The sequence below is a fragment of the Microcaecilia unicolor genome, chromosome 14, assembly GCF_901765095.1.
Source record: "Microcaecilia unicolor chromosome 14, aMicUni1.1, whole genome shotgun sequence".
Taxonomy (NCBI): Eukaryota; Metazoa; Chordata; class Amphibia; order Gymnophiona; family Siphonopidae; genus Microcaecilia; species Microcaecilia unicolor.
In genome coordinates, this window is record NC_044044.1 from 38,627,074 (window position 1) to 38,699,162 (window position 72,089).

A 72,089-nucleotide genomic window follows, 5' to 3' on the forward strand; every position below is an offset into this window, starting at 1 on the left:
CCGTGTCTTGCAGGAATAAAAGAGACAATCATTTTTGTAATCAAAATGTGTAATGGTCTTTCGACATGTGTGGCTCTTGGCCTTATTTCTGAGCTGTCCTTACATTTGTACTGAGGATGGCATGTGACAAACTGAGGGATCCATCAGCATTTTCGGCACACACATTTTCATTTATTTAGAATTTTATAGGTTGCATTTCCATATGTATCCAATTAGCTAAGGGCCTTAGTACACCTCCTAAACCACAGAATCTGTATGTCATGCACAGTGTGGAACCTATAATTGTGAATCTCAGCGGCATGGCTCACAGCTTCTGATGCATGATAGAGACTGAGTTTCTCTCCCTGGTGGTCGTCAGTAAACAAGTTGTACTGGACTAGGTTAATACATTGACTAGATTTGAGAGGTATCATTTTGCTAGTGTGAAAAGTAATTCAGCCTCAGAGATCACATACTTCCAAACACAAGAAAGGGCAGTTACTAATATGTGAATGCTGTTTTGAAAGTGGTTTTGATATTAGCAGACAGACCTATCTCTGTCCCGGTTCTTTCTAGAGAATGGAATCATCCCTTTGTAGGTAGGAGGCAGGAGACAAGGTGGAAAGTGCACACATCAAGGCAGCCCAGATCTGGAAGCAACCACTGCTTGACCTGAATAATTACAAGGGAGGGCTGCAGAACTGTCTCCTGGCGCCAGAAAGGAGCATAATGCAGAGCAGAGAGCGGATGAAAACTGATTAAAGAGTGGGATTCTTCCATTTTTAGTTTTGGAATATGTCTTGCAGCAGCAGTCTCGGATGGGTGAATTCCCAAGTGTAACACGCTTACAAACTGTCATCACAACAAGGTTTTCTGAATCTGATAAAACTGAACCTTGCAGCAGGTGTCATCAACTGTTCAAGGGACCCTTCCACCAAAGCTGACTTTTTTTTTTTTTGTTACATTTATACCCTGCGCTTTCCCACTCATGACAGGCTCAATGCGGCTTACATGGGGCAATGGAGGGTTAAGTGGCTTGCCCAGAGTCACAAGGAGCTGCCTGTGCCTGAAGTGGGAATCGAACTCAGTTCCTCAGTTCCCCAAGACCAAAGTCCACCACCCTAACCACTAGGCCACTCCCAGCATCCCGCCTCCGGTTCAGGTCAAAAGTACCCAGCAGATCCAAACAGGAGATTTCTCCTAGCTCATTTCCAGAGATAAGCAGTGGCTTTCCCAAGTCTACCTGGCTAATCATTTTTATGGACTTTTCCTCCAGGAATTTGTCCATCCTTTTTTTCAATTCCACTATGTTAGTAGTTGCCTTGACCACATCCTGCAGCAACAGATGTCACACACTGTGTGAAAAAAGACAACTTTCTACAATTTGTTTTTAATCTGCATGTCATTAGTTTCATGGCGAGTCCTCTGGGTTTTGTTGTTTGAAAGGTTAAACCACCATTCCTTGTTCAATCATTCTGCCTCACTCACGATTTGAAAAACATCTTCTCTCCAAACTGAAGAGCCCTAATCTAATTAGCTCTCTTCGTAAGGGAGGGGCTCTAGCCCCTTCATAATTCACGCTACACACATAATTTTCTTTCTGTTCATTACGGATCAGCAGAGGAATACTCTAGGACAGAAAGTTAGAGAACACATCCTATGCATCCCATTGGCAAAGCAATTCCTTCACAGCACGTCTTGCTCAAGGTTTCCCTGCCACACATGTTCCAAGCTGACAGGTGAATTTCTCTGATGCTGTGCCGGAGGCAGAAAGGTCTCTACCGATCAGTAAAGGGGCATCACACATGCTGAGGAATATTAGCAGCTGCTCTCTGTCCTTATCATCATCCTCATTTCATTACATTAAATTAAATCTCAACGTGTACTTCAAGGGACCAGGAAACACTGCTTCCACGAGAATGGTAAGGGATTTGCGTTACAAGACGTATGAGGAGAGACTTGATGACCTGAACATGTATACTCTGGAAGAAAGGAGAAACAGGGGTGATATGATACAGACGTTCAAATATTTGAAAGGTATTACTCCACAAACGAACCTTTTCCGGAGGTGCGAAGGCGGTAGAACGAAAGGACATGAAATGAGATTGAAGGGGGGCAGACTCAAGAAAAATGTCAGGAAGTATTTATTCACGGAGAGAGTAGTGGATGCTTGGAATGCACTCCCGCGGGAGGTGGTGGAAATGAAAATGGTAACGGAATTCAAGCATGCGTGGGATAAACGTAAAGGAATCCTGTTCAGAAGGAATAGCTCCTAAGGAGCTTAGCCGAGATTGGGTGGCACAGCCGGTGGCGGGAGGCGGGGATAGTGCTGGGCAGACTTATACGGTTAGTGCCAGAGCCGGTGGTGGGAGGTGGGGCTGGTGGTTGGGAGGCGGGGATAGTGCTGGGTAGACTTAAACGGTCTGTGCCCTGAAAAGGACAGGTACAAATCAAGGTATACATATGAATTTATCTTGTTGGGCAGACTGGATGGACCATGCAGGTCTTTTTCCTGCCGTCATTTACTATGTTATGTTACTATGTTACTCTACCCTCTGCATGTCTTCAATCCCAGGCTAAAGCCATGTGAGGCTCAGTGTGGGTCGAGGATATGGAAACAGTGTTTCCTGGGCCCTTGAAGTACACGTTGAGATTTAATTTAATGTAATGAAATGAGGATGACGATAAGAACAGAGCGCAGCTGCTCACTGCTAATATTCCTCAGCATGTGTGATGCCCCTTTACTGATCGGTAGAGACCTTTCTGCCCCGGCACAGCATCAGAGAAATTCACGTCAGCTTGGAACACCTGTGGCAGGGAAAGAAAGACATGCTGTGAAAGACACAACAGATCTGACTTAGGACCCAAGACTGTCTTCCAGCCCCTTTATCCAACCACGAGCCCACGTTTCCTTCCTGTTTAGACCAGATTTCTAAGGGGCACATTTTCTTGCTTAGGTCCAAGTGTCTATAACAAAACCCTTATTCTGCAGACAGAACATACAGAATAGCCATAGTGGGTCAGACCAATGGTCCATCTAGCCCAGTATCCTGCTTCCAACAGCGGCCAATCCAGGTCACAAGTACCTGGAAGAAACCCAAATAGTAGCAACATTCCATGCAAAAAGTGGCTTCCCCATGTCCAGCTCAATACAGACTATGGACTTTTCCTCCAGGAACTCGTCCAAACCTTCTTTAAACACAGATACAGTAACCACTGTTACCACATCCTCTGGCAGTTAATTCCAGAGCTTAACTGTTCTTAACATAAGAACATGAGTAGCCATACTGGGTCAGTTCAATGGTCCATCAAGCCCAGTATCCTGCTTCTAACAGTGACCAATCCGGGTCACAAGTACCTTGCAGAAACTGAACTAGTAGCAACCTTCCAAGCTACCAATCCTGGGGCAAGCAGTGCCTTCCCCATGTCTGTTTCAATAGCAGACTATGGACATTTCCTCCTGGAACTTGTCAAAACCTTTTTTAAACCCAGATATGCTAACCGTTGTTACCACATCCTCCAGCAGCAAGTTCCAGAACTTAACTATTCTTTGGGTGAAAAAAATATTTCCTCCTATTTGTTTTAAAGTATTTTCATGTAATTTCATCAAGTGTCCCCTTGTCTTTGTACTTTTTGAAAGAGTGAAAAATCGATTCACTTCTACCCATTCTACACTACTCAGGATTTTATAGACCTCAATCATATTTCCCCTTGGCCGTCTCTTTTCAAAGTTGAAGATCCCTACCTCTTTAGTCTTTCTTCATATGGTGGAGTTCCATCCCCCCCCCCTTTTTTTTTACATTTTGGTCGCTCTTCCCTTTTCTAATTCCACTGTATCTTTTGCTGCCTGTGCTGTCTCTTCTGAAATGAGGCAGTGTGTCTGTGTGTGTATAGCTTGCACTGCTGCTGCCTGTGCTGTCTCTTCTGAAATGAGGCAGTGTGTCTGTGTATGTATAGCTTGCACTGCTGCTGCCTGTGCTGTCTCTCCTCTGAGGAGTGTGTGTGTGTGTGTGGGGGGGGGGGTTGTGTGTGTAGCTTGCACTGCTACAACCTGTGCTGTCTCTTCTGAGGTGAGGCAGTATGTCTGTGTGTGTAACTGTGTATAGCTTGCACTGCTGCTGCCTGTTCTTTATCTATTCCAGGAGAGGGGGAGGGGGAGGGCAAGCAAAGGACTTTGATTTGTAGCAAGACAGCTAGCACAGTTTGCTAAAAAAAGCAACACTGAATGTTCAAAACAACAACAAGGGGATTAGCAGGAGTGTAAAACTGAGGCTGACGCTGCAGATGAAAACAAAATTGGAAAGTTTACAAAATGTTGCAATTACCCCTAAGCAAATAACGTGGCAGGAACTGCTGGCAAAAAAACAAACTCATTCTTTTGTTATTCAGCCAAATGAGTAATAATAAACATTACTCCTGAAATACAGAGTGAACTGGCAGGGCTGGCAGGGGGCCAAAAAAAAAAAACCCTCTTACAAAACAAAATGAAAAACAACTTCCAATCAGTTGGACACAAAGCAACTGGAAAAAAGTATCCTGGGTTGCTAAGCCACTGAAAATGGAGGCAGGAGGAGAGGCCAACACAGCCTCTCCTGCAGACAAGGAGGTTTATGGCTTTCTGACTGGAGACAGCTCAGTGCCAGGCCCCAGGCATAAATGGGGCCTAAGACTCTCCATTTCCTACTCTTTCTCATCTCCAACCTTTAAGACTCCCCATCTTCATTCCCTACTTGATTCCCCATCTCCAACCTCTGCTCTAAGATTCTCCACCTTCATCCCCTACTCTAAGACTCCCCTGAGCCTATGCATGCAGGGCCCCCAGAAACAAATCCAGATCCTCCTGGAGGATCCCCAAAAGCTCACTGCATTACTCAGGTGGATTACATCAGGACCTGAACTGGAAAACTGAGTCTCTCTCGTATAATAAGCTTTTTTGTTTTGTTTGAGAGAGTGTTTATTAATAAAACTGTTAATTAAAACAATATGCAACTAGTACAGTGATAGTTACAGTAAAGGGTTAATGATATTACCCCATGGGCTTTTCAGTGGGGAGCCCACAAACTAGTCCTCTTTAACACTTAATGAGCTGCAACTGAGACCTTGAGTCCTTCCAAGGTATGTCTTCTCCTTTCCATGGTCTCTACACATGTGAAAGCTCACAATCTTAGCCACCAATACCCTGGTGAATGGTTCCAAGCTGTGTCCTTGCGGTCTTCCTCTGGGCCTTTACCATCCTTCATGCCAATATAACTTTTCCAAGTGTGCAATTGGCACCGATCTTTCCCTCATTCACTCTGTGATCTCAGCCACCTTCAGCCTTTCCCTAATGTGACTTTGCCAGCTGAGAGCAGTCTCCTCTTTTCTCCTGGCTTGGGGACAAGATAGGGTTATGCCATGGTGGAGGTTCCACTGTCGCTAAGGTGCGTAGATCTGTGACATGGAGGCTCATGCCTGTGTCTTGCAGAGAGAGGGAGGGAGAAAATCTTATCCTCAGTGACATACACTGGAAAAAAGTGAAGTTTTAAAGAGAGGAGAAGACAAGAGAATTTGTTAATGCTGATGCTAGCCAAAGGGAGGCTGAGAAAAAGATAGATTCTGCTTTTAACACTGTCCCCCCCCCCCCCCCTCGCAAAAGAAAGCAGACCTGAAAATGCTTTAACCCTTTCCAGTGCATGTCTGGATTCAGGGGACCGATACTAAGTGATTTTGCAGCTGTCCTGAACGGAAAGACTGCTCCAGAGCAAGAGGTCAAAGTCTGAGGCTCCAGGGGATAATCTCAGGAGCAACACTGGAAAATATTTATCAGTGAAGGTGGGGGCATAGAATGCCCCCCCTTTCCAGGAAAGATGCTGGAAGCAAAGAAGCTGGCAGGCTTCAGGAAAGCTAGCACAGGCACAGAGGACGCCTACCTGCTTGAAAGTGAGCGAAAAGCCAGAGAGCGCTGACCCAGACTCAGTGGGTCCTGTGGTCAGTACTGTCCTTCCGTTCGATGTTTTCAGTCTAACAGGTGAGATGTAAAACTTGTAACTTGTCCTCTGGGTTACTGGCTACACCTTTTCTATGGCAATGTAGGTTTTATAAAACTAGGCTTGTGTAATGATTTCCAGTAGCGCATGATAAAAAGGTAAATGCGTGTGTCATCTCCCTGCATTTTTACAAAATACACACCTACGTCAGACCTGTGCCACAATGATGCCCCCGGGATGCCCCCGTGCAGACTGTGTAAAAACAGGCCCCATCTTTCTGGGTACCTACTTTATATCTGCATGTAGACCACCACACAATTTTCAGCTTGCAAAAACATACGTTAACTGGAAATGCTTTACAAAATGACCCCCTTTATTGGGCAGGGATTAAGAAATGTCAGGTTTTGCACTGTGTTTTCATCTACGGAAGAAATAGTGAAAAATAAAATATCCATTAGTGGAGCGATTATTTGCTCCTGCCTTGCTAAACTTAATTTGGCCCCATCCACAAACAGAGCAGCAGGTACTGGCCATCCAGTGGGTAAGTCTGAAACTGGGCCAGCACTCCAGTCAGAGGAAGACAAATTGTAAGAACAATGCTTGAAGGGAACAGAGCGACAGCTTCCCTGGTTCGGGAATCCTGAAGCATCCTGCAGGAGCAAGGACCTCACCTTTCCCTGCTCAAACACATCAGGTTCCCTCTTCCCCTCCAAGATTTCTTGTCTAGACAGATGCTGACAGCACAGCATCACTCACTGGAGCTTCACTTCCTAAGACAGCTGGTTGGGCAGGAACGCTGTCAGACTCTATCAGAGAAGAATGACTTGATATCTCCACCAGACAGCCATGGGGTAGAGGGGTGGGGGGGTGGGGGGTGAGGCACAACAGATTTTGTTTTTCCGAAAAGTCTCATTTCTCTCCTTCATGAGTGGAGGTGACGAGCTGTGAATCACAAGCATGCCTGATCAGATGTAACAGTGTGGTAGACGTTTTAGTCCATTTTTAAAGGTAATGAATAGAAATAAAGCAAAAAGAAAAAAAAAGATACCTTTTTTATTGGACTAAAAATACATTCTTTTTGACTAGCTTTTGAAGGCAATAACTTCCTCTTCAGGTCAGAAATGAGCAAAAGATCAAATGTAAGCAGAAAGGTCTTCAGCTTTCACGATTCTACCACCCTGATCCGGCTCCTGAGTTCTAATCCCACTGCTGCTATACTACTACTACTACTAACTAACATTTCTAAAGCGCTACTAGGGTTACGCAGCGCTGTACAATTTAAACATAGAAGGACAGTCTCTGCTCAAAGAGCTTACAATCTAAAGGACAAGAGAACAATTTAAAGACAAGTGTACAATCTAGAGGACGAGTGAACAGTTAATCTGATAGGGTGGATAGATTGGGGTATTCTATATTTCTCGAGCGGTTAGGCGCTGAAGGCAGCATTGAAGAGGTGAGTTTTAAGCAGAGATTTGAAGATGGGTAGGGAGGGGGCATGGCGTATGGGTAAAGGAAGATTGTTCCAGGCATAGGGTGAGGCAAGGCAGAATGAGCGGAACCTGGAGTTGGCAGTGGTGGAGAAAGGTACTCAGCATCTGACACTACTACTACTACTTAACATTTCTAAAGCAAAGTCACATTATCTGACTGGCCCTGAGAAGTACCCGAAACTCATTCAGTTCCTACAATACTCAGCTTATCAGCTCATCCTAGAGAGTCTTCAGGAGGGGAGACAAAATGGGACAGGTTCGTCCTTGGGATAAGTGATGATGAGCACTGGAGCAGAGGTCAGTGCCCAGTGTGTGTCAAACACTAGGCTGGTCCGAGTTCAAAGGTTGTCCTAATTCCTCGGTGCACCTAAAGCCCCTCAGCCTCAAGATTTCATTAAGTCAGGGTGTTCTCTACTCCCTTTCTGGAGCTCGAGTGCAGCATAAGCAGCCAAGCAGAATGAATTGTCCAGGAATGTGAATAATTATTCAGTAAAAACTATTCTGGGCCAATAAAGTGAAACCAGAGAAATGGGGGCACTGACCCTTGCTGACCTCCCTCTCCCCTCTTCAGTGACCACTGGCCACCAGGAGTAAGCTGGGTGCGCCTTTCCCTTCTGATAGTAAACAGGGACATTGCAAGAACCACTCTAATACCAGGAAAAAATACTAGAAAGGTGCTCGAGATGCTTGTGCTAGATTTGAGCAGTGGCTCTTAGAGAAACTGTAGGTCTAAGAGAAACAAAGACACAGCCTTAGACAAGGCTGCTCTCCAGTGGTCAAACAGCTCAACTGAGCAGTGACTGAAGTAAATGCACTAGCTGAAATAAATATATACTCTGCCCCACCTGTACTGGGTGTCACTGGCCTGTCTTAACAAACTTTCCCAGCTCACCTCAATATGTTACCTGTATATATTATACCTTATGAACTCTTTGGTACAATGCAAGTGTTAAGAAGGGCACGTTATATATTACCCTTGATCTCAGTTACCAGAAATGAATTGCATGTCTATTTGCTACTGATTCACTTTATATTTTCTGTACTTTAATTGTGATAATACTTTGTACTTCTCACTCCGGAAATGGTGATCGCCATTACGGTATAGTGTAAGACACATTGAGCCTGCAAAGAGGTGGGAAAATGTGGGATACAAATTTATTTATTTATTGTATTTGTACCCCACATTTTCCCACCTTTTTGCAGGCTCAATGTGGCTTACAGAGTATAGATATGATAATGTCGTTACATGATTTAAAAAACAGTCGATCATAAGCAAAGGTGAAAGAGGATTTAGATGGAAAGGTGTTCGGTAAGGTCGTGTGCGAGGTGTTTTTTGGTGTACTTGGGTGGTTTAAGGAATGATTTGTTTCATTGAGGGTGACTTTTGTAGGCTTTGTTGAAGAGGTGTGTTTTCAAAGCTTTGCAAAAGTTGGTTAGATTGGTTATGGTTTTCAGGGCCATGGGTAGTGCGTTTCAAGACTGTGTGCTTTTGTACGCAAAGGCAGTAGCATAAGCCTGTTTGTATTTCATTTCTTTACAGCTGGGGAAGTTCAGATTGAGGAATTTGCGGGCCGATCTTTTGGCATTTCTGGGCGGTAAGTCCACTAGGTTTAACATATAGAGTGGGGCATCTGCGTGAATGATTTTGTGTACAGTCGTGCAGATCTTGAACTCAATTCGTTCCTTGAGCGGGAGCCAGTGCAGTTTCTCTCTTAGGGGTTTCGCACTTTCGTATTTAGGTGTTCCAAAAATGAGTCTGGCTGCAGTGTTCTGGGCTGTTTGGAGTTTTTTGATGGTCTGTTCTTTACAGCCTGCGTCCAGAGCGTTACAGTAGTCCAAGTGGCTTATTACTAATGACTGTACTAGGGTGCGGAAGACGTTTCTTGGGAAAAAAAGGTTTTATTCTTTTGAGTTTCCACATCGATTGGAACATTTTTTTCATTGTATTCTTCGCGTGGGTGTCCAGAGTGAGGTTTCGATCAATGGTGACTCCAAGAATTTTCAGATTTTCTGAGATGGGAAGTGTGCAGTAGGGTGTAGTTTTTGTAGGGTAGTTGTTTGTGTTGTATTGGGAGGTGAGAACTAGACATTGAGTTTTTTCTGCGTTGAGTTTTAACTTGAATGAATCCGCCCAGGAGTGCATGATCTGGAAGCTCTGGTGGATCTCGTTGGTTATTTCGTTTAAGTCACTTTTGAACGGGATATGGATCGTAACGTCATCGGCATATATGTAGGGGTAAAGGTTTTGATTAGCTAGGAGATTGGCTAATGGTATCATCATTAGGTTGAAGATAGTTGGTGAGAGGAAATGCAGAAAAAAAATAAATTATTGAGAACATGCCCAACACATCATCATGGCATGTATTGCAAAACAAACTCATTTGGAGACACTACCCATTTCTCTGCATACTGAAATCCCGCTGATGTTAGTCAAATCCAAGTAACTGGGTCAACCTTCTTGACTAGAAGGAAGAAGAACTAAGAGGGTGGTGGATTCCTGGAATAGGTGATAGTAAGCAGCACGTTCAGGTAGACAGAGATGAAAACGGTGAGGGTCAGGGAGAACATGTAGAAGGGATAGTATAAGTACAGGACAGTTGGGTGAACCAAGAAGTCTTTATCTAGTTACAACTACAACACAGGAAAGTCAATAGTCACTCATGGGTCAAATCAAGGCATCCACAAAAAATATCAAAAATTAAAAGGAAATCAGAGTGGAAGGGAGGGTAGACGAGAAGAGTATGATATAGAATGATGGGAGTATGGGAGATGGGAAAAGGAAGATGGCATTTAAAACTATGATATGTTCCTCCTGCCCTGTGGGTGTTAACTTGTTGATAATTACAACTTTGACATATGATGGAGGAGACATGGAAAGTAATGAAACGCAGGAACTACATGTACTGACTACAGAATGTTGACAACAGTCCATATTTATTTTCATTATGAATCTTGTTGAACAATGCTTCGATCACTGTTTGATACAGTCCAAAGGTTCCTGTAAAGCTTCCTTGACAATAATTCTGTACAGATTTCTCTTCAATAATGGATAGTCAATAAACATATTATAAAAAAAGGAAAGGGAGGGGGGAGGGAAAGGGAGGGGGGGGAAATAAAAATGTTGATGATAGAAGTTCAGATGTATTAGTACAAGTTTGAAATGTTTGCTATTGGAGTTTTAAGGATTGGCATGATATTGTATCATTTATGCATTCATCAATAAAAACACTTTTACATTAAAAGGAAATCAGAGTGAACTGACAGTGAGAACATGGAAAAGACAGATTCCAAATTATGTGAACAACAATACAAGCAGGTGTCTGAAAAAGTCAGAAGTCAAAAAATAAGACAGGAGAGTTAGAACTTATGACATTCACATAACAGGCATCTCGGAGACCTAGCGGAAAATAGCATAAGCAGTGAGGCCCTGTGATACCAGGATGTGACATGGCACTGAAACAACAAGGCTTCCGAACATTGAGCAGCCAGAAGGCTGGGTCCAATCACTGACCCTTTTCTGCACTCTTATCTTAGGAAGTCCTGCCCTCTCGTGGCCAAAAATATTTTAGAAGATTATTGCCATTACTTGTTGCTAATATTCATCTTATAAGATCCTTATCTGTGGTCCCTCTCCACAAAAGCCAGTTAGTCTGACCTCTGCCGTAAGTAAATTAATGGAAATGCTCTTAAAACATCTAATGGATTACAGGACCATGATTTCACTAGACACAGGTCTTGTCAGACAAATCTGATTTCTCTGACTGGGTGACCAGAGAGTTGGATCAAGGGAGAGTGCTAGATGTGGTGTATTTAGATTTTAGCAAAGCCTTTGACATGGTTCCACATAAGACGACTAATAAGTAAATTGAGTATAGGTCCTAAAGTGACTGAGTTATGAACTGGTTGAGTGGAAGGCCACAGAGGGTAGCGGTAAGTGGAGCTCGTTCTGAAGAAAACAATGTTACCAGTAATGTGCCACAAGGTTCGGTTCTTGGGCTGTTGTTTAAAAAAAATTTTGTAAGTAATATTGCCAAAAGGCTGTCTAGTAAAGTTTGCCTCTTTGAAGATGATATCAAAATATGCAATAGCGAAGACACCCTTGCTGGTGTGGATAATATAAGTACATAAGTATTGCCATACTGGGAAAGACCAAAGGTCCATCAAGTCCAGCATCCTATTTCCAACAGTGGTCAATCCAGAAAGGCCTTAGCGAAACTTGAAGAATGGTCCAGAATTTGGCAGCTAAGATTTAATGCTAAAAAATGCAGGGTCATGCATTTGGGCTACAAAAACCCGAGGGAACGATACAGTTTAAGGAATGAAGTACTTTTGTGCATGAAAGAGGAGCAGGACTTGGATGTGATCATATGTGATGATCTTAAGGTGGCCAAAAAGGTAGAAAAGGCCACAGCAAAAGCTAGAAGGATGTTTGGATGCACAGGGAGAGGAATGGGAAGAAGGAAAAAGGAGGTGATAATGCCCCTGTATAAGACTCTGGCGAGGCCTCATTTAGAATATTGTGTACATTTCTGGAGATGCACCTTCAAAAAAATATAAACAGAGTGGAGTTGGTCCAGAGGGCTGTCTCAAAGCATATGGGGACAGATTTAAAGATCTGAAAATGTGTACTTTGGAAGAAAGGTGGGAGAGGGGAGATATAATAGAGACTTTTAAATATCTATGCAGCATAAATGCACAGGAGACGAGTCTCTTTCAATTGAAAGGAAGCTCTGGAAAGAGGGGCATAGGATGAAGACGAAAGGGGACAGATTCACAAATAACTGCTAGTAAAAGAAATGAGGATCGTCATCGGGCCTTCCCTCACGCTGTCTACCCCGCCCTCTGCTGACGCAACTTCCTGTTTCCTACAGCAATGGGGCACCCTACGGGGTACTGCAGTGGACTTCAAATAAATGATCCCAGGTACACATCTCACCACTGCTCCCTTATCTTGTCCACTGAGCCCCCAAAACCCACTGCCTCAAAGTGTACATCACTACCATAGCCCTTATGGGTGAAAGGATAACCTATATGTGGGTACAGTAGGGTCTTGGTGAGTTTAGGAGGGCTCACAGTTTTCACTACAAGTGTAACAGGTAGGGGGAGATATGGGCCTGGGTCTACCTGTCTACAGTGCACTGCACCCACCACTAGGCTACTCCAGGGACCTGCATGCTGCTCTAATGGACCTGAGTCTGGCATACAGGCTGGTAAGGTCTTTAATCACACTTTGGGGGGTGGGTTGTTACCACTGGGGGAGTAAGGGGAGCTCATCTCTGATTCCCTCCAGTGGTCATCTGGTCATTTATGGCACCTTTTTGTGCTGTATTCGTTCTAAAAACAGATCTAGCTCAAAACATATGTTTTAGTCCTGGACAGTTTTGTTTTGTTCCATTATGACTGAAAAATGTTCAAGTTTTAGGAATGCCCAAATCCTGCCTTTAACATGTCCCGACACACCCCCTTGAGATTTGACGCACTGCAGACGAACAGCATAGCAAAACATCTGAAAAATAGGTTTCAAAAATACCGATGTCCAAATGCTGTTTTATGCCACTTTTTGGATGTTTTTCTCTTTTGAAAATGAGCCCCATAGTAACCTGTGGAACTTTGTAAGTCTGAGTGCTTTGAAAACAAGCCCCTATATTAAACAATAATTCCTCAAGCGATGGTCAAAGCCAGAAGGATGCTTGGGTGCATAAAGAGAGGCATGACCAGCAGGAAAAAGGAGGTGACAGTGCCGTTGTATAAGTCTCTAGTGAGGCCCCATTTGGAGTACTGCATGCAGTTCTGGAAACCGCACCTATGGAAAGATATAAACAGGATAGAGTCGGTCCAGAGGGCGGCTACAAAATTAGTAAGCGGTCTTGAACACAAAAATTATAGGGACAGGCTTATGAACCTCAACATGTATACACTGGAAGAGAGGAGGGAGAGAGGAGACATGATAGAAACGTTTAAATATCTCAAGGGCATTTATGTACAGGAAGAGAGCCTTTTTCAAATGAAGGAGAGCTCTGGAATGAGGGGGCATACGACAAAGATAAGAGGGAATAGGCTTAGGAGTAACCTAAGGAAGTACTATTTCACAGAAAGGGTGGTGGTGTGGAATGGCCTCCCGGTGGAGGTTGTGGAGTCGAGGACTGTTTCAGAATTTAAAAAGGCATGGGATAAGCATGTGGGATAGCTTAGGAAAAGGAAGAGTTAAGGGTTACAGAGGATGGGCAGACTGGATGGGTCATATGGCCCTTATCAGCCGTCATGTTTCTATATAAAAAACCCTTTTCAAAAACAGATGCTGAGCTAAACTGGATGATATAAAATAATGTGGGAGACCTAGTGGTTAGAGCAGTCATGTCATGATATGTTAAGGGCTCCAAAGAAAAGTATCATAGCAGTTCTGCAGGAACCAAAGTGTATTCTGGAAGCTTCTATAGATAGAAATTCCATGTATAATAGGAAGGAGTATAATAGTTGGGGGTTTCTACCATCCACCTGATCAGGATGATGAAACAGACTGTGAAATGCTGACAGACAATAGACAGACTAAACATGGGAACGTACAAGTGGTTCATGCCATGATGGATTTTCTTCTTCTTCTTCTTTAAATTGTGTTCAGCTAATATGAAAATAATTTTTGTAATTGTTGTATTCTTGTATTAATTGTCTTGTAATGCTTCTTCTTAATTTTTTATGTAAACCGCATTGAACCTCAGCTTTCTTGGGAAAATGTGGGCTAGAAAAGTCATAATAAATAAATAAATAACATCAAGACTGGATTACTGTAATGCACTCTACAGTGGTCTAATTATAAAGGGTTTGCACCAGTTCCCCTTGCAGCTGCATTGTGTTACAAAAACACTACTGTGGAGATAAACCCAGTTGACGTTTCCAAGCGGATATCGTTTAATGTTGTAACCACCCGGGTGGAGAAGCTAAGTTGTATAAATTTTGCTCTGTATACTTGTGGCATGTTTTGGACATTCTTTCAGTAGTTTATGGTGTTTCTAATACTAATCGTAGAGACTTTTTACAGTAAAAGTGTTTCTCTGTTTTTTAGCTTCAGCGTTTTTTTTTCTCCCTTTGAAGTGTTGTTTTCTGCTGAGGTTTGTTTTCAGAGATTTGATTGAAACCAGTGATAAGTGCCCTTTTCAGGGGTAGACCATCTATGTATCCCCCCCCCCCTCCCCCCGGCTATTGTGGTTTCTTTTCTTTAATATATTATTTAGTCTGTAATCTCTGGGGTTACTGGATTCTAGAGCAAAATTTTGTGATATTATTAAGTAGTACACTATGCCATATTATGTACTGTTATGTGAATAATTTTACTGCAGTAATTGTCTGTTGTCTATGTTCGAAAGTGAAAAGTCCCTGCAAAAAGTGAAAACCCAGAAGCAGCCAAATTGGACGAATTTCAGAAATCTCAAAATTGCTCAGAAACGTACAGAAGCCAAAGCCAGAGGAGAACTAGAGGAAGTCGCAGAATTTACCCATAATTTCTAACATGCAAGACAAGAAAAAGAGAAGTACTACAATTGGTGTCAAACTCAACAATCTTCACTACGCTGACGATACCACAATACTGGTTGAAAGTGAAGGCAATTTGAAACATCTGATTATCAAGATCAAGGATCATAATCTCAAAATGGGCCTGACCTTAACATGAAGGAGACAAAGACCCTGACAACTGGCAAAATCAATTTTATCTTTGATGGAGAAGTAACAGAAAGAGTAGACAACTTTAACCCGCTTGGAACAATAACCAGTAATGAAACAAGCATCAGGAAATTCACTGGCCCTTGCTGCAAGCCAGTATTTCCCACCCCCAATGTGCTACAAAAATATTTTCTAGTTTTGTAGCGCCGGCGGTAATCACTGCCCGGTCACTGACTGGTTAGCGAGGAAGTCCTTACCGCCACCTCAATGGGTGATGGTAAAGGCTCCACCCTGAAATGGCCACGCAACAAGTGGTTCACTTACCACAAGGCCATTTTTTTTCCAGAAAAAAAAGACAGCCTTTTACCCGCTGTGCTAAAAGGGGGCGTCAGCGAGCTTCAAAAACATATGCTGACGCTAGCGCAGGCTCCCTTTTACCACAGCTTAGAAAAAGGACCCTTGAGTGACGGCTATGACGGACCTAGACAAGAACTTAAAGTGCAGAGATGTATTTCTGGATACAAAGATTTGACTTGTCCAGGCCATGGTGGATGTGAAAGTTGAAGTGTGAAGAAGCAAGACAAGAAAAGAATTGACAGAGAAAAATACTGCGTATACTGTCCAAAGAGCTAATTTCAAACAATGCTTTATGTTTTCTCTAAAATTATCCTTTATTAGATGCGAATAAGGTAGATAATAACGGACATGTGCACTAATCTCTTCTTTCCATCCAAGCTGCTAGAAAGAGTGGTTTAAAGTAAACTCACTACCCATTTGATAAGGCACAACAGTTTACAACCTTGTCAATCAGGCTTTTGGAGTAGATTTAAGTAAGAAAACTGCCTTGCTACCTGTAACAAATGACTTTTTAGTTCAGTTTTGATAAGGAAATGAAAGCTCTTAATTCTTTTAGATCTAAATAGCAGTCATGAAGTACTTTAATCTAGACTTAGTGGCACCAGTGCTGGAGGTTAAGCTTCTGCTGTTATGGTTCAAATCATTTTCAAGTGGCAGCTTTCAGGGAGAATTAGGTCTTCCCTCCCTCCCCAATCAGAACACGCTGTGTGATAAGGGGCTATCCTGTCTTCTATCCTTTTCGACATATACAAGTGCTCGGTATTAAATATTGTTAGGATTCAAATCCCAGAGTTATGTTGATGAATTACAAATCCAAACTCTTTCAGGTGATTTCAGTTAAGAATATTAATTAATGTAAGATCTCGGCTTGGACTGACACTGAAAGCTTCCAACACAGAAGCTCTTTGGATTAATAATGCTGAAGTGGATAGAGATAATAATATTATTGGATTGGTCTGGAGTTTTTCTTGATTTAAAGACACAAGTTTAGCATTTTCTTTTAGATGAAGCACATATTGCCCTTATGCAGATGGTATTCAATTACTAGTCTCTTTGAACCTTCAGTCCCCAGATCTGACCAATGTTAATCAGCAATGGCCAACTGGCTACAGACCATGTTGTAGGGCTGGATTAAGTTGAGATTGGTCACTTATTAAAGCCATTTTTATTCATCACTCCATCTAAATTAAGGATGCAAATTGTTATCCTTTCACCACTGAATTACTACAAAAACTCCCAACAGCTGTCCCTCCTGCATACAGTGCCTTGTAAATAGCAGATCTTCGCCTGCAGCGATCAGCGACTGATACATACTATTCGCACCTGCCCTGCAGCCTTCCCTCTGATGTATTCTCGCCTATGCGGAAACAGGAAGTTGCATCAGAGGGAAGACTGTGGCACCAACATGAACATTGTGTATTAGTTGCTGCTCGCTGCCGGTGAAAATCTGCTATTTGAAAGGTATTCAGGTTAGGGGGATGTTTAAAAGATCATATGGCATGCAGGTGAGAGAGGGAGAGACCAAATCACTTGTGGGACAGGGTGGGGTTCTTCTGCCCACCCATCTTGGGCCCAGGCCCACCCAAAATTGGGTTTGTGACTACGCCCCTGCTACAAGTTATAGTCGTTTCCAAAAACAAATTAAAACTTGCTTAGGAAATATGTTACGAATTCTAATAATTAGTTTTGGGACACCATATCTGTGCTTTTTTAAAAAGAATATATTTATTGAATTGCCTTTAATTTATATAGTATACTAATCGCCTTGACCCGTTTTTGTTTTGTTTTTTTAAATAGCTGATTCCCATGTCAACCTCTACTTATAGTTCATTGCTACATATCTATACTTTTTGGTTTAACGTTTGTAACTATGTATTAAATGTGATGGAAACTTGTTCAGCCTCTTTTAACATGTAATCCACATTGAACCGGAAGGTATATGGCGGAATATGTTATATTCTTAATGTTAATGTTTTGGCTATTCAAAAAAAAAAAAAAGGGGGCTGGGGTTTTGTTTGTTTATTCCTGATATTTGGAATTTTACAACTACGTCATATTGTAGATCAGGAAATTGGTCCTACATTTTGGCACCCCAATACTACAACAGCATCAGGGTGCCCCAGTGCCATCACAAAATACTTTAACAAAGCCATGCTGAAGCACCAAAGAGAAGCTGCATCTGCTTCTGTCAAGTGCATGGGAGGCTGCAACTAGATCCAGCAATTCGATACGATGCGTGTCGACGATGACACTTTTCTTACATGTACGCACCCTTTTCAATTGTGCAAGCTTACAGAATAATATTATGGTGTAATTGAGCGCTTCAGACATCCCGAAATGCAGGCGCTGCTCATATATTATTATTATTACATTACATTTGTACCCCGCGCTTTCCCACACATAGCAGGTTCAATGCAGCTTACATAGTAAATAGAATTACAGTCTTGTAAGGAGAATTTTACAACTATAGTAAACATATTAATAGAAGGCCTTAAGAATATGTGAATTGTTTTCCTAGAGTTTTTGATGAGCGATGAATACATTTGCTTAAATAAATAAATGCATGGTTCTGCACAGTTTATCTCTGAATCATAAATGCCAAGCACTTGACTACTCCCTTGGGCTTTTTTTTTTTTTTTTACAGTATTTATTTATTTAGATTTTGCTCACACCTTTTTCAGTAGTAGCTCAAGGTGAGTTACATTCAGGTACTCTGGATATTTCTCTGTCCCAGGAGGACTCACAATCTAAGTTTGTACCTGAGGCAATGGAGGGTTAAGTGACTTGCCCAAGATCACAAGGAGCAGCAGTGGGATTTGAACCGGCCACCTCTGGATTGCAAGACCAGTGCTCTAACCAGTAGCCCACTCCTCCACCCCGAAGAATCTTGTTACTCTTTGGAGTTCTACATGAAATGTTGCTACACTTTGAAATTCTGCATGGAATCTTGTTATTCTTTAGAATTCTAGAATCTTTATTTATTTATTTAGATTTTGCTCACACCTTTTTCAGTAGTAGCTCAAGGTGAGTTACATTCAGGTACTCTGGATATTTCTCTGTCCCAGGAGGACTCACAATCTAAGTTTGTACCTGAGGCAATGGAGGGTTAAGTGACTTGCCCAAGATCACAAGGAGCAGCAGTGGGAGTGACTTGCCCAAGATCACAAGGAGCAGCAGTGGGATTTGAACCGGCCACCTCTGGATGTCAAGACCAGTGCTCTAACCACTAGGCCACTCCTCCACTCCTGGTAGCGTGTCTAGTATGTCTCATTGTGTCCAGTCCACTCTGTTCAAGATCTTTGTCCCAACCATGAAAAAAGGCAACTTCTGTCAACCCCCTCTACAACATTGCTCAGAAAGATATTGAACAGATCTGGCCCTCAGCGTGACCCCTCTGAACTCCATTAATCACCTCTCGCTCCTCCAAGTGAATTCCTCTTAACACTATCCTATCTTGTCTGTCACACTACCAGTTGTTAACCCAGTTCTCCACTTTGAGACCCTGCCCCATTAGACTGCTCAGTTTACTTGTGAGTCTTGTGTGTGGAAAAGTTTTGCTGAAATCCAAGAAAACAACATCCCACACAAGTCCTTGATTTAATTTTCTAATCACTTGATCAAAGAAATTAGTCAGATTTGTTTGACATGATCTATCACTGATAAAAACATGTGTCTTAAATCCTGCAGGCCACTGGATTATAGACAGTTCACCCTCCTTTCCTACAAGAATCTCCATTAATTTTCCTACCACTAGAATCAGATTAACCAACCTCTGGTTTCCATCCTCCTCTCTATTACCCTTTTTATTCACCCTCTGTGGTCTCATGGGACCACTCCATCTCCAAACATCTATTGAATACATGTGCTTCTGTGGATGCACCAGAATCTCTATGAACCCCCTTAATATTCAAGGATGCAACCCATCTGGCCCCAGGACTTTGCCCTTTTTCAGTTTTACCAGTTCCACACACATTCTTCTTCCTTGTGTCATATGCACCCCACTCCCACATGTATCCTTAGCAGATAATTGGTCACAATATTTGATTAGCATTTCTGCTTTTTCCTCGTCTCTTTTCATACTTTGGACCTTATCTCTTTCCAGTATTACAATTCCACCTCGGATCTTCCTCCTTTCACCATCATGCCTGAAAATTGTTACCACCTTCCTTTAACTTTTAATTATCCTTTCTTCCACCTCCGCTTTCCTATTCCTGATTTCTTCCCTTACCACTACCAAATATTCTTTCCCATGTTTTACTTTTTCAGATCATCACTTATTGAAAGCTAATCTTTGTGTCTTCAGTCACTTCTCAAGAGAATAAGGTGAGTTTCTTTTACCTCTTAACTTTTATTGACTCTCCTGACTCTCTCTTCTGCTTCTTTATCTCCCCTTGCTCTGCCAGCGCCTCTTTACCATACTTTCCTATTTTTTGAGTCAGAATTTTTGAAATCTGGGATTTAGGATTTTGTGACTTCTCTGCTGTTTTCACACATCCTATGTACCAGATCCTACACTGCCCCTTTCCTTCTTGGTTTTATCACCACTCAACTAAGCAAAATTTACTGAAGGGAGTCCATGATCTCTCTACTTCTAATCAAGTCTGCAGACAGGATAAGACAATCCACATATGGCAGGTTAGAACTACCTTTCCCCTACCTCCCCCCACCTCTTGAATGTATTTTGCCATATCTCCAGTTAGTTACTGAGTAGATATGTAGATTATACTGGTGTAAGACAGATGTACCACTGCCTCTTTCAACACAGTTTGCAGTATCTCTTTTCCACACTCCCTGCATGCAAGTTCTTTGATGTTTTGTAAAAAGATATTCCTTTCCCTTTTCTGCCAGTCTTTTCTTTACTAAAGAGATTATATCGTATTATAATTGCATACCATTCACAAGACTCACCGAACCTTGTCTCTGTGATAGCAACACCACACAGGTCTAACTCTGCTCTAAGAGCCTGCAAACCCGGAGTTTTATTGGTTAAACTGTGGGCATTTGTACTTAGAGCCTTCCTGTTATTCCTCCTTGGCCAGTGTACATTCTGTATAACCTCATAGCAGTGCTCAGAGCTTTCCTGGTATTCCTCTTTGTCTTGTGTACAATAGAGTTGCATGGGGACAGAAATTTCATCTGTCCCCAATGGAATCTAACCATATCCACCCGTATCTGCTAAAATAAGTACATAAATATTGCCATACTGGGACAGATCAAAGGTCCCTCAAGCCCAGCATCCTGTTTCCAACAGTGGCCAATCCAGGTTACAAGTACCTGGAATATCCCAAAACACTACATTTTGTGCTGCTTATCCCAGAAATAAGCAGCGGATTTTCCCCAAGTCCATTTTAATAATGGCTTATGGACTTTTCTTTTAGGAAGCCATCAACTTAACCCTGCTTTTACCACATTCTCTGGCAATGAATTCCCGAGTGTAATTACACAGAGTGAAGATAAATTTTCTCCGATTCATTTTAAATTTACTACTTTGTAGCTTCATCACGTGCCTCATAGTCCTAGTATTTTTGGAAAGAGTAAACAAGTGATTCACGTCTACCCGTTCCAGTCCACTCATTATTTTATAGGCATCTATCATATATCCTCTCAGTTGTGTCTCCTAGCATCCCCACAATTAATCTCCTCTATCCTCACTCATACCCACAGGAGTTGTCACTATTACTTACTTGCTCACAGCTCTCCGTTTCCTCCAGACCCCAACAGCCCAAAACGGTGGGGGGGTGGGGGGGGGGGGATTGGCAGTATTCACTATTCAACCAATGAGTGATCGAAGCCTAAATCTGGTGTTGCAGCTGACTCTCTGAACATTCCAAGCCTCATCCTGGCATCACCAGAGATTTTGACTCCGCTCCTACCAAACCCCACAGGAACTTCTTCCATCGCTGTGGGATTCCCGCAATCCCCACTCTCTTGCAGCTTTCTAGTCTTCACTCTGTGTTGCCCGATAGCTGTTCCCTTCAGTGCCCTCCTGCTCTACAGTTTTCAGCTTCCCACCTTTCACTCTTTTTACTGTCTTCATTTGTCAAGAGTGAGGGTCGAAATGCATCAGCTTCCACATGCCACCTCTTTCTCTAGATTAATCACCGGTAAATGTATGATCTGAATTCCTCAGAAAAGGTTCAGCCACTGTTTATTTAAAAACCTCCTTTGCTGCATTATGCCTTTCCTGTTCCTCACAGGTAATACCTCTAAAAGCACTATGGTGTTTTGTCAGGTTCCTAAATGCAGACCCTGCACTAACATTGACTCTGTCTCTTGCTATGGTCATTCTTCCCTGATGGAATTAATATCAATTCTTCTGTCATTGTCCTGACAATTTAGCTGCTGTTCCTGCAAGCTGAGGGTCCTGGTGCTTTTGCTCTATTTCCTTCCAAATGTGCCCTTGTTGAAAATAGACTTCCACAGACTGAGTTTTCTGTTATTGTGGAATCTTATGACTTGATTTTTCGTTTTGTGTACAGTGGAGGGGGGGGGGGGGTTGTGTTTTTTTTTTAACTGACTCCACTTCAGATGCCATTTCAGGAGTATTCCCTCCTTCCAAGGCCCTGAAGGCATTCTTTTTAGATATCAATTGGAAGGTTATCTGTGTGTCACAGGCCTTATCAAAGCCCAAACCCTGTTTTTCTTTTCAAATCCATTGTTGGACTGGGAATGCATGGTGGGTGGGGGGGAGGGGGAAGGTTGTCCTGATGGATTCAAGTGAAACCAACCACCACAAAACAGGCCAAAACAGCTCTGAAGCAATTACAAACTGGTAAAGACTTTATTGCTATTGAAGAGTCCAGAAATGGCACCATGATTCACCCCCTCGCTGAAGAGGAAACAAGCAGGCTGAAAGACTCCTCAGCTTCTCTTCTTGCCTTTGCTGACAGGCTTAGCTGGTGCTACGACAGGGCCTACAGACTGGTAAAGCCCTGAAGAAATCTTGTTCACATAATAGAGATCAAGCATCGAGAAAATAAAGCTGAAATAGAGAGAAAAAGACGTTTACTGAAGTCCAGTCATCGGTTTTGTCACTGTCCTGAAACTCCAGACATTGGCTGCTCCAGAATTTACTGGAGGCTAATTTCTAATCAGGTTTACTTCCAATGTCTTCTGGCAAAGTGAGCCATCTTGAGGGGACAACCACCATTATTTCCAGCTTTCAACACATAACTTACCAAGTTGTGACACAAACTCTGTGGACGAGGCCTGAGGCGAAGAGCGCTAGAAACAGGCATATAAGAACTGCAGAGGGAAAGAGTGACAGTGTCAGGGGGCACAAAAGCCACTGAAACACATTATGGAGGCACTTCTTAAAACACGGGATTGCAAATTCTTGAGTCTTTTGTACTCGGCTGGTAAGAAATGTTTTAGAGGGACACTTTTCGTAGAGTCTCCCTTTGGTAATTCACAGAAAGCTACTTCCATGCAAAGTCGGAACCTCATGGCATGCACAGAGATTTCAGCCCCATCCCTGCCCCTAGATAAATTTGTTTGAAATTTCTGCAAGCATACAGTATATTACAGAGATATTTAAAGAGCAAGCATTATTACAGTGCAATCAACAAGGAGTCAGGCCTCCTTTCTCACTCCAATAAAAGTCCTCACATGTCGAAAGCATTAACAGAGCAATGGTATCACCCCATATCTGAATGAACTGCCAAGCACAACATGCTTCTTCTAAGGGAGGACCGAGGTCCTCTGATGAACTATGAGGACTCCAAAACTTGTGTCAGTTTAGATAAATCCTTGCCTTGTCAAACAGTGTGTGAACTGAGAGGGAATGGTCCTGCCATATGAAGCTGAAAACCCACTGCTGAGCTGAACAACAAAACTGCATTAATCTCCAGTCTGTGCCCAGGAAATGTGGATCCTATCAGGGATATGCCCAGACTGAATGTGTACAGAATCAGACCTTTCCCCGGCTGGCTGACATATACCCTCTCTGATCCTAGCAAGAGACATCCAGCTTTCACTGAAGCTGGAAGTGACCTCACCACCTCTTACACTGCTCAAGAAAATATTTTTACTTAAAAACAATTCTCATGGCTAGGTATTGCAGCAACACACTGATAGCTTAGTTTCTGCTCTTAGATACATTTCTACTTTCATACTTTCTCCCAAGCCTTTAATACATGTGGTGACTACCTTCTCAGCATCTGGACCAGTTGCACATAACTTATTTAACTGTACAGGTAATTTGCCTTCAAATTAGCCACCCATCTGTTTATCCCAAAAAAATCTGTTTTACCCATCTTTCTGCAAGTCTATGGCGCTTATTGTAGAAGCGCTATTCATGTTTTAGATGGACATCGGGATTTAGACCTGCTACCAGGACATCCAGGTTTCAGAAGAGTGTTCCTATTGAGCAGTGCTGCAGTGGAGGAATTTGGGGAGGTCACCTCCTTCATCCCCCAGTGGTTACAAAATGGCTGAGAAAAACATCACGTTCCAGCAAATAAACATGCATGTCGTTATTTCAAAACACAGATGATCCCCCTTTGAACACTTCCTGCCGCACATGGCTGTTTTTTTAGAACATGAGCATTGTATCTGTTGCCCATTAAAGAATTTCATTTGCATTGTGCTGACATCGTATCACATCTGTGTTATGCTGCCTATTATAACCCATATTCACTTGCTCAGTACCCATGTCTGTTTTATCATTCCCACCTTAGTAATTCCCTTATTTGTCCTGTTTGTCTGTCCTAATTAAGATTGTAAGCTCTGTCGAGCAGAGACTGCCTCTTCATGTTCAAGTGTACAGCGCTGCGTGCGTCTAGTAGCGCTACAGAAATGTTAAGTAGTAGTAGTGATATTATTTCATTTGTACCATGCTGACATTTACCACATTTCTGTTATGACTGTTGTAATTCAATGTTTTATATATTTCTTACCTATTGTAGTTGTATGATGGATAAATATTATGAAGCAAATTATTCTGGACTGTTTCATTGTTACTGATGTATAATATCCACCTAGATCCTTCCAGTTAAGCAGACTATAAATGTCCATTAAATGTGTATATTTCTGGCATAAAACTGTAAGCTTTATGTCAAGCTGTACCTGCTGAACACCATCTTGGTATACAGTAGGTACAGGCAGTTAATAAATCCTAATCAATCAATCAATAAACAAAAGTATTATCCACCTAACCTACTATTTCTTTCGACCAGGCTCTGTGCCAAATCTGCCGCTACTTTTCTTCACTATGAGTGAAAATGAAAGGAAACCTAGACAGACACTTACTTTCTGGAAAAATTTTAGCTTGGAATCCTTTCCCAAAGACTAAATTTTCTAGGTTGTTGAAAGCCTGAAACATGAGAGTTAAGGCTGACATCACATTAAAAAAATTCTCTTATTCTGCTATCACCCAATGGAGTTCTACAAGGATCATAATATCTAGGCAACCCTGAAAAAAAATACAGGTTAACAAATACAACAGCAATGTCTGTTCAGACTTCAAACACTGGCCTAGGTTTCTCCATGCTGGATTTTCCTTCAGTCTTTTGCCATTTGCGGAACACAGACTGTAGAAGTCTGTCATGCATCGGCTTCAGCTCCCACTACTCTTAGCAAGGTAACACCTCAAAAGCCATATTGCGTTTCCATTCTCTTTCTATTTAGGCATCCCATGCATTTTTGAATTTGATCATCATTTTTGATTCTACCACCTCTCCTGGGTTTTCCAGGCATCCATTACCCTCTCTGTGAAAAAGTATTTCCTGACATTTCTAAGTCTAATGGTTGGTGGAGTGGGCTGAGAACCTGGAGAACTGGGTTCAATTCCCTCTGTAGCTCCTTGTGACTCTGGGCAAGTCACTTAACCCCTCCATTGCCCCTGGTACAAACAGACTGTGAGCCCACTAGGGACAGAGAAAGTAACTGCATTATTGTACCATTTTGGTTGTACTCACAGAAAGGAAAATCCAGGTTACAAGTACCTGGCAAGATCCCAAAACAGTACAATACATTTTATGCTGCTTATCCTAGAAATAAGCAGTGTATTTTCCACAAGTTCACTTTAATAATGGCTTATGGACTTTTCTTGTAGGAAATTAGCCAAACCTTTTTTAAACCCTGCTAAGCTAACTGCTTTTACTGCATTCTCTGGCAACGAATTCCACAGTTTAATTACATGTTGAGTGAAGAAATATTTTCTCCGATTCGTTTTAAATTTACTAATTTGTAGCTTCATCGCGTGACCCATAGTCCTAGTATTTTTGGAAACAGTAAAGAAGTGATTCATGTCTACTCATTCCACTCCACTTGTTGTTTTATAGACCTCTATCTCATCTCCCCTTAGCCATCTTTTCTCCAAGCTGAAGAGCCCTAGCCACTTTAGCCTTTCCTTATAAGGATGTTGTCCCACCCCCTTTATCTTTCGTCGCCCTTCTCTGTACCTTTTCTAATTCCACTATATCTTTTGTGAGATGTGGTGACCAAACTTTTTTCACCACGTTGAGATCCTCAGACACTATCACCCCAAAGTCTTTCCTGATCTGTGCATGTCAGTCTCTCACTCCCAGCACATACCGCTCTTTTGGATTTGTACACCCCACGTGCATCATTTTGCACTTCTTTGCATTAAATTTTAAACGGCCAGACATTTGACCATTCTTCTAATTTTTGTAGATCGCTTCTCATGTTGTCCACTCCCTCCGGGATGTCCACTCTTGCAAACCTTGGTGTCACCCACAAAAAGGCAAACTTTTCCTTCTAACCCTTCAGCAATGTCGCTCACAAATATGTTGAATAGAATCAGCCCCAGTACTGATCCCTGAGGCACTCCACACATTTCTCTATCTTCTGAGTAGACTATTTACCACCACCCTCTGCCATCTGTCAGTCTACCAGTTCCCAATAGGTCTAGTGACCCAAAACATCCTCTAATATACCTGCAAAATGAAGGTTCATTTACAAATAAATCTTTACTTCCCCCCTAGATCCTAGTAACTGCTCACTCAAAAACTTCCACCACCACCATCACCCCAACTTCATACGTCAGAGCTGCAGCACACAAAATTGCTATTCCCCCTGAAAAATGACTTCAATCTCCCTCCCCCTATTTAGTCACCTCCATCAGCTGTTACAAAGGATACGGTAAGAGAAAACAGGAAGAGGCTGGAGCCCAGTAGACCACCCAGGATGGTGAACCACTCACTGGAGGACAGCTGTTTGCTGTACATCTGCATGCCGGCAAAGAGAAGCAGTGAGATGAGTGAGGACAGAGCCAGAGATGTCCCGGTGCCAACCGCTAAGGCAGAAAATACAAGAGATTATTATTCAAGGGCTTGGATTTCTGTTGCCAATCCTGTACTGAGCGGTAATCATAAGAGTTTATTGGTTAATAGATCTTAAGACTATGACCTTGTTCTTTCTTGAGAAGGCACACTGGAGATCTGCATGCTAATTCAGGCATCACAAAATCAAGGATAGTATGTATACATGCAGCCTTATATATTAGCATTTCCATTGGCAATAAGTGCAAAAAATGAATCCGAATCTCTATCACAATGTACATATATTAGGATCTCTGTGTGCCTGTATTAGACATATTTTTATGTACCAGATACAGTGTATATATGAGAATCCATCACTATCTCAGGTATTTATAAATCAGGTACAAGTATTATCTTATGCTCTATATGGACACAACAGGAACAGTGCATGCCCTCATGCTCTCCCTTTCCCTATATATCGGCATCTATATCACATTTCTAGGTGTGTTCATATTAAAATTTATACACAGACAGGGAAATGTAAATAAATATACACCTAAATTCAAGAAAGCACGGGACAGGTACGTGAGATCTCTTAGGGAGAGAAGAAAGATGGATGGGCAGAATGGATAGGGCCGCGTATTCCTTATGCACTGTTATTTTTCTGTTTCTACCTCACTATCAGGCTTATTTTCGAAAGAGGACGCCCATCTTTTGACACAAATCGGAAGATGGGCATCCTTCTCACAGGGTCGCCCAAATCGGTATAATCGAAAGCCGATTTTGGGTGTCCCCAACTGCTTTCCGTCACAAGGACGACCAAAATTCCTGGGGGGCGTGTCGGAGGCGTAGCGAAGGTGAGACTTGGTCGTGCCTAACACATGGGCGTCCTCAACCGATAACGGGAAAAAAAAGGTGTCCCTGACGAACACTTGGATGACTTTACCTGGTCCTTTATTTCTTAAGACCAAGCCACAAAAAGGTGCCCGAACTGACCAGATGACCACCGGAGGGAATCAGGGATGACCTCCCCTTACTCCCCCTGTGGTCATTAACCCCCTCCCACCCTCAAATATCATACCCAGCTCCATGACAGCAGTATGCAGGTTCCTGGAGCAGTTTTAGTGGGTGCAGTGCACTTCAGGCAGGTGGACCCAGGCCCATCCCCCCCCCCCCCCCCCACCTGTTACACTTGTGGTGGTAAATGTGAGCCCTTCAAAACCCACCAGAAACTCACTGTACCCACATCTAGGTGCCCCCCTTCAACCATAAGGGCTATGGTAGTGGTGTACAGTTGTGGGGAGTGGGTTTTTTTTTTTTTGGGGGGGGGGTCAGGGGGCTCAGCACAATAAGGAGGTATGCACCTGGGAGCAATTTGGATTTGGTTGTTTCTGAGATGGGCGTCCTCGGTTTCCATTATCGCCGAAAATCAGAAACGACCAAGTCTAGGAATGACCATCTCTAGGGACGACCATCTCTAGGGACGACCTAAATGTCAAGATTTGGGCGTCCCCAACCGTATTATCAAAACGAAAGATGGACGCCCATCTTGTTTCGATAATACAGGTTTCCCCGCCCCTTCGCGAGGACATCCTCAGGAAAAGTTGGGCACCCCTTTTGATTGGAGTAGTGTAGCCAATAGGGCACTTCCAAAAAACACAAGGGAAACAAAATATCTCAAACACTGGATTTATTCATAAAGAGACTTGACACGGTACCGTGTTTTGGCAAAGGTGCCTGCCTCAGGAGTCTTACTATGAATTTAGAAAGACCAAAAAACACCAGACAGTGTATCAATACGCTGCAAATAGGTGAGATGGCACTCAGAACATAGCTCAAAACCAAGCATAGATAGCTAAAGACTGGCGCTTTCAGAAAACGCAATTACTGCCTAAAGCACTTTTGGTCAGATGAGCTTTCAGCAATTACTATAATCACTGGCCAAAAACTTCCTCCTCCATCATAATTATTCAAAATGCTCTTTCTATAAACAAATGTTTAACATCTGAGGTCTTTTCCTCCTAACACGAAGTTGAGCAGGGTTCTATATTGTATAGTATACTGCATGCCCCCTAGGACTAGGGCGCATGCGATGAAGCTACAAAGTAGTAAATTTAAAACGAAACGGAGAAACTCTTTCTTCACTCAACGTGTAAATAAACTCTGGAATTTGTTGCCAGAGAATGTGGTAAAGGTGGTTAGCTTAGCAGAGTTTAAAAAGGGGTTGGACGGTTTCATAAAGGAAAAGTCCATAGACCATTATTAAATGGACTTGGGGAAAATCCACTATTTCTGGGATAAGCAGTATAAAATGTTTTGTACTTTTTTGGGATCTTGCCAGGTATTTGTGAACTGGATTGGCCACTGTTGGAAACAGGATGCTGAGCTTGATGGATCTTTGGTCTGTCCCAGTATGGAATACTAATGTATTTATGGATCAGCAAATACATAAATAGTGCTTTGCTAGTTAATGATACACTTACAAGAAACACTCTTCATCTGGTTTCTCGTCACAGGCCTGTCTAATATGGGTGGGCTCTACAGCATAGGCCTCCGAGTCATCGAAACACACAAGCCCCTGCACCAGAAGAAGGTGGTGTCCCCTTTGGAGTGATTATAAGAGCATTTTCTAGAGGTCATAACAAAATAAACCCCCCAAAAACCAAAAAGCAAACAGTTAGGAATTATTAGGAAAAGAATAGAGAATTGGAACGGGTAGTCCTTGCTCCCTCCAGCTACTGCAAATAAAACACAACTCTTCCTGTACTTTCCCAGCTTCAAAGATGATTGTGGTTTATTATTTACTAACAAGCTAGTAAATGGCCTTTCTAACTTCAGCAACTTATTTCAGTGATTACCATTCTGTAGTGAGATACAATTCTATTATCCTACAACATGTACATTCTATGACAGAGTAAGCATAATCCTAATATACATAGAATGATTTCATTTTCTCATAACAACGTGAATCTTTTGTTTACTCTTTCCAAAAATACAAGGACTAGGGGGGGGGGGCATGCGATGAAGCTACAAAGTAGTAAATTTAATACAAATTTGAGAAAAATTTTCTTCACTTGTGTAATTAAACTCTGGAATTCATTAAGGCACTTAGCTTAGTGGGATTTAAAAAAGGTTTGGACGGCTTCCTAAAGGAAAAGTCCATAGACCATTATTAAATGGACTTGGGGAAAATCCATTATTTCTGGGATAAGCAGTATAAAATGTTTTGTACTTTTTTGGGATCTTTGCCAGGTATTTGTGACCTGGATTGGCCACTGTTGGAAACAGGATGCTGGGCTTGATGGACCTCTGGTCTTTCCCAGTATGGCAATACTTTTTTAATTGGGATTTATTAACTGCCTTTATGAAGAGATTCACCCAAGGTGGTGTACAGTAGGTAAATTTTAACATCAAACTTACAATTTTGTTAACAGAATAACAATAGTATAGACAGACACAGTGAAAGATGAAAACTTGAAAGCAGCAAACTGAAACCTAATATATACATTTAACAGCAGTGAAATTCAAAGAACAGAGGTATAATACGGCATAACAGCGATGACATATCCAATACGCACACAATTATGTAGTATGTACATATATTACCAGTGCATCTTTTCTAGCAAAAAAGGTGTTTGTATATAAGCTCTTTGAGCAGGGACTGTCTTTGTGTGTGTGGTGTACAGCGCTGCGTATGCTACAGAAATGATTAGTAGTGTTTGTATATTCCACATTCCTGTGTGTGAATCTATTTATATCTATCCAGTGATATATGAACGTGTCTCATATCTATATTTACTGGTCAGTTTCTATATTGTTATATTTCTAGTTCTGAAATGTGATTTATTTCCTCAGGTATTTCCCGCGCTTTTCTTCTCACCGGTCCATCTCGTTCCCCGCTCCCAACCCCCAACCCGTAGCTCCGACCCGGTTCCGTGACCCGCTTACCCATAATTCCTCCGCCCGACACGACAGCACAGCCGACACAAGAGGAAGCAGAGCAGTGCGCGCGCGCGCAGCCGGAAACGGTCGAGGGAGACCTAGGCTGCAGCGCCATCTTCCGTCCGGGAGGAGACACAACAGAGCCGCCCCCTCGGCTCAGCACTAGGAGGAGCAACAAGTACAGCTGCTACGTCTCAGTCCCAAGACCCAGCAGGTTCTATTGCAGGAGGCGGCATGACACTCAAGGCTGAAGCCGGTGGGCGGAGCTTGCCGCCATATTGAGTGACCCCCATACATTTGCAGAAGCTATTGAAAGCAATAGGAAGCTTGTCAGGTTTTATTAAACGTTCTTGTTTTTGCATTCCCTCTGTTAGGAGGAAGGGGGGGGGGGGGGGGGCTATATTTAAAACGTATTTGTCAGTGCTCCAGAGCTTGCTGTGTTATTTCAGTGCTGCACTCTACACCTTTAATTTTGCTTATGATATTTCTATATAAAAACAATATCAAGCGCTTATGACTGCCTATGTGAGTTTTTTTTATTTGAAAGCTTCCCAGATGTTGATATGTATCATGATAGTATCTGAGGATCTGAAGGCGACGAAACAGTGTGACAGGGCGGTGGCCGTAGCTAGAAGGTTGCTAGGCTGAATAGACAGAGGTGTGACCAGCAGAAGAAAAGAGGTTTTAATGCCCCTGTATAAGTCGTTGGTGAGGCTCCACCTGGAGTATTGTGTTCAGTTTTGGAGGCCGTATCTTGTTAAGGAAAATGGTATGGGATTTGCGTTACAAGACACATGAGGAGAGACTTGCTGAACTAAACATGTATACTCTGGAGGAAGGGAGAAACAGGGGTGATATGATACAGACGTTCAAATATTTGAAAGGTATTTTCCGGAGATGGGAAGGTGGTAGAACGAGAGGACATGAAATGAGATTGAAGGGGGGCAGACTCAAGAAAAATGTGGAAGTATTTTTTCACGGAGAGAGTAGTGGATGCTTGGAATGCCCTCCCGCAGGTGGTGGTGGAGATGAAAACGGTAACGGAATTCAAACATGCGTGGGATAAGCATAAAGGAATCCTTTGCCGAAGGAATGGATCCTCAGGAGCTTAGTCAAGATCGGGAGGCGGGGCTGGTGGTTGGGAGGCGGGGATAGTGCTGGGCAGACTTCTACAGTCTGTGCCAGAGCCGGTGGTTGGGAGGTGGGGCTGGTGGTTGGGAGGCGGGGATAACATAGTAACATAGTAGATGACGGCAGAAAAAGACCTGCATGGTCCATCCAGTCTGCCCAACAAGAAACCTATAAGTGTATACCTTACCTTGAATTTGTACCTGTCCCCTTCAGGGCACAGACCATACAAGTCTGCCCAGCAGTATTTCCCTCCTCCCAACCACCAGTCCCGCCTCCCATCAGCGGCTCTGGTACAGACCGTACAAGTCTGCCCTCCCCTATCCTCGCCTCCCAACCACCTCCCCCTCTTCCCCCCAACTTATGCAGTCTGTGCCCTGAAGAGCACAGATACAAATCAAAGTAGGGTATACACAAAAAGTAGCACATATGAGTTGTCTTGTTGGGCAGACTGGATGGACCATGCAGGTCTTTTTCTGCCATCATCTACTATGTTTACTATGTTACCTCCAACCCAGCACCTGTAAGAAACACCAACTCTACTCCCTTCCCAGGTCCAACGATAGATACCAATGCTACTCCAACATCCATACCCTCATCCACCAATACCTACAACAAAATATAACACCATCCACTCAACAGTCATGAGCAACACTGTTTCCTCAACTGAGCATCCATGAGAAAAACCAATGTAGCCAGCCAATACCCCACCTTCCCAACATCCTGGAGAAATATCTAGGACCCACACAAAACATCATCTCTACCCTCATCCAATCTGTACCCCAGAAACAGAACATCTGAACCCACAAAAAAGAACCTATGAAAAGCACAAATTTTACCTCAGCTCATCGATCTTTAACCATACCCACCAGAACTCATGGCAAACACCAACTAAACCCCCCTCAGTACCCAAGACTCATGACCATTACAGCTTTTTTTTCTAAGAGGAGTAACCTGCATGGAATGAGTATGTTTAAAATCCAAAATCCAATAAATATGGGGAAGCTGGAGCTTTGGTAGCTGTGTGGCTTATTTGGAAAAACTGGTAATACTACACAGTAGGGAAATTGAGTGCTGGTCATGAAAAATCATAGAGGAAAATGACAAGGACTGAAGTGGCTGTACCCCAATCCCTAGTCCCATGAGAAAGCCCCGCTTTACCCCAATCCAGTAATCACAACCAATGAGACACAGCATCCACACTACTAACCCAGCACCCATGAAAAACACTAACTCTACTCAAATCTAGTACCCACTACCAAATGAGACACAGCACCTACACCCCCAACCCAGCTGCCATGAAAAATCCTAACCATACCCCAACCCAACACTCACTACCAATGAGACATAGCACCTATACTCCAAACCCAGCTCCCATGAAAAATACTAATTGTACCCCAATAATCTAGTACTCACTACCAATGAGACACAGTACCTACACCCAAAACCCAGCTCCCATGGGAAATAGTAATTGTACCCCAATAATCTAGTACTTACTACCAATGAGACACAGTACCTACACCCAAAACCCAGCTCCCATGGGAAATACTAACAGTACCCCAATCTAGTACTCGCTAGGGATGAGACACAGCACCTACACCCCCAACCCAGCTCCCATGAGAAATACTAACTCTACCCCAATCTAGTACTCGCTACGGATGAGACACAGCACCTACACCCCCAACCCAGCTCCCATGAGAAATACTAACTCTACCCCAATCTAGTACTCGCTACGGATGAGACACAGCACCTACACCCAAAACCCAGCTCCCATGGGAAATACTAACAGTACCTCAATCTACTACTCACTACGGATGAGACACAGCACCTACACCCCAACTCCCATGAGAAATACTAAGGGTTCCCCAATCTGGTACTCACTATGGATGAGACACAGCACCTACACCCCTAACCCAGTTCTCCCGGGACAAACACCACCTGTACTGTAGGAAAGAAAGCTATGAGAAACAGTGCGTGCACCTCCCTCAACCCCCCCCCCCCCCCCCCCCCCCCACCAGCACCGATTATATAGGACATTACTGCAGTGCACATAAGGATAGTCTGCCTCTCCCTTTGTCTTTCCACACAGACGGATCAGTAATACACGAATATCCCCCCCCCCCCCCCATATGCTGTATTTCACAGTATGCCAGGTCCCTCTGAGCATGCTCGGTAGCACGTCTGTAACTCTCCTCTCCCCACCCTAATCCTTAATTGCCAAAGCAGCTCCCTGCAACCTGCCCCCGGCGCTGCAAAGTGAGCTCTGTCCAGCTGTTGCAGCCGATCGGGGGTAGGGGGGGAGCTCCGGCCAGCCATGGCAGAAGGAGAGGACTTGCAGACCTTCACCTCCATCATGGATGCCCTTGTCAGGATCAGTGTGAGTGGGGCGGTGGGCGTGGGGGCGATGGATGTGGGGTGGGGGGTGCAGCTGTGCCCGCAGCCTCCCCATGCAGAGGCGCACATCTGGCCGGCTGGCTCCATCCTTTGTCTCCGGTGGCTGGATGCGAGGCTGCGGCTCCGGATTCTGCAGCGTGTGCGGGACACACGGGCCGATCCATATCACCCCCCCCCCCTCCCTGCCGGACCCGGCACCTGCAGTTTCTATAGCTACCACCTCCCCCCCCCCGCCCCTCTTTTGCAATGCCATGAAAGACTCCAGCTGTCCTGCTCCTGCTTATTAAATTACCCTCCCTCGCACCCCCCCTCCCCACCTTGGGGGTACAAGCAAATCATCATGGCAGCTAAGAAAGGCAGCAAGGTGAGTTCTGGTTCTAGGGTGGGGGGGGGGCAGATGCGAGGACCATGCAGGGCCTGGAAGGAGGTGGGGGGGGGAGACAGAGAATCGAGGGGGTGTTTGTGGTACTACAGGGGTGGGGGTTGTTTAATGAAACAGAATCAGCACTCTTGATAGCTTTCCCTCCCTTCTCTCTCTCCCCCTCCCCCCTCAAATGTGCCACTGTGCTGCCTGTAAGTGTGTGATGATTATTGGCACTGTCAGGTCCAAGCAGGACCCCCAGCAGCTTCACCCTGCTATGGGAGCAGAGAAGTCAGATGAGATGGGAGGAGGTGAGGAAGGATTTTGGGGAGATGTTGGAGGTTGAGCTGTAGCACATCAGCAGGTGGGCATCTGCTGGAAAGGACTTACAAGGGGTTGTGAAATTCATGTCCTGCCTTCCTTCTCATTAATAATTTCCCACGAAGGAACAAAAAGTCCAAGCCTAAGACTTTAATCCTGAGAGATTATAGCAGGAGTAGAGGCTGGCTGCAGCTGTCTGCTGGTGGTTGTGATGTGGCAGTGGTGCTAGTGGTGGTAGTAGTGGTTATGGTGATGGGGGTAGTGATGGTGATGGTTGTGCGAGTGGTGGTGGTGGTGATAATAGTTGTGATGGTAATGGTGGTAGTGATTGTGATGCAGTGGTGGTGGTTGGGCTGTTAGTGGTTGTGATGATGATCGTAGTGGCCAGTGGTGGTAGTGGTGGTGGCAGTGGTGATGGTGATAATAGTTGTGATGGTAATGGTGGTAGTGATTGTGATGCAGTGGTGGTGGTTGGGCTGTTAGTGGTTGTGATGATGATGATAGTAGTGGTTGTGATGATGATAGTGGTGATAATAGTTGTGATGGTAATGGTGGTAGTGATTGTGATGCAGTGGTGGTGGTGGTTGGGCTGTTAGTGGTTGTGATGATGATGGTAGTGACAGTGGTAATGGTGGTAGTAGTGGTTGTGCTAGTGGTGGTAGTGGCGGTGGTGATGGTGATAATAGTGGTGATAGTAGTTGTAACGGTGCTAGTGATTGTGATGTCATGGTTTGGGCTGGTAGTGGTTGTGATGATGATGATGGTAGTGGCCAGTGGTGGTAGTAGTGGTTGTGATGATGATAGTGGTGATAATAGTTGTGATGGTAATGGTGGTAGTGATTGGGCTGTTAGTGGTTGTGATGATGATGGTAGTGACAGTGGTAATGGTGGTAGTAGTGGTTGTGCTAGTGGTGGTAGTGGCGGTGGTGATGGTGATAATAGTGGTGATAGTAGTTGTAACGGTGCTAGTGATGTCATGGTTTGGGCTGGTAGTGGTTGTGATGATGATGGTAGTGGCCAGTGGTGGTAGTAGTGGTTGTGATGGTAGTGGTGATGGTGATAATAGTTGTGATGGTAATGGTAGTAGTGATTGCGATGCAGTGGTGGTGGTTGGGCTGTTAGTGGTTGTGATGATGATGGTAGTGGCCAGTGGTGGTAGTAGTGGTTGTGATGGTAGTGGTGGTGGCAGTGGTGATGGTGATAATAGTTGTGATGGTAATGGTGGTAGTGATTGCGATGCAGTGGTGGTGGTTGGGCTGTTAGTGGTTGTGATGATGATCGTAGTGACAGTGGTAATGGTGGTAGTAGTGGTTGTGCTAGTGTTGGTAGTGGCGGTGGTGATGGTGATAATAGTGGTGATAGTAGTTGTAACGGTGCTAGTGATGTCATGGTTTGGGCTGGTAGTGGTTGTGATGATGATGATGGTAGTGGCCAGTGGTGGTAGTAGTGGTTGTGATGATGATAGTGGTGATAATAGTTGTGATGGTAATGGTGGTAGTGATTGTGATGCAGTGGTGGTGGTGGTTGGGCTGTTAGTGGTTGTGATGATGATGGTAGTGACAGTGGTAATGGTGGTAGTAGTGGTTGTGCTAGTGGTGGTAGTGGCGGTGGTGATGGTGATAATAGTGGTGATAGTAGTTGTAACGGTGCTAGTGATTGTGATGTCATGGTTTGGGCTGGTAGTGGTTGTGATGATGATGATGGTAGTGGCCAGTGGTGGTAGTAGTGGTTGTGATGATGATAGTGGTGATAATAGTTGTGATGGTAATGGTGGTAGTGATTGGGCTGTTAGTGGTTGTGATGATGATGGTAGTGACAGTGGTAATGGTGGTAGTAGTGGTTGTGCTAGTGGTGGTAGTGGCGGTGGTGATGGTGATAATAGTGGTGATAGTAGTTGTAACGGTGCTAGTGATGTCATGGTTTGGGCTGGTAGTGGTTGTGATGATGATGGTAGTGGCCAGTGGTGGTAGTAGTGGTTGTGATGGTAGTGGTGATGGTGATAATAGTTGTGATGGTAATGGTAGTAGTGATTGCGATGCAGTGGTGGTGGTTGGGCTGTTAGTGGTTGTGATGATGATGGTAGTGGCCAGTGGTGGTAGTAGTGGTTGTGATGGTAGTGGTGGTGGCAGTGGTGATGGTGATAATAGTTGTGATGGTAATGGTGGTAGTGATTGCGATGCAGTGGTGGTGGTTGGGCTGTTAGTGGTTGTGATGATGATCGTAGTGACAGTGGTAATGGTGGTAGTAGTGGTTGTGCTAGTGTTGGTAGTGGCGGTGGTGATGGTGATAATAGTGGTGATAGTAGTTGTAACGGTGCTAGTGATGTCATGGTTTGGGCTGGTAGTGGTTGTGATGATGATGATGGTAGTGGCCAGTGGTGGTAGTAGTGGTTGTGATGATGATAGTGGTGATAATAGTTGTGATGGTAATGGTGGTAGTGATTGTGATGCAGTGGTGGTGGTGGTTGAGCTGTTAGTGGTTGTGATGATGATGATGGTAGTGACAGTGGTAATGGTGGTAGTAGTGGTTGTGATGGTGGTGGTGGAGGTGCCTTGGTGGTAGTGGAATTGATGATGGGGGAGGGGTAAATGGTCTCCACCTGCACATATTCTGTTCACATGGGATTTGTCACATTCTCGGTCTCCAGAGGCACTGACTGTTCTGTCCTACTTTCATCATGCATAGGGTGATGTCAGAGCAGAGCAAGAGAAGGTGTCTAATGATTAATACATCCAGGTCTTCCTGCCGTGTCAGCTTCCTCTGTTCCCTCTCACTGTTCCACCATTCCCTGCTCTGCCAGGTTGTGCTGACATTAACAAACTGGGGTGGAGGGGACAGTGGGAAGGGAGAGAGAGAGAGAGAGAGAGTTGCACACTCACTTCATAATAACTCTCTCATGTTTGCTGGACTTTTAACTGCCCAAGGTCACTGTTTCACCTATATAGAGAAAACACTGAGGACCGATCGAGTATACGCACTAGCGAGTCACCTCACCAATGGGGCTGGATGCCCTAAATTAACCTACAATATTATATACAAATACAAAAATACCAAATGAGTAAAATTAGAAAAAAAATACAAATCAAACAACACATTTCAAGCTATAAAAAAAAAATCAAAACTAAGGAACCTATCCAAATTACATAGCAAAACATTAAAATGTATTATATTAGAGAAAAAAAGTTTTAACTGCCCTGCAGAATAAGGAATAAAATTTAACTGTATAAATATCCAAAGGCAATTTGATAGGCAAACGTGTTTTCATTTAGTAATAATTTTATTAGCAGGAGAAAAACCTAAGAACAGTTTATTACTGGAGCATAGACACCTACTATCTTCAAAGAAAAACAATAGTGAAACCCTATATTGTGGGGTCAAACCATTAAAAATTATAAAAACGAAACAGTGCAGTTTAAAAATAAATCCAGTTCGTACAGGAAGCCAGTGCAAATTAATTAAACAGGGAGAGTCCTAGCAAATGTGCCTGTTTAAAAAGAAGGTCTCCTTTTGCAAAGCAGCAAATGCGACGAAGCCCATAGGAATTGAACGGGCTGAGTTACATTTGCCATGCTGGGAAATCACTACTGCAGTTTAGTAAAAGGAGCTCTTAGGGACACTTTTACGAGCAGCGGGGGCCGTTTTTGCCGTGCACTGTGGCCCTTTTTACTACAGCGGATAAAAAAAGGCTGAAAATTGCCATGGCCGTGCTGAGATTGCTCTTACTGTGTGGCCATGTGAGGGGGAGCACTTACCACCGGCAGACCTTGGCGGAAAGGGAGGTCCAGAGCCCGATATGGGGGGAGGCACATTTTAGCCCGCCTCCCCCAGCCCCACCACTTTCGACCCCCTCTGCCGCTAGGTACTTTTGCAGGCGGGAGTCCCCAACCCCCGCCAGCCAAAGTCTTCTTCAGTGCCGGTCTCCGGCGCGTTCACTGATCTGTTTCTGTCAGTCTTGACTCCTGATGTCCTGCGCACACATCCTGCACGGGGCTACATACAGGACATGCTTGCAGGACGTCAGGATTCACAGAAACAGATCAGCGAACGCGCCAGAGACCGGCGCTGAAGACGACTTCGGCTGGCAGGGGTTGGAGACCCCTGCCAGCGGCAGCGGGAGGGAGTATCGAAAGTGGCGGGGGGGGGGGGTCAAAAGTAAATCTGTGGGGGCCCGTGGCCCCACCTAGCTACACCCCTGCTGTTGAAGTGGCGGTAACTGGGTAGTACGTGGCAGTGCCCGATTACTGCCAGGTTAGTGTCACGCTAAAAATACAGCCTATTTTCTCCAGTGCAGGAAATATCACATGCTGGGGCTGGAACTAGCGCAGGCACCCGCGTTTCGCTGGCGGTGGCTACAGATTAGTGAGTGGAAGCCCGCATTGGGCTTTCTGCCACTTTTTAAAAGGACTCCTACGTGCGGCAGCTGTACTCTGTAATAACTGCAATCTAGATCATAGTCTTGTTCATGTACCAAGAAAAAGAATATTACAATAATAAAAATGAGAAATTATTGACACCTGAACCCAAATTGTAAAGGGCTCCTCCTAAAACAGAGATCCTGAGAAAAACGCTGCAAGTAAGTACATAAGTACATAAGTACATAAGTACATAAGTACATAAGTAGTGCCATACTGGGAAAGACCAAAGGTCCATCTAGCCCAGCATCCTGTCACCGACAGTGGCCAATCCAGGTCAAGGGCACCTGGCACGCTCCCCAAACGTAAAAACATTCCAGACAAGTTATACCTAAAAATGAGGAATTTTTCCAAGTCCATTTAATAGCGGTCTATGGACTTGTCCTTTAGGAATCTATCTAACCCCTTTTTAAACTCCGTCAAGCTAACCGCCCGTACCACGTTCTCCGGCAATGAATTCCAGAGTCTAATTACACGTTGGGTGAAGAAAAATTTTCTCCGATTCGTTTTAAATTTACCACACTGTAGCTTCAACTCATGCCCTCTAGTCCTAGTATTTTTGGATAGCGTGAACAGTCGCTTCACATCCACCCGATCCATTCCACTCATTATTTTATACACTTCTATCATATCTCCCCTCAGCCGTCTCTTCTCCAAGCTGAAAAGCCCTAGCCTTCTCAGCCTCTCTTCATAGGAAAGTCGTCCCATCCCCACTATCATTTTCGTCGCCCTTCGCGGTACCTTTTCCAATTCTACTATATCTTTTTTGAGATACGGAGACCAGTACTGAACACAATACTCCAGGTGCGGTCGCACCATGGAGCGATACAACGGCATTATAACATCCGCACACCTGGACTCCATACCCTACCATATGAACACGAGAAACTGTGATCAGGTGAGAATCTACCTCAAATGTTAATTGTACTGTCTAATGATATCATATTACTCAAAAGAAACAATTCTTTAACTGGACGTGGGAAAAAGATATGTGAAACCATAGCAGTTTCGTTTTTGAGACATCCAGCTCTAATTTGTGAGTGTTAATCCAAGAGATAACAAGTTCAAAACCTTGATTTACACTTTTAAAGTTTATTCCAATATTTGACATAGCAGATTACACTATCCAGTGTTTATATGCAAACTGTTTATAGAGTATTAAGCAATACAAAAGCAATAAGTAAAGAAAATATAAAAGATATATTGTAAAGAAAATTACAGGAAAAATATTGAACCTCTATTTGCATGTGCTCCAGCTCCACCTACCCCTCCACTTCCATTAATGCTTTTCCATGAACAATGTTCTGTTGTGGGATTAGGAATTGGTTATTAGACAGAAAACAGAGGGTAGGGTTAAATGGCCATTTTTCTCAATGGAGAAGGGTGAATAGTGGAGTCCACAGGGATCTGTACTGGGACCGGTTCTATTTAATGTATTTATAAATGATCTGGAAATTGGAACAAGTGAGGTGATTAAATTTGCAGACGACACAAAACTGTTCAAAGTCGTTAAAACACGAGTGGAGGAGTGGCCTAGTGGTTAGGGTGCTGGACTTTGGTCCTGGGGAACTGAGGAACTGAGTTCGATTCCCACTTCAGGCACAGGCAGCTCCTTGTGACTCTGGGCAAGTCACTTAACCCTCCATTGCCCCAGGTACAAATAAGTACCTGTATACAATATGTAAGCCGCATTGAGCCGGCCGTGAGTGGGAAAGCACGGGGTACAAATGTAACAAAAAAAAAATATGAACTGTTAAAAATTGCAGGAAAACCTTAGGAAGTTGGAAGACTGGGCATCCAAATGGCAGATGAAATTTAATGTGATCAACCTTGGGAAGAATAATCCAAATCAGAGTTACCTGATGCTAAGGTCCACCCAAGAAAAAGATCTAGGTGTCGTCGTATATATTACGCTGAAATCTTCTGCCCAGTGTGTGGTGGCAGACAAAAACTCAAACAGGATGCTATTATTAAGAAAGGGATAGAGAATAAGATAAATAGTATAATGCCTCTGTATTTCTCCATGGTGCGACCACATCTTGAGTATTCTGTGCAATTCTGGTCACTGCACAGCTGAGGGGGGATATGACATATGACAGAGGTCTACAAAATACTTAGTGGTGTAGAACGAGTAGAAGCAAATTGATTTTTTACTCTTTCAAAAAACACAAAGACTAGCAGACACTCAAGGAAGTTGCATGGTAATACTTTTTAAATGAAGAGGAGGAAATATTTTTTTTTCACTTAACAAATACGTAAGCTCTAGATCTCATTGCCAGAGGATTTGGTAACAGTGATTAGTGTATGTGGGTTTCAAAAAGGTTTATCCACTCCTACCCTAGCTGAGATAATATTTAACTATCTCTCTGATCTCATGTGCACCTTATCAGTCTCCTTATTTTCTAACTCCTCTTATTCTTTTACCTATCTCTATGTTCCATCTTTGTTTATACCCTGCGCTGTCTATTACAATATTCTATTACATATTGTGTTGACATTGTAAGCAGGAACTATACCAGACTTTGTATTGTTATTTGAATATTTTTACTGCTGTAATTGTCTATTTCTCATGTTTGTTTTATTCCTACTGCACACTGCCTTGAGTGAATTCCTTCAAAAAGGTGGTAAATAAATCCAGTAGCGTACCAAGGGGGGGGACGGTGGGGGCGGTCCGCCCCAGGTGCATGCCGCTGGGGGGTGCCACGGCGCGCGCCTGTCGGCTGTGACTTCAAATCGCTACGCTAAATTCTCTTGTTCGCTGCAGCTCCCTCCCTTCCTGTTCCGGGGCAGAGGGAGGGAGCTGCAGCGAACGAGAGAATTTAGCGTAGCGATTCGAACTCGCAGCCGACAGGCGCGTGCCGCGGCACACCCCCCCCCCCCCAGCGGCGTGCACCCGGGGGGGGGTGTCATTTCGCCGGAGGGGGGGGGGTGCATTGGCGATCCGCCCCCGGGTGTCGTCGACGCTAGGAACGCCACTGAATAAATCCTAATAAATAAAAATTAAAAACAAAATTCACTTAAATGAAGGTGAAACAGTTCCGTCTACTTCACTTAGGCAGCCACTAGATGTCACCACTGTCCCACACTATGCCAGTGACAGGGCGATTTGAACTGTGAACTGGTCCTAAAAGTTGTGCATCCCAGTTCTCCTCTTCCTGACTCTCCAGAGCCCCTGAAAATGCCCACAGAAGAGTTTCTACACTGGGCTACTGTAGTACTTCCCTCCAAGCATGTTCCTGCCCTGCTACTCCTGAATCTCTTAATGACACTGCAGTGGGGTATGTACCAAAGCCTGCAGAGAGGATAGCTATGGAGAGATATGCATTTTACTTAGAAATCCAAGCGGGACTGCTGCACAGCTTGGAGATGGGACAGTAGGGGGAGGTTGGGAGTTCCGAGTATTGAATTAAGTGAGGGACCGTGCTGTGCTCATCTACCCAGTAAGAGAGAGTGAAAGAGGAGGGAACAGAAAAGCACCCTGACCTGGCTTCTTTCTCTTCATCTTTCCAGACCAGCATGAAGAATATGGAGCGGGAGCTGCTGTGCCCCATCTGTCAGCAGATGTACAAGCAGCCTTTGATCCTGCCCTGCCTGCACAATGTTTGTCACATCTGTGCCAGCGAGGTGCTGCTGCAACACGGATACATCTGCTGTGACCCCAGCTCTGAGCCCACCTCGCCTGCCGCCTCACCTGCTACCCGTAGTCCCCGCATGGGCCGCCGAGTCGTCCCCAAGCCTGACCGTCTGGACCGCCTCATCAAATCTGGTGCGCTGACTCCTGGGAATTTCAGGGGGGGGGGTCCTACGTCTGCTGACAGTTGTGTTCACAGTTGATTCATTCTCTCTCTCCCTATCCTCTCTGCAGGCTTTGGTACGTACCCCGGCCGGAAACGAGGTGCTACTCACAACCAAACCATCTTGTTCCCGTGTCCCTGTTGCCAGCGGGATGTGGACCTTGGGGAGCGGGGTCTAGGCAACCTGTTCCGGAACCTGACACTGGAGCGGGTGGTGGAGCGGTACCGACAGACAGTGAACATTAACGCCGCCATCATGTGTCAGTTCTGCAAACCGCCCCAGCAGGAAGCCACCAAGGGCTGCACAGAGTGTCGCTCCAGCTTCTGCAATGAATGCTTCAAACTCTACCATCCCTGGGGCACCCAGAAGGCTCAGCATGAGCCCACTCCACCGACGCTGATCTTCCGGCCCAAGGTAGGATTCTGGGGTGCGGGTTGGAAGGCTTGCACTGCGACTCTCGGGCCCATTACCTGACCCAAGGTGTGGCCCCTAGGTGTGGGGGGGGGGGGGAGAGGGTGCTCTTGTAGCACCGATTCCAGGCAGACAGGGTTGCCACTTCGCCCTAGTCAGCCTGCAGAGGCTGGTCCAGTCCTGGCTGTGCACCATTGCATCCTGGGCACTGTAGTTCTCATTTTCCTAAGAACAGTGAATGACCTGGTCATTGCGTTGGGTGCCAAAGTTAGGTGCCTCGATGCAGTGCTACGAGCGTGAATTCCATAAAGGCATCTGTAGAATATTCATAAATCAGCACCACATGCTTACATTCAGACACACCCACTTACGCCACGTAACAGGCCTAAATGTGATGCTTCACACGTCATGTACAGTATTCTGTAAGTTATGCATGTAAGTGGGGGCCCCGCCCATGTCCCTCCTAAGCAGATTGTGCATGTAAATGAAAGAATAGTACTGAGCACCCATGTAAGTGCTTGTGTTCCATGCCCCCTGACAATGGCGTAAGTACAGGAGGCCAAGGGGGCCTGCCCCCCCTCAAATTGCTCTGGGCCCCTGTTTTGGTTGGAGGGGGTCCCCAACCCCTGTCAGCTGAAGCCTTGCCCAGTGCTGGTCTCTGGCACTCGCCGCATTACCTGCCCTGCTCTCTGTTCCCCTCATGGTCCGGCACGCTTGTTTTAGTGAAACTGAGCACACGCGCATGCTCAATGTCATTAAAACGACGTGAGCCGGACATGAGGGGAAGAGAGAGCAGGGCAGGTAATGCGGTGAGTGCCAGAGAACAGCACTGGGTGAAGGCTTCAGCTGACGGGGGTTAGCGACCCCCCCCCCCAGCCAAGATATGTACAGTGGCAGCAGTGGGTGGGGATTGGCAGGGTGGCGGTGGGAGGGGGCAGAGTGTGTGCTCCCACTTTGGGCTCTGGCCCCTGCCCACCTCAAGTCCTGGCTACGCCCCTGCCCTCCCCACATTCAAAATGATTTAACCGGCTGGTTAAATAATGTCTAACCACGGATATTCAGTAGGAGATAACAGGTTGTCTCCCTCTGAATATCCTGGTTAGCGGTCAAAATAGGCCCTTTAAAGCAGGTCTACCTTTGACCGCTAAAAACTTAAATGGATAGCGCTGAATATCATCATAGCCGGTTAAAGCATCCAAAATAAACCCTGATATTCATGTCCGGCAGCAAACGAACTGCCCGCCAGCAGCTTAATATCGGGCCCTGTGGTTTTAGTCTGCAAACAGCGCTACATTTAGACATGATTGTTACAGAGGAAGGGGGAAATCGCTTTGAGCAGCAGCAGTCAGTCATTCAGTGCTTCAAGTGGCCTGCTGACATGACGAATGGATTTAGTAGTCTGTATGCGTGCTGGCTCGTTAACCATGTGTATGAGCCGACACACATCCCTGACCGAGAATCAGACAGTCAGAGAAAAATCCTTCTGCCCAGCTGGGAGGGTAAGGCTCACATAATTTCCAGATCTTCTCACAAAAATATCAGTCTGCAAGTGTAACAGCAGCAGCTTCTCCTTGATGAACCACATTCAGTGACTGTTACAGAGACACGCTTGAGAGGCACATTTACCCCCCTCTTCCATTACTGAACTCTTGCCCTTCCCATGCAGGGTTTGATGTGTCCGGAGCACAAGGAGGATGTCTCTTATTACTGCAAGAGCTGCCAGAGGCTGGTGTGTCAGCTGTGCCGAGTCCGCAGAACGCACACCGGACATAAGATCACGCCGGTTGTCAGCGCTTACCAGGCCCTGAAGGTAAGGGAGGGAACTGCACTGGGGTGACACGCCATGGGCTACGAAGACCTTAATGTTGAGTGCATGAGCTCAGACAGGACTCAAAGGAGTCTCTTTAATTTTAAAGTCTTTTCTCTCTGCCTTGTGAGTAAAGAGATGCTTGATGAGCAGTTGGGGGAGATGGGATGGACATGAGCTGGGGTCCATGCATGTGAATTAAGGCTTGAGCCAGGCTGCTGTGCTTGCCAGACAAGGTGGTTGACTTTATTACATAATCCTGAGTGGTGTAGAACGGGTAAAAGTGAATCGATTTTCACTGTTTTAAAAAGTACATGGAAATACTTAAAAACAAATAGGAGGAAAAAGTTTTTCACTCAACGAATAGTTAAGCTCTGGAACTCTTTGCCGGAGGATGTAGTAACAGCAGTTAGCGTATCTGGGTTTAAAAAGGGTTTGGACAAGTTCCTGGAGGAAAAGTCCATAGTCTGCTATTGAGATAGATATGGGGGAAGCTACTGCTTGTCCTAGGATTGGTAGCATGGAACGTCGCTGCTATTTGGCTTTTTTTTTTTTATCTAAAAACATAAGAGAAAACAAGTTCTCCGCAGTGAATAATCAACCAAATATATGGCAAAATACCTTGGAAATATAATTTTACAAAACACTCAACACATTGTTACTATTTTTATAGAAAAGAGGCATCATATAATGGTAATACAGGCCACTGGATCTGTTATAGCCTACGGCTATTTCAATCGTGTTAATCATCTGCCTTTAATGCTTCCGCATTTTATTATAACATTCCATCTGAAAAGGACTTAAATGTGGAAGCATTAGAGACAGATGATTAACACCACTGAAAGTGCTACAGCTGTGGGCTGTAACAGATCCAGTAGCCTGTATTCTTCTAAATATTTGGTTGACTATTTGGGTTTCTGCCAGGTACTTGTGACCTGGATCAACCATGTTGGAAGCAGGATACTGGGCTGGATGGACCATCGGTCTGAACCAGAATTGGTTTTTCTTATGGCGTACAAAAAGCAGAGATATTAAAGAAAATACATAATATCAAAGTAGACAACGAATAAGATACAGCCAATTCTGCCTGTCTCATTTCCTGCCACAGGCTTAAACCAACCCCACACCCACCTGCCACATTAAATTTTGCATTATATACTGCGTTAAAAGTTTCTTAAATTGTAATGTATCTGTAGTTGTTCTAATACGTATCGGTAGCAAATTCTACATGGTTAGACCTGCCACAAAGGAAGGTGCGCTTCCGTGTTTTTTCAAGGCATAGCCTTTGCAACTCTGGAACAGGCAAGCGAGAATAACCTTCTGATCTGAATGATTGAAGGGAGATATGACAGAGGTGCATTCACTCCGCTGCCCCTCACTACCTCTGCACCCTCATCTCTCCCTACACTCCTTCCCAGGAACTCCGTTCACTAGGCAAATCTCTCCTAATTGCTCCCTTCTCCTCCATCGCTAACTCCAGACTCCGTTCCTTTTATCTTGCCGCACCTTATGCCTGGAATAGACTCCCTGAGCCTTTACGTCAAGCTCCATCCCTGACCGCCTTTAAATCCGGGCTAAAGGCTTACCTTTTAATTCCTAACTTGTCACCTGCTCGTAACCTTTATCTTGTCTTCGTCTCTTCAATAGTCCCTTTTCCCTATGTGTCCTATCATCTGTCCTACCCTTATCCCTTATATGTCCTGTCTGTCCTGATTTAGATTGTAAGCTCTTTTGAGCAGGGACTGTCTTTTCTTCATGTTCAATTGTGAAGCGCTGCGTACAACTGGTAGCGCTATAAAAATGATTTGTAGTAGTAGTAGGATCAGGCGACCCTCAGGGGGAGGAATGCTGGCTTCAGCCTAACCCCTGGTAAGCCTTCCTCAGCTGAGAGGTGCCCAGCTCTACCACTGGCTGCCTTTCAGGTGCTGTGGAGGACTTGCAGCTCATCTGCATATCCTTTACAGCCTTCTCCGGGGTGACTCCCAGGTCCACTCCGATCCACTCAGGGCCTCCGCTCTTGGTGCCGTGCGCTGGGCATTTTTCTCTTTACATCTATTTTCTCCCAGTCACTACTGACCTCACCCAATTATACCTAATTCTGAATCATGCTATGGCCCCTATACACATTCTCTTCCTGCCCTGTCCCTTCCTAATCTTTCCCTCACCCCCTACTTCTCTCCACTACAGGAACTCACTGCCCATCCATCGACTTCATCACCTCACCTTCTCTCCTACCCTCTTCCTCCCTCTTAGCTTTAATCTTCATCTCTTTCTTCCTTCCATTTTGCCCTTCCCCATTCCACCTAAATACCTCTCGCCTTCGACACCTTCATGGCCACAACCTCTCCTACTCTCCTCTGCTCTCTTTTACTCCTTCTCTTACTCTCAGCCAGTGACATCAATCCCAATCCTGGCCCTCTCACCAACTATTATCCAACTCACTGTGACCTCTCTAACCTCATCACTATTCCTCTACTCCCCTCCTCTTCTCTGCCCTTCTCTTGCGCCCTTTGGAATGCCCGCTGTACCTGCAACAAACTCCCATATGTTCATGACCTCTTTATCTCAAGTCACCCTCCATCTGCTCGCCTTAACAGAAACCTGGCTCTGCCCTGATGACTCTGCTTCAGTCACAGCCCTCTGCCATGGCGGTTATCTTTTATCACATACTCCTCGCCCTGCTGACCACGGGGGGGGGGGGGGGGGGGGGGGGGGGGGGGGGGGGGCGGTGTTGGATTACTTCTCTCTCCCTCCTCCAAATTTCAACCCCTTCTTCCACCTCAATCTCACTGTTTTTCCTCCTTTGAAGTCCACGCTATCCGCCTTTTCTCTCCTCTGCCTCTTCGAATAGCGGTCATTTATCATCCCCTGATAAGTCCCTTTCATCCTTTCTCAGTGACTTTGATGCCTGGCTTGCCTTCTTCCATGATCCTTCCTCCCCCTCTCTCATCCTTGGTGACTTTAATATTCCTGCTAATGATCCTTCTAACTCTTATATTTCCAAGTTACTCGCTTTACATCCTCCTTTAATCTCCAACTATGCTCCACCTCCCTCACTCATCAAAATGGTCACTGTCCTTGATCTTATCTTCTCCTCAACTGTTCACCCTCTAGTTTCCTTGCCTCTGATCTTCCCCTCTCTGATCACCATCTTATAACTTTCACACTTAAATCTTCTGCCTCCCATCCCGTCCTATCTTATCTAATTTATCTAGGAATCTTCAGGGTATTGACCCTTCATCTCTATCCTCCCATGTTTCAAACCTCCTCTCGACTGTGGCACCATCCACCTCTGTCAACGAGGCTGGTTCTTCTTACAACAATATTCTATCATCTGTCTTAGACACTCTTGCACCTTTGATGACCCGCCCTATAAGGCTTACAAAACTCCAACCTTGGCTGACTTCTAATATCCGCTACCTACGTTCCTGTACCCACTCCGCCGAACGCCTCTGGCGGGAAATCTCGAGCCCTTGCTGATTCTCTTACACTTTAAGTTCATGCTGACCTCCTTCCAATCTGCTCTTTTACGCGCCAAACAGGATTATTATATCCAACTGACTAACTCTCTTGCTCTAACCCTCGACTCTCTCTTCACCCACATTGAACTCTCTCAAGGTGCCCCCTCCCCCAACTCCCCCCTTCATTATCTCCTCAGACCTTGCTGAATTCTTTCACGAAAAGGTTCAAAAGATAAACCTTGCATTCTCTACCATCGCCCCCTCTCCCTCCACTAGTCCGTTCCCCTCTCTCTCCTTCCCCTCATTCCCTTTCCTCCTTTCCTGAAGTTATATTGAGGGAACTACACTTCTCCTTTCTCCTCAAAATGTACCACCAGTTCCTCTGATCCCATTCCCACCCACCTTCTTAATGCCATCTCTCCTGCTCTTATTCCTTTTATCTGTCACATTCTCAACCTCTCACTTTCCACTGCGACTGTCCCTGCTGCCTTTAAACATGCTGTGGTCACACCTCTCCTTAAGAAGCCTTCACTCGACCCTACTTGTCCCTCTAATTACTGACCCATCTCCCTCATTCCCTTTCTCTCCAAATTACTTGAGCGTGTCTTCACTGCCGCTGCCTTGATTTTCTCCTCACATGCTATTCTTGACCCACTAAAATCTGGTTTTCGCCCTCTCCACTCAAACGAAACTGCGCTTACTAAAAGTCTCCAATGACCTATTACTGGCTAAATCCAGAGGTCATATTCCATCCTCATTCTTCTTGATCTTTCCGCTGCTTTTGACCTGTCGATCACAGCATACTTCTCGATACCCTGTCCTCACTTGGATTCCAGGGCTCTGTCCTTTCCTGTTCTCTTCCTACCTCTCCCTCCGCACCTTTAGTATTCACTCTGGTGGATCCTCTTCTACTTCTATCCCTCTGCCTGTCGGTACCTCAGGGTTCTGTTCTTGGTCCCCTCCTCTTTTCTATCTACACTTCTTCCCTTGGTTCATTAATCTCATCTCATGGCTTTTCCTACCATCTCTATGCTGATGACTCCCAAATCTACCTTTCTACCCCTGATATCTCACCTTGCATCCAAACCAAAGTTTCAGCGTGCTTGTCTGACATTGCTGTCTGGATGTCTCAACGCCACCTGAAATTAAATATGACCAAAACCGAGCGTCTCATTCCCCCCCCCCCCCCCCCACTCCCCTCCCCCGTTTTCTATTTCTGTTGATGGCTCTCTCATTCTCCCTGTCTCTTCAGCTCGAAACCTTGGGGTTATCTTTGACTCTTCTCTCTCTTTCTCTGCTCATATCCAGCAGATCGCCAAGACCTGCCGTTTCTTACTTTACAACATCCGTAAATCCGCCCCTTTCTTTCTGAGCACTCTACCAAAACCATCATCCACACCCTTGTCACCTCTCGTTTAGACTACTGCAATCTGCTTCTTGCTGGCCTCCCACTTAGTCACCTCTCCAGTCGTTTCAAAACTGTTGCCCGTCTCGTCTTCCGCCAGGGTCGCTTTACTCATACTACCCCTTCTCCTCAAGTCGCTTCACTGGATCCCTATCCATTTTCGCATCCTGGTCAAACTTCTTCTACTAACCTATAAATGTACTCATTCTGCTGCTCCCCAGTATCTCTCCACACTCGTCCTTCCCTACACCCCTTCCCGTGCACTCCATTCCCTGAATAATCCTTCTTATCTGTTCCCTTCTCCACTCCACTGACCCCAACTCCAGACTTCGCTCCTTCTGTCTTGATGCGCCCTATGCCTGAATAGACTTCCTGAGCCCCTACATCTTGCCCCATCCTTGACCATCTTTAAATCTAGATTGAAGCCCACCTCTTTAACATTGCTTTTGACTTGTAACCACTTGTATCCACTCGCCTCCACCTACCCTCTCTCCTCTTTTCCTCTACATTAATTGATTTGTTTGCTTTATTTTTTGTCTACTAGATTGTAAGCTCTTTGAGCAGGGACTGTCTTTCTTCTATGTTTGTACAGCGCTGCATACGCTTTGTAGCGCTATAGAAATGCTAAATAGTAGTAGTAGTAGTAGAGGTGTATAAAATAATGAGTGGCGTGGAACGAGTAGACGTGAATCGTTTGTTTACTCTTTCTAAAAATACTAGGACTAGGGGGCATGCAATGAAGCTACAAAGTAGTACATTTCATATGAATTGGAGAAAATGTTTTTTCACCCAAAGTGTAATGAAACTCTGGAATTCAACGCCAGAGAATGTGGTAAAGGCGGTTAGCTTAGCGGGGTTTAAAAAAAGGTCTGGACAGCTTCCTAAAGGAAAAGTCCATAGACATTATTAAATTGACGAGGAAAATCCACTGCTTATTCTGGGATAAGCAGCATAAATGTATGAACTTTTTGGGGGATCTTGCCAGGTATTTGTGACCTGGATTGGCCACTGTTGGAAACAGGTGCTGGGCTTGATGGACCTTTAGTCTGTCCCATTGTGGCAATACTTATGTACTTAGGATTTTGCACATAAACAATGAAAACAGAGGAGATGTAATGTGCAGTTACCTTTTTTTTTTTAATGCTTGTATATCAGAAATAACATTTTGAAGGAGATCCTCTTGTCAACTGGAAGCCAATACAGACGATGCGGTTGTAACATGCTGAAAATGTGAATAACCCATAATCTGTTTCCTATTCCTCCCCTGCCTTGTGACCTGTCTATACAGGAGAAGCTGACCAGGAGTATGGCTTACATCCTGGGGAACCAACACACAGTGCCAGGATCAGCATGCGGAGGAGACGCTAAGGGAGACAGAGGTGAGAAAGCAGCTCTCTTGTGTTTCACGGGGGAAGATTTCTGGTGACTTCGGTGCTCCTCTGGCCGGGTTGGTGATATCTGTATTTCTGCTTCCAGTTGAACAGCTCCAAAGCCAAAGAAGACCTGTTGCAGCTAATGCGGAACCTGCGGTCAGTGCTGGAGGAGAAGCAGGCTTCCTCCTCAGTGCTATCGAGGAGTGCCAGCAGGAGCAGCTGGACAGCCTCCGAGTGCAGGTGCAGGAACACCAGGGTATGCTGGAAAACTCCGGCTTGGTGGGCTACGCACAGGAAGTGCTGAAGGAGACCGATCACGCCTGCTTTGTTCAGGCAGCGAAACAGTTGCACTGCAGGTACCCAGCTGGATTCAGGGGTGGGGGAGATGGGAGGGTAGTAAGATGTAGAAAGGACTAAAGCAGGTTTGCACCCCTAAGGGAGGTTGCTCTGTTTTTTTTTCTGTACAAGGATTGTGAAGGCCACAGAGTCTCTGCAAGGTTTCCGCCCTGCAGCCAGCGCCTCCTTCAGTCACTTGCAGCTGGATGTCAGCAGGGAGCTCAAACTGCTCACAGACCTCAACTTTGTTCGAGGTAAGACATGCCAGAGCTCTGCCGCTCATAGCCTGGCACACGGATGTTAACGGAAGCCCCCCAGCACCCTCAGAAACACAGGGTTCCGTTCATCGTGCATGAGCAGGGGGCCCAAGAGCCGAGCCCTTGTCATGGCTGTGTGGTGGAGGAGGCGGGTGGGGAAGGAGGGGGGGGACTGTGCTGAAGAGATTCGTCCTGGCCTGGGTTGCTGTGGCACATTTTAGATTCCCCTTTTACCTCTCTGTTTATAGGAAAGTTGCTGTTGATGCTTCACTGAAGTACCACAGGAGGCAAGTCAGTAGCCCAGCTCCAGTCTCCAGCCCCACTTCTCTCCTCCTCTCTTGTTCTTCCCTCCCCTCCTTCTCCAACCTCCGTTACCTCTCTCACCTCCTTGGCTGCCCCAACCTCCATTACCTCTTTCCCCTCCTTCTCAACCCACCCTCCATTACCTCTCTTTTCCCTCCTTCTCTGCCCATTCTCCATTACCTCTCCTTCTCCTTTGCCCCACCCTCCTTATCTCCCCCCCTCCTTCTCTGCTCCTTCCTCTCTTCCTTACCTCTTGTTCCTCTAGCTCTTTCCTTTACAGCCCCCTTCCTCCCTATCTCTTTTCCTTATTAATCCTGTGCCCCACACAGCTCCTGTCTTCCCTTCTCTCTCTCTCTTTTTCTCCGCCAGGCCCCTTACTCAGCTCCCTGTGTGCCTGCCTACCCTCACTGGCCCAGGCGGGGCCTGTACTAATGAGATGTTTGTCTCTCTCCCACCCCTCTCTGCCGTGATTCTCCAAGGACCGTGAATCTGTGTCTTCTGCAGTCCCACTGAATGCATTTCTTCCTCTGTCTGGCGTTCCTGTCCCCTGCTATCTGAACCTTCCCAGTTTCCTCTTATATCCTGCTCAGTAGCTTTTCTCTTGCCTCCCTCCTAGCACCCGAAGCTCCTGTCATCGACACGCAGCGCACCTACGCCTATGACCAGATCTTTCTGTGCTGGCGTCTGCCTCAGGATTCGCCACCGCTTGGCACTACACGGTGGAATACCGCAAGACGACGTCAGGGCAAAGGCTTTGAAACTGTGGCAGCACCGAGAGGAGGTGAAAGGTTTCAGTGCGCTGGTAGAGTTTCCAGACATGGACAGTGTTTATGTTCTGAGGGTGAAAGGTTACAATAAAGCTGGCTTTGGAGAGTACAGCGAGGAGATATACCTGCACACACCACCTGCATCAGGTTCGTAGACACAGCCTTCTCCAGGTGGCCTTCACCCCTTCAGTTGTTCTGTAAGCATCCCTAACTCTGCCACCAGGTTTCCACCCCTCCAATCTGTGTCACATTTGTACCTGTCCACTGGAAATAGATGTTCTTTCACTACTCGCTCTAGATGCATCTGCTGTTCGTTAATGCATGATATCCTTTCACCACAGCCTACAGAAGCTCCTCAGATGCTCATCTCCCTATCTTCATCTCTCTCTCTTCATCTCCTCTGCATTCAGCCTCTCTTTCCTATGGTCTCCCATCTTCCATCTTCTTGATTTCTCTCTCCTTTTCCTTTCCAGTTCTAAACTTTTTCCTAGACAACAGGTGGGGCTTCAACGGGAGCGACTGGCTATTAGTAAAGACCAACGGGCTGTACGCAGCGTACCAGGGATCCTCTGCTGTTCGCACAGAGGGTCTGATGACCAGCTGTCATCTGTCTGTCGATCTGGTCATTGGGGATGTGGCCATTACTCAAGGAAAGCATTACTGGGCATGCTGTGTCGACCCAAGCTCTTACTTAGTGAAGGTTGGCGTGGGACTGGAGAGCAAGCTGCAGGAGTGGTTTCAGGGGCCACAGGATGTGGTCAGCCCTAGGTTAGTAACTTATAATTAGGTATTTTAAACACTAAATAAAATAATAATAATATAAAGTGTATGATGATAATCTCAAAATATAATGGGAATAAATGTAATGTGGAGAGAGATAATCGAACGGGGGCATAAAGGGGCGGGGCAATCTGTATTATCGAAACAAGATGGACATCCATCTTTCGTTTCGATAATATTGTCGGGGACACCCAAATCATGAAATTTAGGTCGACCTTAGAGATGGTCATCCTCGGTTTTTGGCGATAATGGAAAGCGAGGACGCCCATCTCAGAAACGACCAAATCCAAGCCATTTGGTCGTGGGAGGAGCCAGCATTCATAGTGCACTGGTCCCACTAACTGAATGGAAAAAGCCCTTCCCGATCCGGAAAGGAATGGGCATGCATGAAGGAAACTGTATGCAAATGAGCTGCTTGCTGTTACCTCATTTGCACATGATTTCCTTCCTAAGGAGGGGAAGCGATGGCAGTTGAGGATGTCCAAAATGTGGATGTTTCTGTGAGAACGACATCCATGCCTCTGCCACTCTCTTTATTTATTTATTTGGATTTTGGACCACAAGTAGCAGCAGTGGGATTTGAACTGGCCACTCTAGATTGCAACCAGTGCTCTAACCACTAGGCCACTCCTCCACTCTACTCCACTCACCTTGAAATTTGGCCATCCCTGTGGGGGGGCAGTTGAGGACATCCAAAATGTTTGAATGAAGGATGTCCACGCCTTCGTTATGCCTCCGCTGACACACACATACCTCCCCCCCCCACCCAGGGACCTGCATACTGCCCCCCCCCCCCAGGGATGCCATTCACATTCAATGCCAGTCTCTGGAAATAGCCCAGCATTGAATATGTGGGACTCATTGCTGATTGTGGTACTTAGCCAGCCTGCCTCCCATGGGCTCAATATTGGCCAGAGAGTGTCCCATGACATATCATTAGTAACCAAGGCCAACCAGTCCAAACTGAAGTGAGATAGGTCAACAAGTCAAAGCTGTAAAGGGGTAGGCCACCTCAGGCCAACCAGTCCATGTAATAAGAGTACAGCTCTCCTCAGGCCAACCAGTGTATTCATAACAAGATAGATCACTTCAGGTCAACCAGTTGAAGCTGTAGTGAGATGGCCTACCTACACCAACTGGTCCAAGCCATAAAAGGCCAGGAAACCTTGGGCCAACCAGTATATCCATAATATGATGGATCACTTCAGGTCAACCAGTTCAAGCTCTAATGGGAGGGGCCACCTCAGTCCTACTATCCAATCCATAATTTGTCTGACCATTTCAGGGCAATCAATCCACGCCAAAGTGAGAGAAGCCACCTCAGGCAAATCAGTGTATCCGTTATGAGGTGGGCCACTTGAGGTCAGCAAGTTTAGTCTAGCTCTGCTGAAGAGGAATTGTGACTCTGTTCTCAGTTTTTATGTTACGTGTCAATAAAAGTCTTAGAGGGAGCTTCATCCTCACAGGCAGCCTGGTTGAAAATGTCTGCCAGTCCTGACCAACTCTTCCAAATATCTTGGATTTTATTCTCTGCTTTTTGGATTAGATGGAAGAGGGTGGGCCTTATGCTGCCTCTTCTGAGTCTGGCCTGACTTGTCTTAGTTTCATTGTAAGATTAATGTTCTGTTCTGTCGCTAGCTCTGTATGGTCTGACCCTGCACTGACCCTCCCCCCTTCATTTTTAAGGTACGATCCTGACAGTGGTCATGACAGTGGAGCCGAAGACGCTACAGTTGATTCTTCTCCAGCGTTCTCATTCCTGACTATTGGCATGGGGAAAATTCTGCTGCCCCATGGATCATCCATGACATCTCGCGACCCCACCAGCTGCACTGTGCCCTTACCTCCTCGTGTCGGAGTTTGTCTGGATTATGAAAATGGGAAGGTTGGCTTCTATGACGCGGTCTCCTTCCGCAGCCTCTGGGAGTGCGGCGTGGACTGCTCTGGCCCTGTTTGCCCTGCTTTCTGCTTCATCGGTGGTGGAGCCCTTCATCTACAGGAGCTGGTGGCAAACAAGCATGAGCGTAAAGTGACTATTGGAGGGCTTTCCAAAATGGACTGATGCCCAGAAAACGCTGCATTCTCTCCCCCACCACCACCACATGCACAAAAATGAAAGCCAGCTTCACCTTTCATGTGCATATGCACTCTTCAGGGCTGTAGAAGTCATGGGTGCAGTGGGGCCTCTGAGGGAAGTTGGGTAATCTGGAAAATGGTCCCTCTTTTGTGGGGATGGATTGTGAAGGAGGCATTTCCTTTCTGGCTAAGGTTCACAAAGTCAAGTCATCTCCAAAATGGCTGCTGCTGATGGAACTGTCCAAGCAAATTTCTCTTCTTAAGTATCAGAGTGGAACGATATGAGGAAGTTGTAAAACGGTGGTAGGACCCCTCCACATCCCTGATTGCTGTCAGTGTTTGCTGGTCACCAGAAACTTGCTGAGAGGGCACATAGCAGTCCATGATAGAGACAGAGTCCTTTGTGAAGATGGATGTCCTACCTCAGTCCCATTTTCACTCTGAAGGGGAAATTCTACAGAGGGAACCCATGCCTTTCGTTCCCCAGTGAAAGTTTGTTTGTAAAAGGAGACATGGTGGGGACACAATATTAACATCATGCTTCAATCACGTTTTGGGCACAGTTCCTGTCTTTGAACAACTCTTGGAATGGACCCCGCTTTTCCAGGCAATAGTTAAGATATGTGCATCGGTCACTCTTTTCTCTTTGGGAAGACCTTCCTGGGCCGAGGATCGAACTTCATGGTGGGTCTGTTGTTGCTGCCAGAAACCATTCTGATGCCAACCTGTTGGCCACACCTTTTCATGTGTTTTCTGTGGAAGGGAGTCTGTAGCTAGGGTGACCCAACAGTCAGGACATCATGCCTTGCTTACCTTGAAGGAGAGGAGTAGGTTTTAGTGATTACAAGCACAGGCTGAGAACCACGGAAGCCAGGGTTCAAATCCCTCTCCTTATGACCCCTGGGCAAGTCACTTAACCCCCCCCCCCCCACCCCTCTGGTTAGAAACTGTCCTCCAGAACTGGGAAGTACCTGCTATATGAGAATGTACTCACCTTCAGCTACTACTGGAAAAGGGTGTGAGCTAAGTTCAAATCCAATTCCCCCTGCTTCCTTATCCATGAAATTTACAACTAGGGATCCTTTCTCTGTCTGAGACAGAAACATCTCAGGAGGAAGGGCCTTCTGCGAATCCAGTACCATCTGTAGAAATGGTTCTGAACATTGGTGAGAATTGAGAGTCTTGGAGGGCATAATCGAAAGGACACCCAAGTTTTGCTGAGGGACATCCTCACAAAAGTCTGGCGAAGGGGCGTGGAAACCAGTATTATCGAAAAAGAATGGGCGTCCATCTTTTGCTTCGATATACGGGTCGGGGGCCGCCCAAATCTTGACATTTAGGTCGTCCCTAGAGATGGTCGTTTCTGATTTTCGGCGATAATGGAACCTATGGACTCCCCATCTCAGAATGACAAATCCAAGCCATTTGTTCATGGGAGGAGCAGCATTCGCAATGCACTGGTCCCGGGACATGCAAGGACACCAACCAGGCACCCGTAGGGGGCATTGCAGTGGACTTCAGAAATTGCTCCCCAGGTACATAGCTCCCTTACCTTGTGTGCTGAGCCCCCCAAACCCACTAACCACAACTTACACACTACATAGCCCTTACGGGTGAAGGGGGGCACCTAGATGTGGGTACCAGTGGGTTTCGGGTGGGTTTTAGAGGCTCACATGTACCACCACAATGGTAACAGGTGTGGGGGGGCTGGGCCTGGAACCGCCTGCCTGAAGTGCACTGCACCCCACTAAAACTGCTCCAGGGACCTGCATATTGCTGCAATGGACCCGAGTATGACATTTAGGGCTGGCACAAATATTTTTAAACTTTGTTTTTGAGGTTGGAGGGGGTTAGTGACCACTGGGGGAGAAGGGGAGGGTGATCCCCGATTCTCTCCGGTGGTCATCCGGTCAGTTCAGGCACCTTTTTTGTGCCTTGGTCATAAGAAAACAGGACCAGGTAAAGTTCGTCCAAATGCTTGTCAGGGACGCCCTTCTTTTTTTTTTCCCATTATGGGACGAGGACACCCATGTGTTAGCGACGCCAAGTCCCGCTTCGCTACGCCTCCGACACCCCCCGTGAACTTGGTTGTCCGTGATGGAAAGCAGTTGGGGACGCCCAAATCGGCTTTCGATTATGCCGATTTGGGCAACCCTGTGAGGACGCCCATCTTCCGATTTGTGTCGAAAGATGGGTGTCCTTCTCTCTTTCGAAAATAAGCCTGTTGGTGTCCCAAACCAGGCCAAATCAGACCAGAATAGGTCAAGCAGATTAGGCTGGACCCTGATTCATGCTTTTGTAGTAACCCAAAGCCCCCACTACTGTCCTGAGAGCCCAGACCCAGCTGCCTCAGGCCTCCTGGGAATATATGATATACATATTTCTCATCAGTGCAGTCTCTGAATCTGCCCCCCTCAGTTTTGCTCGAGTTGGGCCTGGACATCAGATTTAACTTAACTTAGGCATGTACAGCATCAGCTGGCTTGCAGAACAGCCTGAAATAGTTACATGCTCGCTGCATGCTGCACGACGGGTCATTATGCTGGTACCAGGGAAAAGTGGAATTTCTGTAGCCGGGCAGAGCGATTGTGGTGCAGGGCCTGGCCACAAAGGCCGGATGCTTTCAACAGCCTTTTCCAAAGTTTTATCAATGGCATGCAAGGATGCAGCTTGCAGTTAGGTTAACCAAGGCCCTGCTGTGAACCCACAGAGTCTGAACCTGCCCTACTAAGGGGGTTCCTATTTTTGCAGCAATCAAGTTCTCCAGCATGCGGGGGTCAAATGCACATCACTCCAAAAAGAACATAAGCATTGCTATACTGGGGCAGACAGAAGGACCATCAACCCAGTATCCTGTTTCCAACAATGGCCAATCAGTCACAAGTACCTGGCAAGATCCCAAAACAGTACAATATATTTATGCTGCTCATCCTAGAAAATAAGCAGGGGATTTCCCCAAGTCCATCTTAATGGCTTATGGCTTTTCTTTAGGAAGCTAGCTAACCCTTTTTTTAAAACCCTGCTAAGCTAACTGCTTTTACACAGTCCTGGCCTTCACCCCCACCCCCCCCAATCCACACACCCCCCCCCCCCCCCACCACCCCCCCCCCCCCCCCGTGTCTGCCTCAATAACATAAGTATTGCCCAATACTGGGACAGACTGAAGGTCCATCAAGCCCAGCTCCTGTTTCCAAACTGGCCAATCCAGGTCACAAATACCTGGCAAGATCTTGTATTTTAATGCTGCTTCTCCTAGAAATAAGCAGTGGATTTTCCCAAGTCATATTAATAATGGCTGTAGGCTGTAGGTTTGTGCTTGCAACTTGCACAGGGAGTGATCCCACCCCACCCACACTACATGCTCAAAGCAGAACCCCCCTCCCCAGAGAAGCAGCGCCAGCAGCACACTGAGTGCAGCTCCACAGCAGTGACCCCCCTTCTTACTCAGAACCTGGACTTTGAAAATAAAGTAAACCTGAAAGTCACTAGATTTAATAATAATAATAAATCTTAGGTTTTTACAAATATTTTTCTGTGATGTGCCAAAATACCCCCAGTTAGAGGTACTGAAAGCAGATGAACTTGTGTATGTGACAGAAAATGTCGACCCGTGGCTCTCCTTCTGTAAGACAAATGTATCTTAATGGTTTCTATCAATAAATGAATTACATCTGAATCTCGTGCAGCTGACGGTGTGGAGAATTTATTCATTCATTCATTCATTCATATTTTTAACCCAGAACAGATTACACAAGTACATACATAATACATGAGTAAACAAACAAGTCAAATAAAATAATACAATAACATAATTAAGATAACATATAAATCTTATGCAAAGATAAAACTAACCCCCCTGTTTACTAAAGTTTAGCTTGAGTTATCTGGAGCAGTGCCCATTTATTCCTATGGGCCCTGCTGCAGATAACTCGAGCTAAGCTTTAGTAAACAAGTCATCTTAGGGATTGTAGTAAACCCCAAAAACATCAATAAAACAAAACAGTTTTAAGAACTCTTCGAAACAACATTAAAGTCATTAATCAATGTACAATTAATTTAGAACATGTGAGCACATTCAAGCCTGGGAGTTTTAACTCTGAAACCCTTTCTCCTCCTGGAAGGGAGAGGTCTCCTGTACCTGAAAGGGTGAAATACACACAGAAAAGCCTCATATGGAAATGAAAGCCTGCAATTTCTATTGTACATGTAACAGGAAGGCTGTAAGTCTATGTACTTAGGCTGTGCTGCTGGCGTTAGGATTCTTCTAGGTCAGAGGCCACATGCTCCTGCTTTTCAGGACAGATGGATCCGGTCCTGGTTTTCTCAGGGAAATTAGACCCACAAGTCTCTGTATGCAGTGAGGTAAAACCAGGACTGGATGAATCAGCTGATGACCCTGGCTGTCCTTGGTTCCCTCTGCTGCTTCTGGAAAACCTCTTGTCACCTATCAGCTTTTCCCAACACCCCCCCCCCCCCCCCCCCCCCCAGGTACTGGGGATACACAGTGAATAAGGTGAGGATAGTGTGTGCTTCTACCAGCAATGACCACCAGGGTCATCATCACCCAAGCAGTGCCTTAGGGATCTCTGCCAGTCCTGGGTAGAGCATCCACCTTGTTCCCCTCAGTCACTGCAGCCCCTCTGCCCTGTTTCATTTCCCCAGGTAAAACAGGGCCTGCTCTGTGCCCAGCCCACCTCCCCACACCCAGATTTAGGCAGTGGAAGATTAGAAACCCAGGCTCAGAGATATCAGGGGGTTATATTTTTGTTGCTGGTGGTATTCTGTTTCACCAATTTTTTGGCACTCCTTGGAGACACTAAGATCAGATTTAGAAGTCAGAAAGTGACATTTTGTATGAAATTGGGGGACATATGAGGTGATTGTTTTATGTATTTATTTATTTATGTATTCTATTAGGATTTATTAACCACCTTTAATCTAATCTAATAAAGACTCCCAAGCGATTTACAGAAAGAAGAACTTAAAACAATATTTAAGGAACTACAACAGAAGTCAGCATAAATCAAGGAATACAACCCCAAATCTACAATCTGTTAAAGAAAAAAAGTTTTCAATCTTTTACGGCAAGATAAGTAATCAAAAAATAGTTCTAATTGAATCAGGCCAGGTAGCTACAGCCTGAAGAGTAAAGAGACAATTAAGGATAATGAACGTTCTTGATGGTTGGGTATCTAAGTAATAAATGTTCCTGAAGACGACGTGGACGACAAACAGAAATGGTAGAAAACAGATCTGGAACAGGAACAACTACCTTGCAAAATATGAAAAACAATGCAAGCTATTTGAAAGGTTACACGTTCTTTAGCGGAAGCCAATGTAAACTCTGTAAGTGCTTAGAGACGCTCTCAAATTTGGTCATCCGAAAATTTCAGCGAAATGCAGTGTTCTGAATGAGCTGTCGTTTCCTCCTCATCAAACCAATACATAAAAAGTTACAATAGGTCCAAATGCGGCAATATCAACATTTGTACTAGAAGTGAAACATGGGATTCATGAAAATAAGTATGAATGAACCGAAATTGCTTCATTTGGTTAAAAAGTTGTTTGTTTGTTTTTTGCCATAAATGAGCAACCTGGAATTCAAATAAGTAATAAGTATTGCCATACTGGGAAAGACGAAAGGTCCATCAAGCCAGCATCCTGTTTCCAACAGTGGCCAATCCAGGTCACAGACACCAGGCAAGATCCCAAAAAAGTACAAAACACTTTATACTGCTTATCCCAGAAATAGTGGATTTTCCCCAAGTCCATTTAATAATGGTCTATGGACTTTTCCTTTAGGAAGCCGTCCAAACCTTTTTTAAACTCCGCTAAGCTAACCACCTTTACTACATTCTCTGGCAACGAATTCCAGAGTTACACGTTGAGTGAAGAAACATTTTCTCCAATTAGTTTTAAATTACTACTTTGTAGCTTCATCGCATGCCCCCTAGTCCCTAGTATTTTGGAAAGCGTAAACAGACGCCTTCACATGTACCCATTCCACTCCACTCATTATTTTATAGACCTCTATATATCTCCCCTCAGCCGCCTTTTCTCCAACTGAAGAGCCCTAGCCGCTTTAGCCTTTCCTCATAGGGAAGTCATCCCATCCCCTTTATTATTTTTGTCGCCCTTCTCTGCACCTTTGCTAATTCCACTATATCTTTTTTAAGATGCGGCGACCAGAATTGAACACAATATTTGAGGTGCAGTCACACCGTGAAGCGATACAAAGGCATTATAACATCCTCATTTTTGTTTTCCATTTCTTTTCTAATAATATCTAACATGCTATTTGCTTTCTTAGCCGCAGCAGCACACTGAGCAGAAGGTTTCAAATGAAAGAGATGGATGATACCCAAACCTTTAGAGTAATCTTCTCTACTGTTCAGATGATAAAAGGAATTACAGAAGAGACCTGTTGACCCTTGAAAAGGTTTCACAGCTGAGTGATGGGGTCTTGGGGACACTGTGGGACCCAGAAAACATGATGCTGTCCTCCTTTGAACCTCCAACAGCTCACCTTTACCCAACTGTCCATCCCTCCCCACTGCACCACACCACACCCCATCTCATCCTCATTCATTTTCTCATCCTAACCCTCACTCACCTGCCCACTCCACTTCCAGTCCCTTCCCCACCCACCCCATCACCCTCATCCTATCCCAGTACCCACATCCCATTCCTACCCACACCTATAACCCATCCTCACCCATTTTCCACCACCAGCCCTACCCCTACCCACGTCCAGGGCTGTGGAGTCAGTTCACCAAACCTTCAATGGCAACTCCTCTATTTTTCTACTGCCCATCTCCGACTCCTTCTGATATCTGGCTTTAAAGTTTTGTCCTGGATGCACCATACTGGTAACAATAACTTACAGAGTTCATAGTTCAATTTATTTATATACCGCAAATATTTACCAGTACTTTATATCCAGGTCAAAGATATATTAGAGCTATTGTGTATCATCTGATTTGATTGATTCATTCTTTTAACTGTTTGTTACCCACATTGAACTATTTTGGTATCTGTAGGCTATAAGTCCTTTGTAAAGTATATCTATATTTGCATACATGATGCATGTGGGAAAGAGGAACCTGAACTATAGTTACATCATGCAAGGTTCAGCGTTAGGAGTCACGGAACGAGAAAGGGACCTGCTGGGAGTCATCATTGATGATACGTTGAAACCTTCTGCTCAGTATGCTGCTGCTGCAGCTAAGAAAGCAAATAGAATGTTAGGTATTATTAGGAAAGGGATGGAAAACAAAAATGAGGATATTATAATGCCACTGTATCGGTCCATGGTGCAAACACACCTAGAGTATTGTGTTCAATTCTGGTCGCCGCGCCTCAAAAAAGACATAGTGGAATTAGAAAAGTTGCAGAGAAGGGCGACAAATATGATTAAGGGGATGAAATGACTTTCCTATGAGGAAAGGCTAAAGCGGCTAGGGCTCTTCAGCTTGGAGAAAAGGCAGCTGAGGGGTGATATGTTAGAGGTCTATAAAATAATGAGTGGAGTGGAAAAGAAAGATATGGAGCGTCTGTTTACACTTTCCAAAAATACTAGGACAAGGGGGCATGCGATGAAGCTGGAGTGCAGGAAGTTTAAAACAAATAAGAGAAAATTTTTCTTTACTCAGCGCGTAATTCGACTCTGGAATTCGTTGCCGTAGAATGTGGTTAAGGTGGTTAGCTTAGCAGAGTTTAAGAAAGGTTTGGACGGCTTCCTGAAGGAAAAGGCCATAGAATGTTATTAAATGGACGTAGGGAAAAATCCACTATTCCTGGGACAAGCAGTACAAAATGCTTTGCTGCGTGGATCTTGTCGGGTGATTGTGACCTGGATTGGCCACTGTCGGAGACAGGGTGCTGGGCTAGATGGACCTTTGGTCTGTCCCAGTGTGGCGATGCTTATGTCATGTCTTATTTAAATCTATACACAAACACAAAATGATACATTTACCATATATTATTTATTTATAACAGCTTCTATACCCCACATTATCCAGAAGTCTGGTTCAATGTGGGTTTCAGAAATAAATGGTTAAAGTGTATCAGTTGCCTCTAGTAGACAGTTAGAGGTTACAATGATGCTGGAGTCTTTAGGTGATATTACATATGGTTACATTTTTGTAAGTTTTTCCCTTTGAAGCTGGAGCTGGAGTCGGTACATTTTTATGGACTCCAGCTTCACCCCAAATTGCTTCTGACTCCAAATCCACCTCCACTCCATTTCCAGCCTCTCCACACTATGAGTGCACCCTATGTCCATACCCACAGCAGAATTAATGTCTACAAGGGGATTGTGTCTGGTAATGAGTGAGGAAATTCAAGTCCCTAAAAAAAAAAACCTCTTCTTGATTCATTCAAAGTTTTTGATGGTTTTAAAAACAGGATTTAGTAGGAACTTGGTTTCCTCACTCATTACCAGACACAGTCCTCCTGTAGTGGCCAGTACTGCGTCTGCCTTCTTCCATTTTCCCACCCGCCTGCAAATAACCCCCCCTCCACTCCCTCCGGTGATCGATTTGTATCATTCTGCTCAGATTGATAGAGAGGGCAGAGGTCCAGAAATCTGATCACAATGTGTGGACACTGCATTAGAATAAAACATTTTAACATGACTGTGCCCAAGGCTAACACCCACTTCCCCAATCCCAATCTTTTCAAAGTCTGCTCACCCAGTTTCCACTTAATCATAAGAAAAGCAGGAACTATGAGCCTCAGCATGTACTGGGGAAAAACCCTGACTGGGGCACAGCTGTAACTGTGCCAGAGCAGGTGACTCAGAAGTTTCTCTTTCTTTTCCCCTTTATCAGCCCTCTTCTTAGCACTGCAGGAGGAAGGTGGGGCTGTGTTTATCCCACCCGCTCCAGTCTTGTGTAACCAGCAACACAAAGCCCAAAACAGCAACAGAAAGTAGCCAGGCAGCTTCACCTCCACCTGTTCCCCCCCCTGACTCACTCTCTCTCAGACAAATTCTGGGTCCTGGAAAATGTAATGTGATCCCCAGGGGTGAAAACTTGAGATTGCAGGGTCTGGGTGGCCCCTCTCCCAGTTCTGCTTGAGAATTCAGGGGTTTATTCACTGTGTGGCTGGCTGGAAGTGAGGGATATACTATCTTTCTATAGTTATAAGCAAGTCGGTTTACATATTATATACAGGTACTTATTTTGTACCTGGGGCAGAGAAGGGTTAAGTGATTTGCCCAGAGTCACAACAGGAGCTGTGGTGGGAGTTGAGCCTGGTTCTTGGGCTGCTACACTGACCACTGGGCTTCTCCTCCACTCCTGCCCACATCTACCCCCCCCCCACCCCCATTTCATCATGCACAGCTGGAATAGCCCAGTCTCTCCTTTCTAGCTGTGTCCCTGGAACATGTTTTGTAGGTCAGCACCAGAAGGAACCTGATGAGGTTGGCAACATGCAGCTCAACTGCGATGTCCCAAGGATGCCATAGGCTTTAGCTGGGCTGCACTTGATATACTGCCTTTCTGTGGTTACACTCAAGGTGCTTTACATATATGGGGCAATGGAGGGTTAAGTGACTTGTGCAGAGTCACAACAGGAGCTGTGGTGAGAGTTGAACCTGGTTCTCCAGGTTCTTAACCTGCTTCACTAGCCGTTAGGCTTCTCCTGTTGGCCAAAGTCCCTGTATATATTGCAGGAAGGTATTAAACTTACCATTTCTATAGTGCTATTAGACATACCATGCGCTGTACATAAACAAGAGACAGTCCCTGCTTGACAATCTAATCAAGACAGGATGAATGAGGGATTAGGGAGTTGCCCTGTTCCCCTCTGATATCGGGGGTTGTGGGCATTCAGGTAAAGTAACATGGGATTGGACAAGGCAGAGGGATTATGTCCGGGGACGGAGGAGGAATGGGCTGGATGGATGGGTGGTGGTTTGTTACCCATCTCTTCGGGTTCCTTCTGGTGCTGACCTACAAAACATGTCCCAGGGATGGCCCGACCCATAAAGCAGTTTATCAAATAAATGTAATCTTGAACAAGAGTCACAGCTGGAAGGGAGACACTGGGCTATTCCAGCTGTGCAGAGTGAAGTGGGGGAGACTAGATGTGAGTATGAGTGGAGGAACAGCCCAATGGTTATATGGGAGGGCTCTGGTGGTCCTGGAAGTTTCTTTCACACAAAAGTTTATTTCCTCAACTCAACAATTTAACTCTATGTCTGAAAAAATTCCATTAATGGAAAAAAAAAAAAGTAGCAATCCTGGATAAAGAAATTGAAAATAACTCTAAAATAATTCAGAATTGTCAACAAATTCAAGTTAATGTGAAAAAAGAGAATAGGATTGAAATTTTGGAAAATAATCAACGATCTAACACACTTAAGTTAATACATTTTCCTAAGCAGGTTTCAATCTCACCTCTTATTACCTTTAAAAAATACCTAACGGAAATTTTGAAAATTCCTGAACAATCACATCCTCCTATAGCAAAAATTGACTATTTGTTACCTTTTGTAAAGAAAGATTTAGAGCATGGAATAGGCGTTGGGTGTGCCAATGGAGACTTCCGATTTGAATTGAACCCAAATAACTGAAGATGACAATGTGGGATTGACACAGCAACGCTAAAAGTACCTTTTATATTACAACCTGATAGAGACTGGATTCTGAAACAATATTTTCTTCATAAAGAACAAGTTTTCCTGAATTGTAAAATAAGAATGTTTCCAGATGTCTCTAAGACAACTCAAAAGAAAAGACAAGAGTTTCTAAAACTACATCCTAAGCTTTGCAATTTGGGCATTTTAATTTGGTTATTTTTTTTCCTTGCAAATGTGTCATAAAGTTACATTCTATTAAATATGTATTTTTGATTCAAAACAGTTAAACTCTTTCTTGGAAACTACGATAGTTGACTCACCAATGCCACAACCAAGGGCTGTAATCATTTCTACTCCGTAATAAGTATTAGTGTTACTGGGCTCTCTTCTCAGACGTGTAAATTTGTATGGTAGAGGTATTAATTTCTATTTCCTTAAGTATTGTGTAATTCCTCCCAATATAGTTGTCTATAGATGAGTAAAGGCTCATATGCTGGAAATAAATTGATATAACAACAATTTCTGTTAGAATTCATTATGACAAATAGCCTTCTTTTCATGTCAAGATTTGTACTTGAAGTTAAATACATTTTTTGATTAGCTTTCAAAGGTAGCCCTTCTTCGTCAGATCAGAAATAAACAAATTTTGATAAGTGAAACATCAAAGTATTTCACTGACGGTCTGAAAGGATGAGGGAGGGGTGGGCTAGGTGAGAAACACAGAGGGCTGAGAGGATGGCGGACAGGGAGATATGCATGGTGATCAGAGGGTGACAAAGCAGTGAAATTTCAAATGATTAAATATTTTGACACCCACCAGACAGGACTTAACAAAGATGCTCCCATCGCTCCACAAGCAATTTTTAAATGCAGGGCTGGTGAGAGACGGAGGCTGAAAGGTGGGAAATCGTTCCCCTTGACACCCATGCTCCACAGGATCAGCAGCTTTTGTGGTGCCCCCCTCCCCTATGCTAACTGTTCGTGCTAGCCCTGTCCAACACTGCCCAGTTTCAAGCTTGAGCCTTTTTGGCCAGTCCTGCTTTTTAACTTAAATCCCAAAGCAGTGCGGGATTTCCAGTCCCTGATTTTAGCCATTGAAACTGGCACAATGAGTCCCATAGTACACCAGGGTGGCTTGTCAGAAATCCAGGACTGGCTGAAACTCCTCTTGGATCTGGATAACTTGGCAGCTCTGTGGGAGGTTTGTGCCTAGGACCTTTCAAACCCCTTTGTGAGTTGGCACAATGGCTAATGGAAGCATTTATGCCCGGCACACGTTGCAGGCACGTGCCTCTGCAGGGCTGGTTTCTGGAAAAAAGCTGGGCTCTGGCTTTGTTTTTCAGCTGATCAGGAACAATAGCAGCCCTGTCTTCCCCCCTCCCCCCTTGGTGTCTCAGGTTCTGCTGAATTTCCAAGTACTGCCAGGAGGGGAAGCAGAGCTTGGCCTTGGTTTCAGTCCATTGCATGATGGGACTTGTAGTTTCCTTTTCCCTAAGAAAAAGGGTTGGGGTGGGGAGGAGACCGGGGACTGCATCAAGGTGTTTCTGAATAAAACAGAGCTGGCTGTTCTGCCACACGGTGAGTCTGAGAATTAAAAGAATAAAAGCCCTCCCCACTCTAGAGAAGAAAACAAATAGGAGAAAATATTTATTCACTCAACATGTAATTAAACTCTGGAATTTGTTGCCAGGGAATTTGGTAAAAGCAGTTAGCTTAGCAGGGTTTAAAAAAGGTTTGGCTAGCTTCCTAAAAGAAAAGTCCATAAGCCATTATTAAGATGGACTTGGGGAAAATCTACTGTTTATTTCTAGGATAAGCAGCATAAAATGTATCGTACTGTTTTGGGATCTTGCCAGGTACTTGTGACCTGGATTGAACACTGTTGAAAGAAGATGCTGGGCTTGATGGACCTTTGGTCTGTCTCAGTATGGCAACGCTTATGTAAGCCCAAGGGGAAAATTCGATAAACTGGCGCCTCCTTTTGAGTGCCCCGATGCAGCACAGGGAGCATCAACTCACTCCGTTATAGAAATCCTAGTGCACTCCCAAAAGGGAAGGGAAATGGGACTTGATGTACCGCCTTTCTGAGGTTTTTGCAACTACATTCAAAGCGGTTTACAAATATTCAGGTACTTATTTGGTGCCAGGGGCAATGGAGGGTTAAGTGACTTGCCCAAGGTCAAAAAGAGCTGCAGTGGGAATCGAAGGCACGTCCATTTACACCAATTCAGTGCGCCTAAACGCACCACTCAACACGCACATCTCATAGTATTCTAGAAGCTGCACACATGGAGAGTAGACGTGTCTGTATCTTGTCCACACATGTGCTAAGGCCCTTCCAGAACAGCACACAGTGCAGTAAAATGCAGAGCTGGCAAGACAGGCACCACCCCCCCCTCGTGTGCAGGCATGCGTACCCGCAGTGCATCGTTTCTAGAACTGCCTTTCAACTTCTCCAGGGTACTCGCGGGGTTGTTAAAAAATTCCTTTTTACTGGCTGTGGCTTTGAAATGGGGGGAAGGAAGGTTTTCATCCTTTAGTGCAACAGGTTACAAAAAAACAGGTCTGGCTCAGCCTCTCTGGGCCAGGTTCTCAATTCATGGCAAAAATAAAATGAGACCAAGAGGGCTCAGAGTCCAGCTGTGCACCAAAGACCCCCCCCCCTGTCTTCCCACTGCCCCCTCCACACTATCTAACTGGCAGGTGGCATACGACAGAGCCCCTTTGAACCTGTTGCCAAGCCCAGCCCAGAGACACTTTACTATGGCTTATCTAGTATCCTTTGTTGTTTCTGGCGCCCAAAATAGCCTTCTCACCAGAAGAAATGTAGTCAATCTGTTGAAAATAAATCCACCTTTCCTCCCTCCCCACTCCAGAGAAGACCTGGAGCCCTGCCCGGCACCAGTCACGATGTTCTCATTAAAAACACAGGATTCTTTCCTGTTACCCTGCCTGTAGGTTTGCATATGATTGTACAGTGCTCTTTGGCACAGATAACATTCCTTCTCCCCTCACACCCTGGCTTTTCACAGGTGGGGACCTGCTCCCTGATCTGCTCTCGCAGAAAGAAATAGGGCCATAGGAATGTGGACAGGGCCGGATTTAAGATTTCAGCAAAGCGGGGGATCCAGATCTGTACTGGAGGACCCCTGCCTGGAGACTGGAAAGTGGGAAGGAGGGTGTCAGGTCAAAGTGGCATCGATGGATGGACCGTGCAGGTCTTTTTCTGCCGTCATCTACTATGTTACTATGATGGGCAGCCCTAAGTAAGGGGAAGAGGTCTCCATTTTGGCCTGGGTACTTGACACTTTCAACATTTGGTGCCTTCAGCAGTTTCCCATGTTGGCTTTAACCTAAATCTAGGACTGAGTGTGACTGTAGCTGGTCTTCCCACCTTGTCCCTTAGTGCCTGGGACGCCAGCACCTGACCAGCCAAAGTCCTTCCATCTTCCACCTGCAGGTCTGCCCATGTTTCAGGAAAAGTCAAGAGAGGGAGCCATGACCACAGAGTCTGGGAGACAGTAATCACTAGAGGATCTAGGCTAGACCAGAGAGAAAGTGCCCCTAATTACCACAAGAAAGGGGGATTCACCCTCCCAACCAACTATAATATTGTATATACCAAGATCAGGGAGGGTATCACGACTATAACTACAAGGGAAGTGTATGTGTGGGGGGGGGGGGGAGGGGGGGGAATAGGATAGGATGAGTCTGAAATTGAGCTGGGCCTTGGCTTGAAGGGCTTGGGATTCAGACATGGTAGCCCGAGGTTAGGTGGGGGAGTCACCATCGCAGTTTCAATGTTCATCTACCCTAACTGGCAGACGGCTAGAGATAATTCGGGAGAACTGGGTGGGGCAATGCTTTTTTTTTTCTACAATTACTTCCCTCTGCGTATAGTCAGGTAGGCAGCATTTATGATGTTCTGATGTTGAATGCAAAATACAATAAAACCTGAGAACATTTTTAGTAAAGGTTGTAAAGTGGGATACTGTAAAATACTAAACTCCTGTCACGTGGTTCTGTTTTCTATTCTTAGCCTGATATTGGTCACCCTCCGCCCCATGAGCACCAGCCCAATGTAATATTCAATGTTTCCACACCAAACTAAGATAAGAGCTGAGTTACATAGAAACAGGGGAAAATGTAGGCAAATAAAGACCGTGTGGCCTAGCCAGTCTGCCTATCCATGCCATCCGCCTTTCCTATTGCTCCCTTAGAGATCCCATATACTTGTCCCAAGCTCTTTTGAATTCAGATACTGTTTTCGCCTCCCCCACTTTTATCAGGAGGCCGTTCCGCGAATTCACCACCCTTTCCACAAAGAAGTATTTCCTCAGGTTATTTCTGAGTATGTCCCCTTTCACCTTCATCCGATGCCCCCCTCGTTCCAGAGTTTCCTTTCAATAGAAAGATATTCGCCTCCTGCGCATTTACCCTGCATAGATATTTAAACTCATAACCTACACCAGCAATAACACCGCTGTGTAGCCAATGCACAAACTTTTGATTCCAAAAAATCTAAAACATAAGCTATGTGAGGTGTAAAGAGAGATAAAGCCAGGGAGCACCCACCCAGCTCCGAGACCTTGCAGATGGATGAACGTAACGTTCCTGTTTTCTGACTAGCTGCCCCCACCAGGCTCACCCCGGCCCGAACGATCCCAACCAAGCCTCTCCCCCTCATCCCTTCCTTTCTCACCAATTCTCCCTTCTTGCTTTCCCAGAACTCACATCACAGGCAGGAGTTCTGCAGTCAATGCACAAAGGGTTGACACAATAACATAGTAAATGATGGCAAATAAAGACCAGATGGCCCATCCAGCCTGCCCAGAAAAGCAGCCAGGGTTGTACCTGTCATTCCGTACACCCTCCCTTGTCTTTAGGGTAGTAATTAATTGTTCGTGTAGGTCCCCCCTCCCCATCAGTAAAGTTTTACTGTGAGTGGAGCAGAACAAATGGCTAGAAATGTAAGGAGAGGAGACAAAAACTTCTTCAGGTTTATTAGTGAAAGGAGAAAGACTATAAAGGGAATTGTGAGACTAAAAGATACAACAAAACGCTATGTAGAAAATGATGAAGAAAAAGCCAATTTGCTAAATAGATACTTTTGTTCTGTTTTCACTGAAAAGAACCCTGGGGAAGGACCGAGAGGGACTTGAGGACAGATCCCTTACCATAGCTCCTGCAATCCCACCTATCTGTCCTGTCTGTTAAAGGACAGCTATGTCAACACAGTCTATGCTCTTCCCAGAGGTTATGCTGCTCCAGCTACTTAAAAAAAAATGATTTAGCAGTATTTTTCACATGTCCCTGAAATTGTCCTAGGCAAGGTAAGAATGATAAAATCAAACTAGAAAATACGTAATGGATCTAGTCATCTGTCTAAAAGATACATTTTTAATAAACATAGGGCGTCTTTTACTAAGGCGCGCTCATGTTTATAGTGCGCACTGAGATTGTGGGTGCCCTAAATGTTGGAGACACCCAGAGGAATGCATT

At 45.0% G+C, this 72,089-nt stretch overlaps 2 protein-coding genes across 2 annotated transcripts; one reads left to right on the top strand and one right to left on the bottom strand.

Moving 5' to 3' along the window:
* Positions 1–22,202: 22,202 nt before the first annotated feature.
* KRTCAP2 (keratinocyte associated protein 2) lies at positions 22,203–30,715 on the bottom strand. The gene is made up of 5 exons (XM_030188222.1): positions 30,619–30,715; positions 26,551–26,705; positions 24,698–24,761; positions 22,627–22,693; positions 22,203–22,430 (listed from the first exon to the last, which is right to left on the bottom strand). The coding sequence occupies exons 1-5, from the start codon at positions 30,620–30,622 to the stop codon at positions 22,310–22,312; spliced, it is 411 nt and encodes a 136-aa protein (XP_030044082.1). The 5' UTR covers positions 30,623–30,715; the 3' UTR covers positions 22,203–22,309.
* Positions 30,716–34,054: 3,339 nt separating this feature from the next.
* On the top strand, positions 34,055–55,985 carry TRIM46 (tripartite motif containing 46). The gene is given in 16 exon segments (XM_030187721.1): positions 34,055–34,117; positions 42,739–42,994; positions 43,094–43,437; positions 45,101–45,244; positions 51,396–51,460; positions 51,462–51,486; positions 51,584–51,659; positions 51,662–51,836; positions 51,949–52,070; positions 52,993–53,079; positions 53,082–53,108; positions 53,111–53,290; positions 53,617–53,646; positions 53,649–53,709; positions 53,711–53,911; positions 55,610–55,985. Coding segments are annotated over 16 exon segments (2,232 nt in total).
* The last annotated feature ends 16,104 nt before the right edge of the window (positions 55,986–72,089 follow it).

What these genes read in the sequence shown, in the direction of transcription:
- KRTCAP2 (XM_030188222.1), bottom strand. An exon ending in AGCTAAAATTTTTCCAGAAA is followed by an intron (nt 22,694 to 24,697) that starts GTAAGTGTCTGT and finishes TTCCCTCTGCAG; the next exon opens with TTCTTATATGCCTGTTTCTA. An exon ending in AGAGTTTGTGTCACAACTTG is followed by an intron (nt 22,431 to 22,626) that starts GTAAGTTATGTG and finishes TCTCTATTTCAG; the next exon opens with CTTTATTTTCTCGATGCTTG.